This window comes from Ornithorhynchus anatinus, chromosome 7, assembly GCF_004115215.2.
Source record: "Ornithorhynchus anatinus isolate Pmale09 chromosome 7, mOrnAna1.pri.v4, whole genome shotgun sequence".
Lineage (NCBI taxonomy): Eukaryota > Metazoa > Chordata > Mammalia > Monotremata > Ornithorhynchidae > Ornithorhynchus > Ornithorhynchus anatinus.
Window position 1 is genome coordinate 1,367,091 of NC_041734.1, and position 70,233 is coordinate 1,437,323.

A 70,233-nucleotide genomic window follows, 5' to 3' on the forward strand; every position below is an offset into this window, starting at 1 on the left:
CAGTCTCCCCCGCACCCGTCCTCGCCCCTGGGAGATGAGCCCAGCCGACTTGAGCCTGAAAATAATAATGAGGGTATTCATTCTGTGCTCACTGTGTGCCAAGCACTGGGTTAAGCACCAGCGGTAGATACGAGGTAGTCAGGCCGTCCCACGTGGGGCTCGCGGTCTAAATCCCCATTTTACAGAGGAAGGAACTGAGGGCCGGAGGAGAGAGGTGACTGGCCCAAGGTCACACAGCAGATGGGTGGCGGAGCGGGGATTAATAATGTTGGTATCTGTTAAGCGCTCACTAGGTGCCGAGCACCGTTCTAAACGCTGGGGGGGACACAGGGGAATCGGGTCGTCCCACGTGGGGCTCCCGGTCTTCGTCCCCATTTTCCAGATGAGGTCACTGAGGCCCAGAGAAGTGAAGCGACTCGCCCACGGTCACCCAGCTGACCAGTGGCAGAGCCGGCATTCGAACTCATGACCCCTGACTCCAAAGCCCGTGCTCTTTCCACGGAGCCACGCTGCTTCTCTAAAGGTAACCGAGGCACCGAGAAGTGAAGTGACTTGCCCCAGGTCACACGGCTGACAAGTGGCCGAGCCGGGATCCGAATCCATGACCTCTGACTCCCAAGCCCGGGCTCCTTCCACTGAGCCGCGCTGCCTTCTGACTCCTAGGCCTGGGCTCGACCCACTATTCCTGGCTGCTTCTCTAATCCGGGCCCACACGGGCCTCGTAGTCGAAGTAGGAGGGAGCGCAGTCAACCAATCAATCAGTGGTATTTACTGAACACTTCCCGTGTGCAGAGCACTGTGGTAAACGCTTGGGAGAGCAGAGGAGAACAGAGGTGGTAGACATGTTCTCTGCCCACAGGGAGTTTCCGGTCTAGAGAGGAGCTAGAGGACAACTACTAGTGGGAGTTAGAGAAGCAGCGTGGCTCAGTGGAAAGAGCCTGGGCTTCGGAGTCAGAGGTCATGAGTTCGAATCCCGGCTCCGCCACTTGTCAGCCGGGTGACTGTGGGCGAGTCACTTCACTTCTCTTTGCCTCGGTTCCCTCATCTGGAAAATGGGGATGAAGACCGGGAGCCCCACGTGGGACAACCTGATTCCCCCGTGTCTACTCCAGCGCCTAGAACAGTGCTTGGCACATAGGAAGCGCTTAATAAATACCAACGTCATTAGTGGATACAGCCCGGGCCCGGGAATCCGAAGGTCGTGGGTTCTGATCCTGTCTCCTCCACTCGTCTGCTCTGTGACCTTGGGCAGATCACTTTACTTCTCGGCGCCTCAGTTACCTCACCTGGAAAATGGGGGTTGAGACTGTGAGCCCCCCGGGGGACAGGGACGGTGTCCGATCCATTCATCAATATAACCGAGAATAATAATAATAATGTTGGTATTTGTTAAGCGCCTACTACGTGCAGAGCACTGTTCTCAGGTTGTCCCACGTGGAGCTCACAGTCCTAATCCCCATTTTACAGATGAGGTCACTGAGACACAGAGAAGTGAAGTGACTCGCCCACGGTCACACAGCTGACGAGTGGCAGAGCCGGGATTCGAACCCCTAGACCTCTGACTCCAAAGCCCGTGCCCTTTCCACGGAGCCACGCTGCCGTGGGACAGAGATTCGCTGGTATCCACCCCAGACTCTAGTACAGTGCCCGGCCCATAATAAGCGCTTCAGAAGCGCCATGATTATTACAGGGAAGCAGCGTGGCTCCGTGAAAAGAGCCCGGGCTTGGGAGTCAGAGGACGTGGGTTCTAATCCCGGCTCCGCCACCTGTCTGCTGCGTGACCTTGGTCAAGTCACTTCACTTCCCCGTGCCCCAGTTATCTCAACTGTAAAATGGGGGCGAAGACTGTGAATCCTGCTCGAGAAGGAAACGCTGCCCAACCTGATTAGCTCGTACCCCAGCGCTTAGTACAAGGCCTGGCACATAGTAAGTGCTCAACCAATACCTTTTTTTTTTTTTTTAACAAAAAAAAAAAAGCAATCTATCGAGCCGCTCAGAGTGTGCCAGCGAGTTAACAGAACAGTTCCCTACCCTCAAGGAGTTTACAGTAAGCAGAACTTGGGGCTGAACACTTGGGAGAGGATAATGGAGCTAACGGGCGTGTCTCAGTGGAAAGAGCACGGGCTTTGGAGTCAGAGGTCATGGGTTCGATTCCCGGCTCTGCCACTTGTCGGCTGTGTGACTGTGGGCGAGTCGCTTCACTTCTCTGCGCCCCGGTTCCCTCCTCTGTAAAATGGGGATGAAGACCGTGAGCCCCACGTGGGACGACCTGATTCCCCCGTGTCTACCCCAGCGCTTAGAACAGTGTTCTGCACATAGTAAGCGCTTCACAAATACCAACGTTATTATTATTATCATCTCTGCTCTCAGGGACTTTATAGTCCAGAGGGGGGAGATAGAAATTCTCATAAAGAAATAAATTACGACTATGTACCAAAGTGCTGTAGGGTAGAGGGAGGGGTGTAGAAAGGGAGCAGATTCGAACGCCGAACAGTCCAGCTGCAAATTCAAGATAGTCGACACCCATCCCTCTCCTCAAGGAGCTCACGGTCCGCGGTGTGGGATGGATCCCGAAACAAATTACAGCCAGGAGGAAGGAGGAAAAGAAGAAGTGGACACAGTGTCATCAGTCGGCGTCTAAGGTGACCGATCGTGGAATTCCCAGCATCGCTGACGGCTATCGGGAGCTGGGTCCGGAAGACGGCGGGTGACCTCCGACCCTCCCCCTGCTCTGGAAAGTTCTTTGACATCCTCTGGACTCTCCCCCATCCCGATGCGGACATCCCTCTCGGTCCACTCCGTTGCCTTCCGTTCTCGAGATTCATGTAAATTTAATCTTCTTGATTTCTTTCCTTAAAAAGTAATTTTCCCATCCCTAAAAGAGAAATTCGGTTTCTTCGGAACGATAATAAAATATTATAAGTTCTGTTTTATTCTCGGGCACAGAAGAATATAATTTGATCACTTCTTCGGTTAGCCTTTTTTTATATAGATTTTCATATAATCATTACTCATAATGTTCTGACAGATAATGCTATCACCAAGTCCCTTTCTCCGCTGTTATTAGAAAAATCTTCTGGCTGGGTGAAAATTTTAATTTATTAAAATGGAATACGTGTTCATCCGGCTCGAACCGTCATCGAGGAAAGTTTCGGGCGCGGTGACTTTCGGTCTCGTCACTGCGAGCCGGGGTTCCCCCTCGGATGTTGGGGGCAAAGAGAGCGGGGGGGGGTCCCGATCCGCTGGGTACCAGGGTCCGTGCCGTGCGTCGACGCTGCCCCGGAGAGACGGGAGCGCGCCGATGACGGTATTTGTTAAGCGCTTACTATGTGCCCGGCACCGTAGTGACCACAAGCTAAGCCCGTCGGACGCGGTCCCTGTCCCATACGGGGCTCACAGTCTCCATCCCCATTTTACGGACGAGGTGACTGAGGCCCGGAGAAGGGAAGCGACCCGCCCAAGGACGCACGCAGCGGGCGAGCGGTGGAGGACGCGGACGGGCCCGCGCTCTGTCCTCCGGGCCGCGCCGCCGCCCGCGTGCGTGACATTCCGACGTTAGCCGAGGATTTCCCCAAAAGGACCTTGCCAATCAGGGGAGAGGCTTAATAGGGTTCCTGTCTTGTTCTTAATTTGCTGAAATTACAAAATCAATACTTGCAGTTGTAGCCGTAGCTCCCCGCTTTACTGCTTTAAGATAAAGTCCACGAGAAAGTAACCTTCACTTCCAATTTGTCGCCCCTCACCTCCCCTCGCCTGGCGACCGGAAACGCGCCCGTCGGGACCCGGGGACCTGGCGTCAGTCAGACCGTCGTATTTACTGAGCGCTTTACCGGGTGCTGAGCGCCGTGCGGAACGCAATACAACAACGGAACGGTTACGTCCCCTACCCGCGACGAGCTTACGGTCTAAATGGTGGACAGACGGGAGACGGACGGGGTTGAGCTCCTGGGAGGACCCAGTCCCTTCGCCCCCAGGCCGACCGAGGAAGACTGAGGAAGAATATCTGGGGGGGGTGGGAGGTTGGCACGTTGGGCCCCTTGCCCTCGGCCAATAACGGTGGTATTTGCTAAGCGCTTACTATATGCCAGGCGCTGCACTACGCGCTGGAGTGGATACGATACATTTCCCGTCCCTTGTGGGGCTCGCATTCTCAGCCCGTTTTACAGATGAGATATCTGAGGCACAGAGAAGTAAAGCGACTTGCCCAAGGTCACCCAGCAGACGAGTGTCGGAGCGGTGATTAGAACCCAGGATCTTCTGACTCCCCGGCCTGTGTTCTAACCACTAGGCCGTGCTGTTTTCCAGTCTCTCGTTTACCCCCGGTTTCATTTTCTTTTTAAATCACATTTTAAGCACCCAGCACTTGAAAAAGTGCCTGGCACAGACTTAGCACTTGACAAATACCACAGATGAAAAATACTCACACCTCCCACAGCCCGCCCAGTATCCCCTTCCGTAATTAAACTGGGAGTTCGAATCCCAGCTCTGCCACTTGTCGGCTGTGTGACTGTGGGCAAGTCACTTAACTTCTCTGTGCCTCAGTTCCCTCATCTGTAAAATGGGGATTAAGACTGTGAGCCCCACGTGGGACAACCTGATTCCCCTATGTCTACCCCAGCGCTTAGAACAGTGCTCGGCACATAGTAAGCGCTTAACAAATACCAACATTATAATTATTATTATTATTAAAAGTAATGCTTTCAGCAGCCATGGTATGTAGTGACCAACCATCCTGTGCAAAGCACTGGTCTAAGCGCTCGGGAACGTACACGACAACCGGAAGGCCCTCGTGTCTTCTGAACGTGTTCCGGGTTTAAAAGCCGACAGCGGACCCCAGGATCCACTTAAGGAACACAGCAACTCGGTGTTTGGCTTCAGGTACAGTGGCTTAATAATAATAATTGTATTTGTTGGGCGCTTACTATGTGCCAGCCACTGTTCTGAATGCTGGGGTGGAGAAGCAGCGTGGCTCAGTGGAAAGAGCACGGGCTTTGGAGTCGGGGGTCATGGGTTCGACTCCCAGCTCTGCCACTTGTCAGCTGTGTGACTGTGGGCGAGTCACTTCACTTCTCTGTGCCTCAGTTACCTCGTCTGTAAAATGGGGATGAAGACTGTGAGCCCCAAAGTGGGACAACCTTATTCCCCGTGTCTACCCCAGCGCTTAAAACAGCGCTCTGCACATAGTAAGCGCTTAACAAATACCAACATTATCATTATTATTATTTCAAGGAAATTGGGTTGGACACGGTCCCTGCCCGACCTGGGGCTCCTAGTCTTAGTCCCCATTCTACAGATGAGCCAACTGAGGCCCAGAGAAGCGAAGCGACTCGCCCAAGGTCACACCTCAGACAAGGGACAGAGCCGGGATTAGAACCTATGACCTTCCGACTCCCAGGTCCGGGCTCTGTCTACCTCGCCACGCTCCTCATTCCAGGACTGGGCTTCATTCAGTCATTCAATCCTATTTACTGAGTGCTTACTGTGTGTAAAACACTGGACTAAGCGTTTGGGAGAGAACGATGACAGATTCCGGAGACCCAGGCCCTGCCCGCGACGAGCTGACGGTACAGAGGTTAGATACTAGCTACGTATTAGAAACCTGATTAGACTGTAAGCCCGTCAGTGGGCAGGGATTGTCTCTATCTGTTGCCTAATTGTCCATTCCAAACGCTTAGTACAGTGCTCTGCACGTAAGCGCTCAATAAATACTATTGAATAAATACTAATTTATTTCCCTGCCTACAGTGACCTTACAGTCTAGAGGGGGAGGCAGACATTCATCTAAATAAATAAATTACAGATGCCTGTTAACTCAATCCATACCTTGACCTCCTCCTTTAATAATATTAAATATATATATATGTATAAAATGATAGTTACACACACACATATATGTATATGGGGCAGGGACTGAGCCCTGAGTATGTTGTACATGACTCAGTGCTTAGCACAAAGGAAGCTCAACTCAATAAATGATATGCTCAGAATTTTTTACGGTGTTTATTAAGTTCTTATGTTCCAGGCACTGTACTAAGCTCTAAGATAAATATAAGAATATCAGGTTGGACACAGTTCCCGTCCCACATAAGTCTCACGGTCTTAATCCCCATTTTAATAATAATTATTAATTATGGTATTGGTTAAGCACTTACTATGTGCCAGGAACCGTACAAAGCGCTGGGTTGGATACAAGGCAATCAGGCGGGACCAGATCCCTGTCCCACGTGGGGCTCGCAGTCTCGATTCCCCATTTTACAGCTGAGGGAACTGAGGCCCAGAGAAGCGAGGTGACTTGACCAGGGTCGCGCGGCAGACGGGCGGCGGAGCCGGGATCGGAACCCTGGTCCTCTGATTTCCGGGCCCGGCTTCTTTCCACCAGGCCTTGCTGCTTCCCATTAATTATACGTTCACATTTAAGGAGCACTTACTGTGTGCAAAAAACTGGACTAATCGCTTGGGAGACGACGACAGAACAAAAAACAGACATATTCCCTACCCAAAAGTCTGTAGACTAGAGGAGGAGATGGACATTAAAATAAATCACAGATACGTAATTATCATTATTATTACCAACACAGGCTGCATTCTTCAATGGGGAGTCCCTTGGAGGGACAAGGACCATGTTTAATGCCCACCTACGTATCGTGTCCTTTCCAAGCGCTTAGTACAGTGCTGTGCACACGGTAAGCGCTCAATAAACACGACTGAATATTTCCCAGCGCTTAGTACAGCGTCTGACCCCCAGTAGGCCCTTAACACTACAACAATCTTCCAAATCTTCCTTCAAGACTGTAAACGCCTAATGGGCAATCAATGTCATCCTCTCCCAAGCGCTTAGAACAGGGCTCTGCACATAGTAAGCACTCAAAAAAATACACCGATCGAGGTTCGCCGATAAACAAACGTGAACTCCGGAATTCCAAAAAATCCCTTAACCTTTTTTTTGATGTTTAACGCTCTCTATGTGCCCGGCACTGTACTAAGCGTTGGGGTTTTCATTCATTCATTCCATCGTATCTGCCTACTGTGTGCAGAGCACTGGACTGAGCGCTTAGGGGAGGACACTCAGGCACATTCCCTGCCCGCAGAGAGCTGACCGTCTCGAGGGGAAAATACAAGCTAATTGGGTCGGACGCAATCCCTCACGGTCGTAATCCCCATTTTACGCGCAAACGTAGCCGAGACCCAGAGAAGTTAAGTGAGTTGCCCAAGGTCACACGGCAGACAAGTGGCACAGGCGGGATTAGAATCCGGGTCTAGCAGATATGGACCTACTCGATCCTACGCAGTGATTCAGGGAGCAATAACCCTGGTTTATTTCATCTTTTCCATGAGAGCGAGGCTTTGTTTCTCCTGGAAGGGGGAAGATGAAATTTTGCCTAAGTGACAGATCATAAATCTGGGTTTGCTTGCGGTGACCTGGTGGTGGATTGCAGCGGGAGGGAGGGAGGGAGGTCCCAATTTTCTGTCTCGGCACATAAGGGCTCTTGGCATTCCGTTCACTGCCGGAATGAGAGAGAAGCAGCGTGGCCTAGCGGAAAGCGCTTCGCGCACAGTGAGCGCCAAATAAATACGCGTGAATGAATGGAAAGACCCCCGGCCTGGGCGTCAGAGGACCTGGCTTCTAGTCCCAGATCTGCCACATGCCTGCTTTGTGACCCTGGGCCAATCACCTAAGTTCTCTGGGCCTCAGTTATCGCAACTCTACAATGGGGATAATAATAATAAGGATGGTATTTGTTAAGCCCTATGTGCCAAGCACTGTTCTAAGCGCTGGGGTAGGTACAAGGTAAGCAGGTTGTCCCACATGGGGCTTGCAGTCTTAAACTCCAGTTTCCAGATGAGGTCACTGAGGCACAGAGAAGTGAAGTGACTCGCCCCAAGTCACACGGCCGACAAGTGGCGGAGCCGGGATTCAAACCCGTGACCTCTGACCCCCAAGCCCGGGCTCTTGCCTCTAAGCCGCGTTGCCTCTGAGTGTGAACACCTTGGGGGGACAGGGACTATGTCCATCCCGATTAACTGGTACCTACCCCGGCGCGTAGAACAGTGTCCGCCAAATACTAAGCGCTAAGTATCATAATTATTATTTTGAAGTCATTTCACTTCTCTGTGCCTCAGTTCCTCATCTGTAAAACGGGGATTAAGACCGTGAACCCCACGTGGGACAGGGAGTGGGTCCCAACTGATTATCTTGTATCTACCCCAGTGCTAAGTACGGTGTCTAGTCCATATTCATTCATTTAGTTGTATTGATTGAGCGCTTACTGTGCGCAGAGCACTGTACCCAGAGCTTGCGAGAGGACATTTCGACAATAGACGGACATATTCCCTGCCCGCAGCAAGCTTACAGTCTAGAGGGGCAATTAGTTATTTACATAGTAAGCGCTTAACAGATACCATGAGAACACAACCACAAAACACACCCAAAAGAGAAGCAGCTTGGCTTAGTGGCAGGAGCCCGGGCTCGGGAGTCCGAGGTCATGGGTTCGATTCCCACTCTGTCGCCTGCCAGCCGGGGGACCTCGGGCAGGTCACTTCACTTCTCCGGGCCTCGGTTCCCTCCCCTGGAAAACGGGGATGAAGATGCTGAGGCCCGGGAGTGGCAACCTGATGACCTCGTACCTACCCCAGGGCTTAGAATGGGGCCTGGCACGTACTGAGCGCTGAACAAAATACCAACATTATTATTATTACCACTGCAAAAAAACCAGAGAGCAACTTCAATTGAAACTTGGGAGGTTTCTGCAAAATTGGTTGGGGGGGGGAGTTGAATAGATTTAAATATTAAGAGCTGCGATGATTTGGGGGCGGGAAGAGAGAGAAAGAGAGAGAGGGAGAGAGAGATGGGGAGAGAGAGAGAGGGAGAGAGAGAGGGAGAGAGAGAGAGGGAGAGAGAGAGAGGGAGAGAGAGAGAGGGAGAGAGAGGGAGAGAAATGGGGAGAGAGAGGGAGAGAAATGGGGAGAGAGAGGGAGAGAAATGGGGAGAGAGAGGGAGAGAAATGGGGAGAGAGAGGGAGAGAAATGGGGAGAGAGAGGGAGAGAAATGGGGAGAGAGAGGGAGGGAGAGAGGGAGGGAGAGAGGGAGGGAGAGAGGGAGGGAGAGAGGGAGGAGAGAGGGAGGGAGAGAGGAGGGAGGGAGGGAGGGAGGGAGGGAGGGAGGGAGGGAGGGAGGGAGGGAGGGAGAAGAGGGAGGGAGAGAGAGAGACGGAGGAGAGAGAGGAGACGGAGGGAGAGAGAGAGAGAAAGAGAGAGGGAAAGAGGGAGAGAGAGAGGGAGAGAGAGAGGGAGAGAGAGGAGAGAGAGAGAGGGAGAGAGAGGAGGGAGAGAGAGAGGGAGAGAGAGAGAGGGAGAGAGAGAGGGAGAGAGAGGAGGAGAGAGAGGGAGAGAGAGAGAGGGAGAGAGAGGGAGAGAGAGAGAGGGAGAGAGAGAGAGGGAGAGAGAGAGAGAGAGAGGGAGAGAGAGAGGAAGAGAGAGGAGAGAGGGAGAGAGAGGGAGAGAGAGAGAGGGAGAGAGAGAGAGGGAGAGAGAGAGGAGAGAGAGGAGAGAGAGAGGAGAGAGAGAGGGAGAGAGAGAGAGGGAGAGAGAGAGGGAGAGAGAGAGAGGGAGAGAGAGAGAGGGAGAGAGAGGAAAGCAGCGTGACTCAATGGCAAGAGCCCGGGCTTGGGAGTCAGAGGTCATGGATTCAAATCCCTGCTCTGCCACCTGTCAGCTGGGTGACCGCGGGCAAGTCACTTCACTTCTCTGGGCCTCAGTGACCTCATCTGGAAAATGGGGAGGAAGACTGGGAGCCTCACGTGGGCCAACCTGACGACACCCTGTATCTCCCCCAGCGCTTAGAACAATGCTCAGCACATAGTAAGCGCTTGACAAATTACCAACATTATTATTATTATTATTATTATTGTGTGTGTGTGTGTGTGTTGGGGCACAGCGCCACCTAGTGCCCCCGAGGCGCATGTCCTGCCAACCTTCCCCTGACCTCTGACCCCGAGGCACTGGACTTTCTCATCATCATCATCATCATCGTCGTCAAATATAAAATCATTCATTCAATCAATCGTATTCATTGAGCCCCCGTGTGCAGAGCACTGTACTAAGCGCTTGGAATGGACAATTCGGCAACAGAGAGAGACCATCCCCGCCCAATGACGGGCTCACCGTCTAATGGGGGGGAGAATAATGTTTAACACGACATCGATAACGAACAACATATTGATTATCATATTGATATATTAATAACATATTGATCATCATCAATAATAAGGAGGGGCGCTATCTGTGAACTTGCAGGTGCCCAGAGGGTGCCCGGCACCGAGACAGATCCAAAACCGTCCCGATCGGATACGGTCCACGTGCCGGGCGGGGCCGCCCAGGATGAGGGGAAGGGAGATACCGACGCTGTTAGGTGGTCCTCTCTCCCGAGCGCTCAGCACGGCGCTCTGCACTCGGCAAGCGCTCGCTAAATCCCACCGATCGATACCCCACTTCGGTATTCGGCCCGGGCGTCGCCTCCGAAACGACGGAGAGATTCCCCGGCTCGGTGATAATAGCGATAACTGGTATCTCTGGCATTTATTATTTTGTTAAGCAGGACACCGCCGGTCTCACGAAGAAGACCTGGGGACCCCAAGTCCTAGTGAGCGGCGGCGAGTACAGAATAATAATAAGAATAATAATTGTAGCATGTGTGAAGCACTAACTTTGTGTCAGGCACTGTACTAAGCGCTGGGGTGGAAACAAGAAAATTGGGTTGGACCCAGTCCCCGTCCCACGTAGGGCTCACGGTCTCCTTTCCCATTTAACAGGTGAGGTCACTGAGGCCCAGAGAAGTGAAGTGACCTGCCCGAGACAAGTGGAGGGTCCGGGATTAGAACCCATGACTTTCTGCTTCCCAGGCCCGGGCCCTATCCGCTTGGCCACGCTCCTTCCCCACGCGTCTTCCGGTGACGGTTCTCACGTCCGACTCTCCGTCCAAACGTGGGGGTGGCCAGAGACCCGGTGACATAATAACGCTGGTATTTGTTAAGCGCTTACTATGTGCAGAGCACTGTCCTAAGCGCTGGGGGAGATACAGGGTCATCGGGGGGTCCCACGTGAGGCTCACGGTCTTCATCCCCCTTTTCCAGAGGAGGTCACTGAGGCCCAGAGAAGCGAAGTGATTCGCCCACAGTCACCCAGCTGACAAGTGGCAGAGCCGGGATTCGAACCCATGACCTCTGACTCCCAAGCCTGGGCTCTTTCCACTGAGCCACACTGCTTCTCTACTGTACTCTCCCAAGTACTTAGAGCAGTGCTCTGCACCTAGTAAGCGCTCCATAGATACCATTCACTGATTAACCCTTAGCCATCACGGCCCCATCTCCTGATGCCCGGAACGGTCGGCGATCGACCGCTCTGCTGCTGTGACGTACGTCGTGTCGGGGTGGACGGAGAGCTCCGGGGACTGTTTATGCAAGGGCTTGATACAGTCTCCAACGCTTAGTACAGTGCTCTGCACCCAGTAAGCGCTCAATTCATACGCCTGATTGATGGATTGATGCATGGCTCGCCACGATAGGATCGGGAGGACAACGAGAGGGATCTCGCTGCGTTATTAAATGAGAAATCTCTACCTCCCCGCAGAGAATCAGGATGCCGTCTAATTGAGCAGCGAAAAACGAAACGGGGGGAAAAAAAAAAAAAATCACCACCTGAAATTTATCTTTCCTGTTTGGCTTTAAATCTTTTTCACCTCCGCAGGGGGATGGCCTCCACGCCGAAAGGGAAAATACGAAAACGCCCCGCCAGATAGCTACGGAGCGACGGGCTCCGGGTTCGCCATCACTGAGGACGGAGCTTTAAATTTCTCTAAATCAGCAAAAGAGCGCGAGAGGCTGAAACCCTTTTAAAACTACACGGCTGCATCCCGGAGGGGAGGCCGCACCACCTCCGCCAGCTCTAAAACCGAAATATTACCACGCACACGCGCTGCAGAAAAAAAAAAAAATGACATTTACGATCGGCTCTGTGAAGCCGTTGCGGGTTTAAAGGTGCCGCGTCTCCACGAAAGAAGTTTCGGGAGCCGCGGTCTTACTCCATCTCATTTCTTGGGCTTCCCTCCCCTCCCGAAGCGATTCGTTCACCGGCCTCGAAACCGAGAGGCTTCGAAGACGCTAATAATCTAATTTTAATCCGATGAGTTCCACCCAAATTCCTCATCTACTGGAAAATCCTGGATTAGCAAAGTAATACCAAAACAGATATGGATTTTTATTTTCTTCAGATGACACTACGTCGCCTTAGGTTCAAAACAATTCCGTCTAGACCGTAAGCCCCTCTAAACTATAAGCTCATTGCGGGCAGGGAATGCGTCTCTTCTACTGTTTTGTTGTTCTCTCCCCAGTGTTTAGTACAGCGCTCTGCCCACAGTAAGCACTCAGTAAGTACGACCGACTACCAAAGAGAAGCAGCGTGGCTCAGTGGAAAGAGCCCGGGCTTCCGAGTCAGAGGTCATGGGTTCGACTCCCGGCTCTGCCACCCGTCAGCCGTGTGACTGTGGGCGAGTTACTTCTCTGTGCCTCAGTTCCCTCATCTGTAAAATGGGGATCAACTGTGAGCCTCACGTGGGACGACCTGATGACCCTGTATCTCCCCCAGTGCTTAGAACAGTGCTCTGCACATAGGAAGCGCTTAACAAATACCAACATTATTATTACCAAAGGGAACTTCCAACGTTCACCTCACGCTTTTTCCCCTCTGGCACATAGTTATTGTTATTATATTATTATTCCTACCTGCAATTCACTATAAGATCACTGTGGGTGGGGAATGCGTCCGTTCATTTCATTCAATAGTATTTATTGAGCGCTTACTATGTGCAGAGCCCTACTAAGCGCTTGGAATGGACAAATCGGCAACGGATAGAGACAATCCCTGCCCACTGACGGACTTACGGTCTAAACGGGGGAGACGGACAGACAAGAACAATGGCAAAGTTTTATTGTTGTATTGTACTCCCGAAGCGCTTAGTCCAGTGCTCTGCACACAGTGTGCGCTCAATATGAAATTTAACATCCGCCTCCCCTGCAAGCGCTTAGTCCAGTGTTCTGCCCAAAGCACGCGCTCCATAAGCGCGACCGAATGACTTTCCGAGTCTGCCTCCCCTGCAAAACTGTAAGCTCTTTGAGAGCAGGGATCCTACCTACGCGCTCCACTGAACTCTTCCAAGCACTCAGTACAGTGGCGATGAAGAGGATGGTATCGGTTAAGCGCTTACTCTGTGCCAAGCACTGTTCTAAGGGCCGGGGAAGGAAACGAGGTTGTCCCACGTGGCGCTCCGGGTCCTAATCCCCATTTTCCGGATGAGGTGACCGAGGCGCAGGGAAGTGAGGCGACCTGCCCCAGGTCACACAGCCGACAAGCGGCGGGGCCGGGATCAGAACCCACGACCTCTGACTCCCAAGCCCGGGCTCCTTCCCCTGAGCCGCGCCGCTCCTCTCCCCCGTCACGCTGCTCCGTCACCTTCGAGCGGGGACCGTCTCCACCCTCGGCCTTCTCCCAGGCGCTCAGTACAGAGCCCCGCGCAGAGCCGGCAAGGAGCGCCCAGCACGCAGGCGACGCTCAACACCCTTAAACCAACCCACGAAAGAACCCGGGCCTCTCCCTCGCTCGTCCTCCGCGGGATGGCTCGGCGGCATTCCTCCTCAACGAAACCTCGGGCCGTCGCGGCGGGATCGACTCCTGGCAATTACGGACTTCATTTTTACGCGCGTTTAAACGCCCCTCTCGGCGCCGACTTCTCTGCGCCGGGAAATCTTCTCGGCAAGAAAAATGGCTTCTACAGTTCACTTCCCGCCGTAATCAAGGTCTTTCTAACCTGAGAGCCGGGGCTTACGCTTCGGTGAATAATTCAGTAGGTTAGCCAAACCGTCGCAGCCGACGAAAGTGCTAATCTCGGAGGGGAAGCTGCGAGGGATATTAAGGAACAATTGCAAAAAGTGACACATTTAATAGAGAAAGATGACTCCGCGCTACGTCTATTTAATTTGAATCGAATACATTTTTGCGAGTATTTTACGAGAGGCGGCCTGAAAATTATGGAAGCCTCACGGTGTCACTGAAGACTCGGAGAAAGAATCGTCATTCATTCAATCCCTTCGATCGTATTTACGGAGCGCTCGCTGTGTGCGGAGCCCTGTATTCAGCGCTTGGGAAGTGCCGAGAGAAGCGGCGTGGCTCGGTGGAAAGAGCCCGGGCTTGGGAGTCGGAGGTCACGGGTTCGAATCCCAGCTCCGCCGCTTGGCAGCTGGGTGACTGTGGGCGAGTCGCTTCCCTTCTCTGGGCCTCAGTGACCTCATCTGTCAAATGGGGACGAAGACCGGGAGCCTCACGTGGGACGACCTGATGACCTCGTATCTACCCCGGCGCTTAGAACAGTGCTCTGCACATAGTAAGCGCTTAACAAAACACCAACATCATTATTATTACCTGCCCCCCCCCGTCATCCCTCCCCTCCAAGACTTCTCTGTCGTCTTCCCAGTGCTCAGTATAGTACCCCGCACGTAAAGCGCTCAATAAATACCGCGGATCGATTCAAAGGCGGCGTCACATAAACGAAAGGATCGTTCACTCCCGGCCCAAGGGATCTGTACTAACCAAGTCAGTCGGTCGGTCGTATCTATTGGGCGCTTACCGTGTGCAGAGCGCCGTACTAAGTGTTCGGGAGAGGATGACAGAACCATAAACAGACACATTCCCTGCCCCCAACGGGTCCGTGGGGAGGGGACTCGTTCAGAGCGCTCTACGTGCTCGGTGGCGTGCTGGGCGCTGGGGTCGCTTCGGGATCAGCAGATCAATCATTTGTATTTGAGCACTTATTGCGTCCGTCGTATTTACTGAGCGATTGTGTGCGGAGCACTGTACTGAATGCTTAGGAGAGTACAATATAGCAATATAACCGACACGGTCCCTGCCCAAAATGAGCTCAAAGCATATTACTAAGCACTTGAAAGAGTACAATGACATTGTTATATGTATATAACAATGTCATAATGTTATAACATATATATGTTATAACAATGTTGACATTGTTATATACATATATATATGTATATAACAATGTCATTGTACTCTTTCAAGTGCTTAGTAATATGCAATATACTTAGTAATATAATATTCATATATTATATATAAGTACATACATATATTTTTATATATATATAAAAGTACATATGTATATAAGTACATATATTTATATATTTTTATATAAGTACATATATATATATATACGTGCGTATATTTTTTTATATATATAAGTGCGTATATATATATAAAAGTGCATATATTTTTATATATATATAAGTGCATATATTTATATATATATAAGTGCATATATAGATATGTAGATATATAGATGTATAGATATATATATAAAAGTACACATATATATTTATTGCCTGCCCACAAAGAGCTTACAGTCTAGAGAATCAACATTGCCTCGTGTCTACAGCCCGGGCCCGGGCGTCAGAGGGACCTGGGTTCTAATCCTGCCTCCACCCCTTGTCCGCTGCGCGACCTCGGGCAAGTGGCTTCATTTCTCCGGGCCTCAGTTTCCTCATCTAGCTCGTTGTGGGCAGGGAATGCGTCTGTTGTTATAGTGGGCTCTCCCAAGCGCTTGGTACAGTGCTTTGCACACAGTCAGCGCTCAAATCCGATTGAATGTAAAATGGGGATGAAGACCGTGGGCCCCGCGTGGGACGGGGACGGCGTCGGACCTGATTAACTTGGATCTACCCCGGCTCTTAATACAGTGCCTGGCACATAGTAAGTGCTTAAATACCATTAAAAATAAAGCGGGGACGACGGCGACAGACGTTAATATTAAATACATAAATTACGGATCGGGACATAAGTGATTTGGAAATCCAGATGGGGGACAGTCCCTGCCCCAGCTTCCCGTCCTGGACTGAAGGAGCATCGGGATCTTACCCTCCTCCCCCTTAACAGATGGGGAAACTGAGGCGTGGAGAGGTGACGCGGCTTGCCCAAGGTCACCCTGCAGGCCAGGGGACTCTCAGTTTCACGCCCTTTCCCACAGGCCGCACTGCCTTTGGAAAGGTCCGACTCAGGATCAAGAACAGAGGTCAGGGAGGGCACAGCACGAAGGCGACAGGGGAAGCACAGGCTAGGAGTCAGAAGATCTGGGTTCTGATCCCGGCTCTGCCACTTGCCTGCCGTATGACCTTGGGCACGTCACTCTGTTTTCCCGTATCTCGGTTTCCTCATTGGTAAAATAGGGATTCAATCCCTGTTTCCTCTCTCTCTCTCTCTCTCAGAACAGGAGCCCCATGCGGGACAGGGACGGCTTAGTACGGTGCTTGGTACATAGCAAGTATTTCGCTAAAACCGCGATCGTTATTATTAGCTGATTATACTAGATCTATCCTAGATCCAGGTTTTATCACAGAGTAAGCACTCAATAAATATCATCATTATTACTGATATTTTCAAATATCTCCAAGAAGCGGCCCGGTCCAGCGGATAGAGCCGCAACCTGGGAGTGAGAAGGTCATGGGTTCTAATCCCGGCTCCGCCACCTGCCTGCTGTGCGCCCTGGGCCAAGTCACTTCGCTCGTCTGGACCTCGGTTAGCTCATCTGTAAAATGGGGGTTAAGACCGTGAGCCCCATATGGGACAGGGTGATTTGCTCTACCAACGCCAGCGCTCAGTACAGTGCCTGGCGCATTGGAGGCGCTCAACAGATGCCATAAAAAATAAAAATCTCTACTAACCGGGACGCCTTCTGGGCCCGAAGAGGGGGATCCCGTGCCGGGGTTAGGGGAGCCAAGCGTCTGCTACTCGGTGGACTTTCTCCGAGCTTGAAATCCCGGGTCACGACCCCGGCCCCGAAGCTTCGTCCCCGAAGCTTCGTCCCAGACGCCTCTGGGCCGTGCGGATTATCCACGCCGCCGCCGAAGATGGTCCGGCGGCGAAGGGGCGGGAGTCCCAAAAGGCCCCCGGTGCTTTAGCGGCCATCGATTTATTCCCTCGGAGCCGGCCGGGAAAGAATCCAACGGGACACCTCTCCCGGTCGGTTCACGCCAGGCCTAGCTCAACGCCCCGGACGAGGCTCCGGCCCTTCATCCGACGGGAAGGGCCGGGCCGCCGGTCGAATCGCCGGGAGAACTATTACCTTCCCGTCGCTTTATTGCCATTTTCCCCCCAATCTCGAACCCCCGGAAAAATATTGCTCTATCCCCACCAAGTGGCTCCGGTAGAGAAGACAAGGGATCCGGAGAGGAAACGGCTCTTGGTTCATCCGGTCGTATTTATGGGGCGCTTACTGCGTGCAGAGCCCTGTACTGAACGCTTGGGAGAGGACAACGTAACCATCCAGACCCACCCCCTTGCCTACAACGAGCTCAGAGTCCAGAGGGGGAGACGGGCACCGTTCGCGAGACGTAACGATAAAACTTGTAGTAGGATTCGTTCAGCGCCGTGTGCCAAGCACCGTTCTAAACGCTGGGGTGGAGACGGGTTTATCAGGTTGGACGCAGTCCCTGTTCCACCCGGGGGCTCGCACTCGTAATCCCCATTTGCCAGATGAGGGAACTGAGGCTCAGAGAAGGGAAGCCACTTGCCCCAAATCACACAGCAGACGGGTGGCGGAGCCGGCATTAGAACCCGAGTCCTTCCGACTCCCAGGCTCACGCTCCGTCCATTAATCCACGCTGCCTCGGTTATTATTAATTACCCCAGTGCTTAGTACGGCAGAACTCAAAGAGCACGGTTATTATCCATAGTTAAGACGGTCCACCTTCGCCCGTCGGCCTTCCTTTTCCCGGTATTCCGGGAACGGTAGGGGCTAACCTTCCCGGTTCTGCGGGCGGGGGATGGTGTGGACGGCGGGGCGGGTGTTGGTCCACTCTCTGCCCCGCACCCAGCCATCTGAGCCCCATCCCGGCCAACCTCGACCGCAGCTCTGAGTCACACGGAGAGTTCACCCGAGCCCGGCTTTCCCACAGCTCCCTCCGTCTTCGCCCTTCCGGACTGTAAACGCGACCTGGGCAGGGATTGTCTCTATTGCCGAATTGTACTTTCCAATCGCTTAGTACAGTGGTCTGCGCACAGTAAGCGCTCAATAAATAGCACTGCATGAACACCCTGCTCCCTCCCATCATTTACTGTTACTGACACCCGTCTCCCCCTTTAGACCGTCAGCTCCCTGTGCCTGTGGATCGTTCCATTGTATTCTCCCAAGCGCTTAGTACAGCGCCCTGCACACGGTAAGCGCTCAATAAACACGATCGGATGAATGAATGATCGGCCCATCCGCCGGCGGGACCTGCTCCGCATCAATCGTATTTACTGAGCGCTTACCGGGTACGGAGCACTGTACTAAGCGCTTGGGAGAGGACAGTGGAACACAGACAGACACAGTCCCGGTCCACAACGAGCCGACGGTCTAGAGGGGGAAGCGGGTCCCCGTCCTCAGGTTGGGTTCTTAATTAAGCCGGCCGGGAAGACGGCAATCACGCGGAGAGCGATGGAATTCCTCCATCCCGACCTACTAAAAAACCAATTATGAAATTCCCTCGCTCGGTATTCCCGGTATCGATCAAATTAAGTGGGGAACGCCGGAACGAGGAGGGGAAAGCAGAGTAGACTGCAGTGCTGGACGGAAATGGGTCAGCTGGCAATCTGGCTGTCAGTCAGTCGATTGTACTGAGCGCTTACTGTGTGCGGAGCACTGTACTGAGCGCTTGGGAGAGTACGATATAGCAGATACACCGCCTGCCGTCGCCCCGGTTTGGGTTTTGTTGGGTTTTTTCTCACGGTATTCGTCAAGTGCTTACCGTAATAAGGGCCTTGAACTAAGCGCTGGGGTAGATACAAGCTGATCGGGTCGGACGCGGCCCCGAGGGTCGCAATCTTCAGCCCCGTTTTAAAGGCGTGGCTCAGTGGAAAGAGCCCGGGTTTGGGAGTCAGAGGTCATGGGTTCGAATCCCTGCTCTGCCACTTGGCAGTTGTGTGATTGTGGGCAAGTCACTTCACTTCTCCGTGCCTCGGTGACCTCACCTGCTGAATGGGGATGAAGACCGTGAGCCTCAAGTGGGACCACCCGACGACCCTGTATCTCCCCCCCCGTCCTTAGAACGGTGCTCGGCACATAGTAAGCGCCTAAATACCGACACGTGTGAGGGAACTGAGGCTCAGAGAAGCCAAGTGACTTGCCCAAGTTCACAACGCAGAGAAGCGGTGGAGCCAGGGTGAGAATTTAATAACGTTGGTATTTCTTAAGCGCTTACTACGAGCAGAGCACTGTTCTGAGGGCTGGGTGGATACAGGGTAATCAGGTTGGCCCACGCGAGGCTCACGGTTAATCCCCCTTTTACAGATAAGGGAACTGAGGCCCAGAGAAGTTAAGTGACTCGCCCTCGGTCACACAGCTGCCAAGTGGCAGAGCCGGGAGTCGAACCCATGACCTCTGACTCCCAAGCCCGGGCTCTTTTCCACTGAGCCACGCTGCATTTAAGGCCTTCTGACTGCCAGGCCCGGGCTCTAGCCACTAGGCCCCGCTGCAAATGGACGTCCCGGTGGAGGGCGGACCGGTCAGCCTGGCGGGCAGCAGTCCCGGGGGAGACGCCCGCAGCAGGCAGACGCCCCCCCACCAAGGCCGACGGCAGAGCCGGGGCGACCCAGGGGAGACCCCGTCGTGGCCGGGCCGGCCCGGTGGAGAACAAGGAAACCCACCCCCAGGAGAGCCCCCGCAGAGGTCGGAACCCACCAAGCGGGACAAAGCCACCGCCGGATGAGACTCCGTCCCCGGGGGCACACGATGCAACGGGGGCGGAGGAGGAGGAGCGTCCATCCCCGGGTCCGCACCCACGGGTAACTTGCCCCTCGGCCGAGTCGCCTCCCGGCGCAAAGATACGCTTAGAGGGGAACGAGGACTCGGGGGCTTTGGGGCGGTGAAAAAATCCGAACGAAAGAACGGGAATAATTATTCCAACAGTAATTGGGGCAGGCACCCGCTTTCCTCACCGCTCTGGTTTCAAATCAAAGCGCTGGAAATTAATTTTGGCGTACGAAGGTCTTTTTCAATATCTTATTGCGATGTAATAAGGAGGCTCTCTCTTAGGTAATCACGCCATCCATTAAGTCGACACCTTAAAGAGGATCCATCTGCCTCCTCGAAGCTTCCCGACTCTAATTTTTCGGAGGGTTTGTAATCTAGGTGGAACTGATCATTTCGTCGGGAACAAATCTCGCCCCTCAAAGGATGCTTCATTAATGGAAGAAATCTCAGAGTTAGTTTCTCCGACTTAATTTTCCCCTCTTCTTTAATGACTTTAGAAATCATTCTGACTTCCGCAAGAAGCCGACGCTCCTGTGTCTTTCTCCTTTCCTCCCCCCGTGACATTCCAAAGGTCGAAAAGGGAAAAACCCATCTTTCCTTCCCCGACTCGGACTTCAGTCGGTCCCGAGGGCGAATCCATTCCCTTTTGCACAATCATCAGCGTGATATCTGTTGAGCCCTTACTATGTGCTAAACGCCGAACTGAGTGCCGGTAATCAGGCCCCACATGGGGCTCTCGGTCTAAGTAGGAAGGAGCGAGGCTTAGTGGAGCGAGCGCAGGCTTCGGAATCGGAGGTCGCGGGTTCTGATCCCGGCTCCGCCACTCGTCTGCTGGGTGACCTTGGGCCAGCCGCTTAACTTCTCTGTGCCTCAGTCACCTCAACTGGAAAATGGGGATTAAGACTGGGAGCCCCACGTGGGACCACCTGATTACCCTGGATCTACCCCAGCGCTTAGAACAGCGCCGGGCACACAGTAAGCGCTTAAATACCATCCTGATAACTATTATTAAGAGGATAAACGGGTATTGAATCCCACCTCTTCTCAGCCCTCGGAGAAGCACAGAGCTTCCGCTCCAACAGTCAACTGTATCTATTGAGTGCTTACTGTGTGCAGAGCACCGTACCAAACACTAAGTACCGAGCGCTGTACTGAACACTCACTGTCCCTCCACCTCATCTATCTCGCCGCCAACCCGTCCTGCCTCCGGCTTGCAACTTCCTTTCCCTTCTCATCTTCGTCGTGGCGTCTGTTAAGCGCTTATCGCGTGCCCAGCGCTGGGCTAAGCACCGAGAGAAGATCAAGGTGATCGGGTCGGACCCGACCCACCCGGGACGCGCAGTCCGAGGAGAGGGAGACCGGGAATTGAATCCCCGTTTTCCAGATGAGGAAATTGAGATGGAGGCCGGGGAAGTGGCCTGCCCAAGGTCACCTGGAGGGCAAAGGTGGCTCTCGCAAGGCCAGCGGAGGGAAGGCTTCATCCCGACCGGGTCGTCTGCTCTGGGGGGGGGGGGGAGCAACGGCTACGAAGCTCAGGAGGACCGTCTGCTGGTTCTGTTTTGTTGTCCATCCCTCCCCCTTTCTAATAATGTCGGTATCTGTTAAGCGCTTACTATGTGCCGGGCACTGTTCAAAGCGCTGGGGCAGACACAGGGTCATCGGGTCGTCCCGCGTGAGGCTCACGGTCTTCATCCCCATTTTACAGGTGAGGGAACTGAGGCACCGAGGAGTGGCTCGCCCACGGTCACACAGCTGACAGGTGGCGGGGTGGGGATTCGAACTCATGACCTCTGATTCCCAAGCCCGGGCTCTTTCCACTGAGCCACGCCGCTTTCTAGACCGTGAGCCCGCTGGTACAGTGCTCTGCACACAGTAAGCGCTCAATAAATACCACTGAGTGAATGAACACACTACTCCCATCATTTGCCGCTACTAACATCCGTCTCCGCCTCTAGACCGTCAGCTCGCTGTGGGCAGGGAAGTGTGTCTGTTTATTCTTCCTCTGTCCTCTCCCAAGCGCTTAGTACAGTGCCCTGCACACAGTAAGCGCTCAATAAACACGATCGGTTGAATGCACATTCATTCGATAGTATTTGAACAGTAGACGAACTGTTTCGAATAGTATTTGAATAGGAGATGAACCACCCGTCCGCATGCCATCCGCCGGCGGGACCCGCTCCGCATCACTCCTATTTACTGAGCGCTTACTGGGCGCGGAGCACTGTACTAAACGCTTGGGAGAGGACAGTGGAACACAGACAGACATTCCCCGTCCGCAACGAGCCCACGGTCTAGAGGGGGAGGCGGGTCCCACGTCCCCGGCCTCAGGTTGGGTTCTTAATTAAGCCGGCCGGGAAGACGGTAATCACGCGGAGAGCGATGGGATTCCTCCATCCCGCTTCTGGGTAGGGACTGTCTCTGTTGCCGAATTGTACCTTCCAAGCGCTCAGCACAGTGCTCTGCAGTAAGCACACGATAAATACGACTCACACCCACATCATCCTCATCCTCGGTTCGCACCCGGCACCTCCTGCTACAGAGCACTGTTCAAGGCACTCCCCCGACCTCTGGGAATAACAATCATAACAACTGTGATATTTATTAAGCATTTACTATGTCCCAGCTACCGTAATGCCAATAACGACGACGATGTGGTTAAGCGCTTACTACGTGCCAGGCGGTGTTCTAAACGCTGGGGGAGATACGAGGTAATGAGCTGGTACCCCTTGGGGCTCACAGTCTTCATGCCCATTTTACGGATGAGAGAACTGAGGCTCAGAGAAGTGAAGCCACTTGTCCAAGGTCACACAGCAAACAAGTAATAATATTTTGGTATTTGTTAAGCGCTTACTATGTGCCACGCACCGTTCTAAGCGCTGGGGAGATACAAGGTTGCGGATCCGCGGTTAGAACCCACGTCCCCAGACTCCCAAGTCCTGTGTCTTGCCACTAAGCCCCGTGCAGACAAGTGGCAGATCCGGGATTAGAATCCATAACCTTCTGACTTCCGGGCCCGCGCTCTATCCACTGCTCCGTGTCGCTTCCGCTAAGCGCGGGGTTGGACGCAAGCAGATCGGAATGGACAGAGTCCCCGTTCCACATGCCAGTCTTAATGCCCATTTCACAGATGAGGTCACTGAGGCACGGAGAAGTTAAATGACTTGCCCAGGGTCACCCAGCAGAAGAGCAGCCGAGCCGGGATTAGTACCCGGGTCCTTCTGACTCCCGGGCCCGGGCCACAAGGCCATGCTGCCCCTCTGGACTCTCGTCACCGTGACCCTGGGCAAATCCCTGAACCTCTCTGTCTTCCCCAGCACTTAGCACAGAGCTTGGCACCTGGTAAGCACTTCATCACAGCGTGGCGCAGTGGAAAGCGCCCGGGCTTTGGAGTCAGGGCACGGGTTCGACTCCCGGCTCCGCCCCTTGTCAGCTGTGTGACTGTGGGCGAGTCACTTCACTTCTCTGTGCCTCGGTGACCTCATCTGGAAAATGGGGATGAAGACTGCGAGCCCCACGTGGGACCGCCTGATTCCCCCGTGTCCACCCCAGGGCTTAGAACAGTGCTCTGCACATAGTGAGCGCTTAACGAATACCGACAGTATTAACACTACAATTCTTCTTCTCCTTGTCATATCGGCGGGACTCCCAGGCCCCAGTGTTCAGTCCCCGGGAGGGTCCGCAAGCGTCGGAACGCGTCTTCTCCCTCCGTGCAAGCGCGCTCTGCCAAGCGCCTCGTACAGTGTTCTGGGCCCAGTAGGCGCTCAGTAGATACCACTGCTGAATTGGTGAGAACCACCCGAAAACCCCAAGTGCTCGTGGCCCTGCGTTCCCTGCCATTAGAGGGCGGTCTAATCCGCGGTCTTTTGCTCCAAACTATTTAATGAGCGCTTCGTAAAATGATAGTGATAAGTGCGGTATTTTTAAGCGCTTACTGTGAGCCAGGCACTGTACTGAGCGCTGGGGTAGGTACAAGCCAATAGGGTTGGACGCAGGTGGGGTTTACCGTCCCAATCCCCATTTGACCGAGGAGGTAACAGAGGCCCAGAGAAGTGAAGCCACTTGACCACCGTCACGCAGCAGACAAGTGGCGGAGCCGGGATTAGAACCCCTGACCTCTGACTCCCAAGCCCGGGCTCTTTCCGCTTGCCATAATAATAATGATAACGGTACTGGTTAAACTCTTACTATGTGCCAAACACTGGTCCAAGCCCTGGGGTGGACACAAGGTAACCAGGTTGTCCCACGTGGGGCTCCCGGGCTTCATCTCCATTTTACAGGTGAGGGAACCAAGGCACAGAGAAGTGACTGGATCAAAGTCACCCAAGCTAAGTGGCGGAGCCGGGATTAGAACCCGTGACTTCTGACTCCCAAGCTTGGGCTCCTGCCTCTAAGACATACTGCTTACTACGAGCACTCAGCAAGTAGAGTGAGCCGACTATTTCGGGCTCAGATTGGGGGTCTGGGGACCCTAGGGGTGGGGGAGACTCCCCCAGGGAGATGCCCGCGGGCCGGCAGTCGGTTCCGAGCCAAGGCTCGCTTTTTCTTTTGGACAGAACCGCGTGGCGGTGGGACGGGGGGCTTCCTGGAGGAGAGTGGCCCCTCTGCGTCGGAGGCCGACCTCCGGGCCGCTCTGTCCACCGTGGGGTCCGCCCACCGGGACCCCCGCTCTGACCACGAAGCGTCACGTGAGAGTTTCCCGAGGTGGCGGGCCCTGGGTCGTTTGGGCTCATAAATGCAAGGTGCGGCCCGGGACGGGGAGAGGGAGGGAGGGACTCGCGTCTTCTTCCGGGGTCTGGCCATGGGACACTCCCAGGCCCAAGTCCAGAGCCGCCATATCCCGTCCCATTCGGAATAACCGAAAGACAAGGGCTGGGCCGGCCAGGGCAGGGACGGCAGCTTCGGCGGAACGAATGACGACGATGCCATTTGTTAAGCGCTTACTGTGTGCAGAGCACTTTTCCAAGCGCTGGGGAGGATACAAGGTGATCAGGTGGGCCCCTGTGGGTCTCACGGTCTTCACGCCCATTTGCAGATGGGGTCACTGAGGCCCAGAGAAGTTAAGTGACTGGCCCAAAGTCACACAGCTGACAAGCGGCGGGGTCAGGATTAGAAGCCACGACCTGTGACTCCCCAGCTCGGTCCCTTTCCACCGCACCACGCTGCTTCTCCATGCCCGGGATTCTGCCAGCGAAGCAGCGGGACCTAGTGGTTAGGTCCCGGGCCTGGGAGTCAGAGGGCCCGGTTTCCTGGTTTCCAATCCCGGCTCCACCACCTTGGGCTGATCACTTTACATCTGTGCCTCAGTTTCTTCATCTGTAAAAGGGGGTGCCTGCTCTCCCTCCCTAGATAGGGAGTCCTGTAGCACTTCAATCCCTCTCTTATCCACCCCACAACTTGAGCACAGGTTTGGATACATCCTCTCCCTTTCCTCCACCCTCCTGTTGGATGTTTCAGGGCCCGTCTCCCCTTGCTAGATCCTCCCTCCTCCCCGTCAGTTGTTTCAGCACCCGTCTCCCCTGCTAGACATTAAGCTCCTTGAATAATAGGGATGGTATTTGTTCAGCTCTTACCATGTGCCGAGCCCTGTTCTAAGTGCTGGGGTCGATACAAGGTGATCCGGTCGTTCTGCGTGGGGCTCACGGACTTCATCTCCATTTTACAGATGAGGTAACCGAGGCCCAGAGAAGTTCATTCATTCGTTCATTCAATGATATTTATTGAGCGCTTACTCTGTGCAGAGCAGCACCAAGTCACACAGCAGACAAGTGGCGGAGCGGGATTAGAACCCACGGCCTCCGACTCCCACTCCCGGGCTCTTTCCACTGAGCCACGAAGGGTATGTCAGAATCCGTTTTTCTGAGGACGGGGCTGAACGATACTAGTATTAATAATAACATAAGATAATAATACTATAATACTAATATAACAATTGTATTCGTTTAGTGCTTACTACGTGCCAGGCCCTCTAAGCGCTGGGGTGGAGACAAGCTGATGGGATTGGACACAGTCCCTGTTCCACGTGGGGCTCACAGGGTCCATCCCCATTTTCCAGATGAGGCAACTGAGGCCCAGAGAAGGTCACCCAGCAGACAAGTGGAGGAGGCGGGATTAGAACCCATGACCTTCTGCCTCTATCTACTATACCAAGGATCCAGACAGAGAACACTCCCAGCCTGAGATCAGAGTTGTGGGTGGCCACGTCCCCCCAACCTGGGATGGAGCAGAAAGTTCCCACTAGACCGTAAGCTCGTTGTGGCTAAGGAATATGCTTCCTTTTTGTTCTATTGTCCTCTCCCGAGTGCTTAGTACAGTGCTCTGCGCACCATAAACGCTCAAGAAATTCGATGGAACGAATGAATGAGATTCAGGCTCACAGAGGCCCGGGTGGGGGCAGATTTGGGGGGCAGGAGGGTCGTGTGGGGGGCAGGAGTGGGGCGAGGCCATGTCTCTCAGTTTTCCAGACACCAGACTCGGGCGTCGAAACTGCTCTTATCCGCCGTGTCGAAACGACGACGCGTTTTTCCAAAGATTGGGGGTTTCGGACGGTAGGAGGGTTCGGCGACGTCCCCGCCCTCCTCCGCTTCTCCGGGCTGGCTCTCAGCAGGACTGGAATTTGCACCCTCATTCCTTCAGACGTGCTCCCGTTTGGGTTCAATACTTGGGGCATTTGTTAAGGACTTACCAGGTGCCAGACACTTTACTGAGCACTGGGGTGGATACAACCAAATAGGGATGGACACAGTCCCTGTCCCAAGAGAGGCTCACCGCTTCAATCTCCATTTTACAGATGAGGGAACTGAGGCCCAGAGAAGTGAAGCGACTTGCCCAACACCACACAGCGGAGTGGCGATTAGAACCCATGACCTCTTACTCCCAGGCCCGGGATCTATCTGCTGGGTGAGGAACACCCAACTAACCGCTTGGTAAAGTGCAATACAGCAATAAAGAATGACAATCCCCACCCCAGCTCACCCACCCGCCGTTCTCCCTCCATCCCACCCCCAGCGATCCATTAATTCATACCTATTGAGCACTTACAGTGTGCAGAGCACTGTACTGAGAGCTTGGGAGAGGAAGATAGAACAGCGGACACATTCCCTGCCCACGACAAGTCCCGCCCACCCACCGTCCTCGCTCTCTTACCTGTCCTGGGGGTCCGGGGGTCCCAGGGGGCCGCGGGCTCGGACACAGTTTCTCCCGGCCGCGCAGGGCGACGGGGCCGGACCGCGGCGCCCGGGGAGGAGGGCAGAGACCCTCCCCCGAGCCAAGCGGGTGCCCTTCCGAGCTGCCCGGCTCTGTCCATCGCCTCAGGTCCAGCCCGGTCCGGTCCAGCCCCGCTGGGCCGTGCCCTGCCCTCTGCAGCTCTGGCCGGGCTGGTTCTGCCCAGCTGGGTCGTGCCCTGCTCTCCTCAGCTCTGCTCAGTCGGCCCTGGCACTTCTGACCCGACCCATCCAACCCCCAAAACGTCTGGCTCGCCTCCCTTCCATCGGGTCCGGTCCTTCTCAGTTTTATACGGGCCGCTTCCGCCCAGCTAGGCCCCGTCCAGGTCCCCTCAGTTCTGCCTGGTCCGGTTCTGCCCGGATTTTCTCAGCTCCGTCCCACCCGGCTTTCCGCACGCTTGGCCCGTCCTTTGCCCCAAATCCCCGATTCTCCCCAGCTCCACCCCGGGCCCTCCTCAGCACTGTTCTCCTCAGGGTTCTGCCCCGTGCCCGTGTCTCGCTGAGCACTGCTCTCCTCGGGGCACTGCCCCTTGCTCCTATTCCACTCAATACTCTTCTCCTCACGATTCTATCCCTTGTCTGTGCCCTGCTCAGAACTGCTCTCCTCAGGGCACTGCCCTGTAGCCGTGTCTCTCTCTGCCCCTTGTCTGTGCCCTGCTCAGAACTGCTCTTCTCCTCAGGGTATCGCCCCTTCCCCACGTCACACCCAACCCTACTCTCCTCAGAAAACCGCCCCTTGCCCAGGCCTCACTCAACACTTCTCCTCACGGTTCTGCCCCCTTGCCCCCCTCAGCGCCGCTCTCTTCAGTTCCGGCCCACGGCTCAGTGGCCTTCGTTAAGGGGCGGCAGGTGTTGGCAGTGAAGTAGACGCCGGGGAGGTGGAGGGGCAGCTGCCGCCCATCACTTCTCCTCTCTCATCTTGATTACCGTATCAGCCTCCTGCCCGACTTCCCTCTAGACAGTAAACTTGTTGTGGACGGGGAACGTGTCTTTTATATCATGTTTATAAATGTTTAGCACGGTGCTCGGCACCCAGTAAGCGCTCGGTACATACGATTGCCTGACTGAGGCTGTGGTGCCAGAGTTGGCTCGGGTGACCGTCGGGGAGTTGGTTTTCTCGGGGTAGACCTGCCGCCGGGGACTCCGGCTCGGACTTCTGCCCCCCGGTAACGGTGGAAGAAGGCCCGGTGTCCTCTCTCGGGGCGAGGCCCGCCGCCAGGAACCCCGACTCTGCCTTCTGCCCCCCAATAATGGCAGAGGAAAGTCTGGTGCCCATCCTCTCAGAGGAAGCCTGCCCCCGGAAAATCCGGCCCGGACTTCTGCCCCCACCAAAATAGTGGAGGAAAGCCCGGTGTCCACCCTCTCCGCCGGGAACCCCGGCTCAGACTTCTGCCCCTGAATAAATGTGGAGGAAAGCCTAGTGTCCATCCCCTCGGGGTGAGGCCCGACACCAAAAACCCCAAATCACCATTAACTACAGAAGAAGGCCCGGTGTCCATCCTCTCAGGGTGAGCCTCGCCACCGGAAAACCTGGCTCGGACCTCTGCCCCCCAGTAATGGCGGAGGAGGGTCTGGGGTCCATCCTCTCGGGAGAAGGCCCATCTCCGGAAACCCCGCCTTGGACTTCTGCCCCCCGATAACCGAGAAGAAAGGCTCAGTGTCCATCCCGCCCCCCGGAAGCCCCCGCTCGCATTTCTGCCCTCAACAGAGGAGGAAGATCCGACCATCCGCTCGGGGAAACCCGGGTTCGGACTCCCGCCCGCCAACGACGGCGGCGGAGGAAGACGCCGTGAACGGCCGGTCCGGATGCGACCTCGCCCGGGCAGAAGTCACGAGGGGAATCTGTACGTTCGGCTCCAGTCTCCGCCCGCCGGGCTTCTGTCACAGTGGACAGACGGAGAAAGAGGGGTCTGGGGTCTCCGGGGGAAACGATCGAGGCTCTGGGGGCTTCGGTTTGGGATCCCGTTCAAAAACTGCTTGACCTAAGCAACCTCTGTAACTTGCGCAGCCTTGTAACCCATAGAACCTAGCTAAAGTGGCGGAAAATCCGCAGCCTTCGTAACCCACGTTGACGGTCAGCTGTTGCTCTGAGCAGGTTGAGATCCGTATAGTAGTCAATCAGTAAGTCAGTGGTATTTTTTGAGTGCTTCCTATGTGCAGAGCACTGTACTAAATGCTTGGGAGAGCCACACTGTAACAGTTGGTAGACATGTTCCCTGTCCCTAGTGAGAAGCAGTGCGGCCTAATGGATAGAGCACCCGCCTGCCAGCCAGAAGGATCTGAGTCCCAATTCCGGCTCCGCCACCTGTCTGCTTTTTACCTTGAGCAAATCGTTTCACGTCTCTGGGCCTCGGTTCCCTCATCTGTAAAATGGGGATTAAGATTCTGAGCCCCAGGAGGGACACGGATTGGGGGAGCTACCACCTTATCTACGCCAGTGCTCAGTACAGTGCCGGGCACGTAGTAAGCGCTTGACAAATTCCATTTTTTCAAATGAGCACACGGCCCGGAGGGGAAGATGGGCACTCATTAATAGATGAGAAGCAGCGTGGCTCAGTGGAAAGAGCACGGGCTTTGGAGTCAGGGCTCATGAGTTCGAATCCCAGCTCTGCCCCTTGTCGGCTGTGTGACTGTGGGCAAGTCACTTCACTTCTCGGCGCCTCAGTTCCCTCATCTGCAAAATGGGGATTAAGACTGTGAGCCCCACGTGGGACAACCTGATTCCCCTATGTCCACCCCAGTGCTTAGAACAGTGCTCGGCACGTAGTAAGCGCTTAACAAATACCAACATTATTAATAGATCATTTCTAAGAGATGAGTTGTAGAAACGTACAAAAGTGCGGTGGGGCTGAGGGTGGGGCGAATATCCACAGATCCAGAGATGACGCGGAAGGGAGAGGGAGCCGGGGAGAGGAAGGTTTAATCGGGGAAGGCCTCTTGGAGGAGATGCGACCTTAATAAGGCTTTGAAAGGGGGGACGGACGGGGGCGGTCCGGCGTCCACGGAGGGAGAAGGAGCTCCAGGCGAAGGGGAGGAGGCGGGAAAGGGGTCGGCGGCGAGACAGACGAGATCAGGACACAGTGAGAAAGCTGGCGCTGGAGGAGCCAAGTGTTCGGGTGGGACCGTAGCTTTCACTCACAATTCATTCTCTCCCTCAGATCTTTACTCAAAGACTCCGGGGTTGAGGCTCTGTCAACACCGGCTAATTATTTCAGCCCCAACTTAACCGGCGGGCTCAGCGTCAGATCCCCTCGAGGAGCTGAGGAGCTGTCGATAAAGAGGCCCAGTCAGATCGGCACGGTTAACGACCATTTATTGAGCAGACCACCCGAGACCTCTCCCCGTCTTCGTCCTGGAAGCCTGGGAAAATCTTCATCTCACTAGCATTTGCCCTTCCGCAGCACTAATCATGGTGGATTTGGGAATAATTAAGTTTACAAAAATAATTTTTACATTTACAAAATAAATCGGCATTTCACAATAACTTATTCACCTTCATTCTTTGGAAAAAAAAAAAAAGTTCCGTACCGTATAAAATAGACCGCGTTCTTCATCTAAACAGAGTAAAACGCGGCAAGAGCCGCGGGCCTGGCCTGGCAGTGCAGGGTCTGAAAACATCGCGTTGGACTTTCCTGAAGGAAGCCGGGAAGGGCAAGGGATAAACCGAGTTCCCACGGATGAGCCCTCCGATAGAGCTTCTCCGTAAATCCCGCGAGGAAAAGGCACTGAATGCGAAAAGCTGAATTCCGTATTTTAGAGGCCTACAGACCACGCTGCTTCCAAAGGAGCAGAGTTAAAAAAGAAAGGCAGTGAACTCGGCGAAGCCGTCACTGGCTACAGAGGTCCAAAAACATTCGGGAATAAAAAAGGACGTTTCTTCCCCAAAGCCGTGCCATAAAGGGGCGGCACATCTCTCCCACCACACACACGATGAAGAATCTCACCCCCAAATCACCCACCTCCTGAAAGGCTCCAGAAAGGTGGATATTTGATTAATTTTTTTTTAAATGTGATCGTCGACCCATGAGAGCGTGGGATCCCAGCCTTGGACGAGTCACCTCACCTCTCTGGGCCTCAGTCTCCTCATCTGTAAAACGGGCCCGGGTTCCCCGTTCACCTCGGACCGTGAGCCCCGTGCGAGACGGGCCACCGCGTCCGATCCGATCGTCCTGCGTCGATCCCAGCATGTAGCACAGGGCTCGACACGAGGTGACCGGGGAACCGATACCCTCCGTTTTATTTGAAGAGGAGAGGGATTTGTTATTGCGGAAAGGGGCAGATTGGGGTGCGGTGAGGGGAAGGAGGTGAGGCGGTCGTGTGTCGTCGGGGAGAGAGTCATCCTTTAAAACTTCTCGAGTTTGTCGAGCGCTTTTATCTGGATTGTGCGTAAGCGTGTCTTTGCTATCGGTGCGTTTCGGGGTGGGTGAGAGTGGGTTCTAGAGCGTGAGCCCGTTGTGGGCAGGGATTGTCTCTTTTTGTTGCTGAATCGTACTTCCCAAGTGTTTAGTACAGTGCTCTGCACATAGTAAGCGCTCAATAAACACGACCGAATGAACGAATGAGTGTGGACCGTCTCGTTTCACCCTCACCACGTCCCCCTGAGGTGGAGAGAGTCGGCAATGGATAGAGCCCGGGCCTGCGCGTCAGACGGACGCGGGTTCTGATCCCCGCCCTGCCGCTTCTCTGCTGTGTGACCTTGGGCAAATCACTTCACTTCTCCGATCCTCAGTCCCCTCGTCTGTAAAATGCGGATCGAGACTGTGAGCCCCACATGGGACGGGGGCTGAGTCCAACCCGATTTGCTCGTATCCAACCCAGAGTTTAGTATAGCGCCTGGTGAGTAGTAAGTAAGCGCTTAACAAATACCACAATTATTACTATGGTGACGATGCACAGAGTAGAGATGTAGAAACAGGCCCAGAGAGTTAAGTGACCCGGCCAAGGTCACACAGCAAGGCAGAGGAGCAGAGTCAGGTCAGCATGGCCTAGTGGAAAAACCACGCGCCTGGGAGCCAGAGGACCTGGGTTCTCATCCCGGCTCCGCCGCTTGTCTGCCGTGTGACCTTGGACGGGTCACCGCTCTTCCTCTGTGCCTCGGTTCCCTCTTCTAAAAACCGGGGAGTCGCTTCCCATCCTCCCTCTCGCTGGGTGAGCCCCGCGTGGGACCTGACGGTCTCCTGTCCACCCCGGCGCTTAGTAGAGCGCTTGGCGCCTAGTAAACGCTGAACAGAAGCCGTCATCATTATCGATTCCCCGTTCCACGCTCCTGCCCCCTCGTCCACACTGCCCGCCGACCCGAAGCCCCTCCCCTGCCCAGACCCTCCCTCACATTTCCGCCGGGCTGGGCCTAGCGGTCGAGAAACAGGCCCGTGTCTTTCCCTGTGGGGTCAGAGGTGGCTGGACGCCTAGATAAGTGACTTCTCTTCTTGTCTGCAACGAACCGGGACTCGCCGTGCCCCCTCCCCCCGTCCCCTGCTCCCCTCGAGAGCCTCGATGACTGATCTGCGGGTTTATAATTCATCGGGTGCCGGGTCCGTGTCTGATGAACCGGTGCCGGGTCTTGGGGCCGGGGGGACACCGGAGGGGAATTATTTACAGATTATTTCTCACGGGATTGAGACGTCCGCGGCCCGGGGGGGGGGGGGCGCGGAGGGGGATTTTCCGAATCCGAGGGACGAGGGGAGCCCGTCCGCCTGGGTCCGGACCAACCCCCACCCGCCCCCCGGACCCTTCCCCCCCGGACGGGTAGGAGAGGTGGGTCCCGTCGGGGAAGCGCGGCCGTCGGACATCACAACTGCTTCGGCTTGGGCAGGACGTGGTGGGAGATGACGGAAGCTTGATTGGGTGGGATCTTGTACTGGTCCGGCCCGGAACCCTGAGGCGGAGACGGCAGCGGAGTTTCCGGAGTCTCTGGAAGGGGAGGAGAGGCGGGACGGTCGCGGCTTGCGGACGCCTTGGCAGACGCCCCGAGATCTCACCCCCTCCCCCAGCGCTCCCCCCAGGGGCAGATTTATTAATAGTCATCATCATCATCATCATAATAACGGTACTTGTTTAGAGCTTACGAGGTGCCCGGCACCGTTCTAAGAGCTGGGATAGATTCAAGTCAGGCAGGACACGGTCCCGGTCTCACATAATAATAATAATAATCAGAGAAGCAGCGTGGCTCGGTGGAAAGAGCCGGGGCTCGGGAGTCAGAGGTCGTGGGTTCGCATCCCGACTCTGCCCCTTGTCGGCTGGGTGACTGCGGGCGAGTCACTTCGCTTCTCTGGGCCTCAGTTCCCTCATCTGTAAAATGGGGGTGAAGACCGTGAGCCTCACGTGGGACAACCTCATTCCCCTGTATCTCCCCCAGCGCTTAGAACACCGCTCTGCACGTAGTAAGCGCTTAACAAATACCAACATTATTATTATTATCATCAATGATGGTATTTGTTAAGCGCTTACTAGGGGCCAAGCAAAGTTCTAAGCGCTGGGGTAGATGCAAGTCAGCAGGTTGTCCCACGCGGGGCTCACAGTCTTCGTCCCCATTTTACAGAGGAGGTAGCTGAGGGCCAGAGAAGCAAAGTGACTTGCCCAAGGTCACACAGCAGACGTGAGGCAGAGCGAGGATTAGAACCCATGACCTTCTGACTCGCAGACCCGGGCTCTAGCCACTAAACCGTGCTGCTTCTCCAGATTTCCCTCTAGCTACGTGATCGGTCCAGGAGCCGTCGATCGGTGGCGTTTATTCATTCTATTCATTCAGTAGCATTTATCGAGCGCTTACTGTGTGCAGAGCACTGTACTGAGCGCTTGGGAGAGGACAGTAGACCATTAAGCAGACATTCCCAGCCCGCAGTGAGTTTATGGGGCTGGGTGCAGAGTGAAAGCACCTAGAGAGCAGGGAGTGTGAGATTTTTTCTTTTCCAGTGGCATTTGTTAAGCGTTTACGGTGTGCTGGGCGCTGTTCGAAGAGCTGGGGCGGATACAAGGTCATCGGGTTGGACACGGTCCCTGGCCCACGTGGGGCCCACGGTCTCAATCCCCGTTTTCCAGACGAGGTCACCGAGGCCCCGAGAAGTGAAGTGACTTCCCCAAGGTCACACAGCAGACGAGCGGCGGAGCCGGGACTGGAGCCGACGTCTTTTTGATTTGCAGGCTCCTGCTCTATCCACCGGGCCACGCTCCTGTCGTTCTCTCCTGAGCGTTCGGTACAGCGTTGGCCACAGTAGGCATCGATCACGTTGCCTTTTATGGTATTGGTTCGGTGCTAACTACGCGTCAAACGCCGTTTTAAGCGCTGGGGTAGGGACGAGTGATCTGCCCCGTCCCTCCCACCCCCAGGCCCGCCTCTCAGCCCCAAATCCGGCCGCCGGCCTCGTGTCCGAGGCTCGGGCCCACCCCCCGGGATGCGAGGGGGGGCCTTGACCCCGGCCGGACCGGGGTGGCTCTGTCCCTGGCCGGAACGTTGAGCGGAGCGGGCGTTCAGAATGGAGGAAACGGAACAGCGTGGCCTAGGGTCTAAAGCCCGGACCTGGGAGTCAGAAGGATCTGGGTTCTAATCCCGACTCCGCCACTTGTCTGCTGTGCGACCTCGGGCAACTCGCCTGCCCTTGTCTGGGCCTCCGTTCCCTCATCTGGAAAATGGGGATTATGACCGTGAGCCCAGCGGGTAGAGCCCGGGCCCGGGAGTCAGAAGGACCTGGGCTCTCGTCCCGGCTCCGCCACTCGTCTGCTGTCTGACCTTGGGCGAGTCTCTCCGCTTCTCTGGGCCTCGGTTCCCTCATCCGTGAAATGGGGATCGAGACCGCGAGCGCCACGCGGTTCGGGGACCGCGTCCAACCCGATCGGCTCGTATCCGCCCCGGCTCTCGGTCACGCAGTAAGCGCGTAACGAATACCGCGGTCGTCGCTGTCATTATCATCGGGATCAGGACGATGACTTACGGAGGTGGTCAGGGGGCACCGGGGCGGCCATGGAGCCGAGGAGGATGGTCTGGCCGGTCAGCGGGTCCTGGGACAGGTGCGGGTGCACCGCCGGGTGGTGCAGGTGGCCGGTGTCGTGGGCGCCCCCCGGGAGCGGGCACGGCCAGCCGGGCGTCAGGGACGCTGGCATCGCGCTCGGGGCCTTCCCTGGAGCCAGGAGAGAGAGGGTCATTCGTTCATTCCATCGTATTTATTGAGCCCTTACTCTGTGCCAGGCACTGTACTAAGCGCTTGGGAGAGTACACCAGGACGATAAACAGTTACACTCCCTGCCCTCAATGAGCTTACAGTCTAGAGGGATTGTCCTCTCCCAAGCGCTCAGTACGGTGCTCCGCACTCAGGAAGTGCTCAGTGAATACAGTCGACCGATCGCTCGGCAGAAAGCCCCGCCTTGCCCATTGCACTTCCCTCCGCTCCCCTGGGGTGGGGGAGAACAGAACGGCAGGCCGGGCCCAGAATTCCGCTTGGAGCGGGATTTGGGAACATCTCCTCAGAATTAAGCGGGCAGAGGCCGGTGCCATGGAAGCCAGACTGGGCCCAGGGGTCACTCTCGGTCCCTGATTCTTCCGCAGAGACCCCAGCTGGACCACCCGGCACCTCCGACTCTCCCCTCCCCATCCCTGACCCTCCCCCAGTCACTCGGCACGGACCCCGTGACTCCCCTGAATCCCCCCTCTCCATCCTTGACTCCGCCCCAGTGATCCAGCACGGACCATCCCCTCACCCAACTCTCCCCTCTCCGTCCCTGACTGTCCCCCAGTGACCCCCCGGTGATCCGGCAAGGACCATTCCCCCCCCCCCCAACAACTCTCCCCTCTCCATCCCCGAGTCCCCCAGTGACCCAGCATGGACCGCTCACCCCCCGACTCTCCCCTCTCCATCCCCGACCGTCCCCCACTGACCCTTCCCGGACCATCCCACCCCCTGACTCTCCTTTCTCCATCCCTGACCGTCCCCCGTTGACCCTTCCCGGACCATCCCACCCCCCCGACTCTCCTTTCTCCACCCCTGACTGTCCCTCAGTGACCCAACACGGACCACCAGCCCCCCTAATTCTTCCCTCTCCATCCCTGACTGTCCCCCACTGACCCTTCACAGACCGACCCACGCCCCCGCCTCTCCCCTCTCCCTCCCCGCCTCAGCGCCCCGGCCCGGACCATCCGACCCCTCTCCGGCCCGGACCCTCCTCTGACGACCCCGGACCTCCCAGCAGCATCTCGTGGAGCAGGTTGTCGATCTTGGCCACGCCCAGCATCTTGACCAGCTGGACCTGCTCGATCATCTGCCAGGTGATGCTCTGCAGGGCGGGCAGGAGGAGAAGCAGCTCTCCGAAGCGGCCGCGGGAGTCGTACTGCCGGTCGTTGATGTAATCCTCCAGCCCCAGCTGGACCTGGAACCTCATTCGCCGGATCTTCAGGGGGTCGCTCAGACCCTTGGCATCTAAAAATCCCAGCGGAGACGGGGCTCGGGCGGCCGCGGGAGACCCCAACCCCCACCACCCCGAGCCGCCGAGTCCAGGCGACGCGGCCTAGCGGGTAGAGCCCGGGCCCGGGGGTCAGAGGACCCGGCTTCTCATCCCCCTTCCGCCCCTTTCCTGCTGGGTGACCTTGGGGGAGTCACTTGGGTTCTCCGGGCCTCGGTGACCTCAACTGTAAAACGGGCATTAAGAGCGTGAGCCCCATGTGGGACGGGGTCTGCGTCCAACCCGATTAGCTGGGATCCACCCCGGGGCCTGACACGTAGTAAGCGCTCAACGAATACCGTTATTATTATTATTATCGTCAAGATCATCGGGCCGGACGCAGTCCCCGTCCCACAGCCGAAGAGGATGAGAAAGAACGGATCTTCAGTTTGGCCGGAGAAGAAATGGAGGGCCGGGGAAGTGATGTAATAATAATGATAATGATTATGTACTTGTTAAGTGCTTACTCTGTGCCAGGCACTGTTCTAAGCACTGGGGTGGATCCAACTTAATCATCAGGTTGGACCCGGTCCCCGTCCCACGTGGGGCTCATATTCTTAATCCCCATTTTACGGCCCAGAGAAGCGACGTGACAATTAATAGTGATCATTGGGCAGCGCCTGCTCCGTGCCCAGCACTGTTCTAAGCACTGGGGTGGATCCAACTTACTCATCAGGTTGGACACGGTCCCGTCCCACGTGGGGCTCATATTCTTAATCCCCATTTTACGGCCCAGAGAAGCGACGTGATAATTAATAATGATCATTGAGCAGCGCCTGCTCCGTGCCAAGCACTGTTCTAAGCACTGCGGTGGATCCAACTTAATCAGGTTGGACCCGGTCCCCGTCCCACGTGGGGCTCACACTCTTAATCCCCGTTCTACCGAGACCCAGAGAAGTGATGTAATGATAATAATTATGATTCCCGTTCAGCACGGACTCTCTGCCAAGCACTGTTCTAAGCACTGGGGTGGATCCAAACGAACGAGGTCGGGCACGGTCCCTGTCCCCCGTGGGGCTCGCCGTCTCGATCCCCGTTTTACCGAGGCCCAGAGAAGCGATGCAGTAATTAACGTCACCGTTCATCGTCGCGTTGGACTTTCCCGAGCGCTTAATACAGTGCTCCGCACACAGTAAGCGCTCAATAAATACGACCGAATGGATGAATAATAAGAATCACGGTGCCCGTTGGGCGCTTGCTCCGCGCCAAGCACTGTTCTAAGGTCACGCAGCAGACAAATGGCAGATCCAGGAGGAGAATCCACGTCCTCCTGACTCCCAGGCCTGAGCCGTCCCAGAACGAGCCCTCGAATACCAGTTATTATTGCTCTGTTGATTGCCTGCTTACCCTGTGCGAAGCACTGAGCTTAGCACTGGGGCTCATCCGCTCTAGAAGCAGCGTGACCTGGCGGATAAAGCACAGACCTGGGAGTCAGAAGGATCCGGGTTCTAATTCCGGCTCCGCCACTCGTCTGCTCGGTCACTTCGTTTCTCTGGGCCTCAGTTTCCTCATGGGGATTCAGACCATGAGCCCCGCGTGGGACAAGGACTGTGTCCAACCCGATTGGCTTGTAACCGAAGCGGCGCTCAGAACAGTGCCTGGCACCTAGTAAGCAGCGTGGTTCGGTGGAAAAGAGCCCGGGTTTGGGAGTCAGAGGTCATGAGTTCAAATCCCAGCTCTGTGGGCAAGTCACTTAACTTCTCTGTGCCTCAGCTCCCTCTTCTGTAAAATGGGGATGAAGACCGTGAGCCTCACGTGGGACGACCCCATCACCCTGTATCTCCCCCAGCGCTTAGAACAGTGCTCTGCACGTAGTGAGCGCTTAACAGATACCAACATTATTATTATTATTATTATTAAGCGCTCATCGGATATCACAGTTGCTATTGTCATTATTAGACTGTGAGCTCGTTGCGGGAAGGCAACGCGCCTACCGCCGCTTGTTATAGTTTACTCCCCCAAGCGCTTACCGCAGTGCTCTGCGCCCAGTAAGGGCTCCAGAAATACGATCGATGGATCGATCGGCAGCCGATCGGATCCATCACCCACCCGACCCCTTCCCCACACGGGGCTCGCGGTCCAAAAGGCCGGGAGGACCAGAATCTGGAAAACGGGGATTCCGATTCTGAGCCCGCCGCGGGACCGCGTCCCACTCGATTCGCTTGGATCCGCCCCGGCGCTCGGTACGGTGCCGGCCGCCTAGTAAGCGCTTAAGCGACCGCCCGATGGATTATCGTCACGCTTTTTCCGGAGGCCCGGAGAGGTCGAGCGACCGGCGGAAGGTCACCCGGCGGCGGGGAGCGGATCCCGCCCCGCGGGCGGCGGGCGGCGCTGCCCTCGGCCCTCCCGGGACCCCAGACCTGGGTCGAAGAAGACGATGGCCTTGAGGCAGGCGTATTCGTTGTCGTCGATCTGGATCTCCTGGAAGGGCCGCACGAGCTCGTCGAGGACGCGATTGGCCACCCGGCTGATCTCCACCTCGGGGCTGTTCCGGAGGACGATGGAGCCGTTCCCTGCGCGGTGGGGTCGGGGCGGGGGGGGTTCATTCGTATTTATTGAGCGCTTACTACGTGTACTAAGCGCTTGGAATGGACAGATAGAGACGATCCCCGCCCGTTGACGGGCTCACAATCAGGGGAGACGGACAGACAGGACGAGGGGGAGACCCCCGTCAACCGGGGGGGACGGCTTTGACCCCGACCATCCGCCGCCAGCCAACCGGGCTCCTGGCCACCTCTAGTAGGCAGGGTGCTGGGCTGCCTGCCTACTGCGTGCGAAGCGCTGTGCTGGACATCTGGTGTGTGCGGAGCGCCGTGCTGGGCATCTGGTGTGGGTAGAGCGCTGCAAGGGGAATCTAGTGTGTGCAGAGAGCTGAACTGGGCATCTAGTGTGTGCTGAGCTGGGCACCTAGCGTGTGCAGAGAGCTGTACTGAGCACCTAGTGAGTGCAGAGAGCTGAACTGGGCATCTAGTGTGTGCTGAGCTGGGCATCTAGCGTGTGCAGAGGGCTGGACTGAGCACCTCGTGTGTGCAGAGTGCTGTATTGGGCACCTCCTGAGCATTGAGAGCTGAACTGGGCACCTTTGGGGTGCAGAGCGCTGTTGGGAGCATCTAGCGTGTGCAGAGAGCTGAACTGGGAATCTGATAATAATAACGTTGGCATCCGTTAAGCGCTTACTATGTGCCGAGCACCGTTCTAAGCGCCGGGGTAGACACGGGGGAATCCGGTTGTCCCACGTGGGGCTCACGGTCTTAATCCCCATTTTACAGAGGAGGTCACCGAGGCACCGAGAAGTGAGGTGGCTCGCCCAAAGTCACCCGGCTGACAAGTGGCCGAGCCGGCATTCGAACCCATGGCCTCTGACTCCAAAGCCCGCGCTCTTTCCACCGAGCCACGCCGCTTCTCTAGTATGTACAGAGCACCGAACGGGGCATCTAGGGTGGGCAGAGTGCTGTACGGGGCACCTCCCGTGTGCAGAGAGCTGTACTGAGCACCTGGTGTGTGAAGAGGGTTGTCGTGGGCACTTAGCGTGAGCAGAGAGCCGAACCGGGCATCTTCTGCGTGCAGAGCACCGTACGGAGCGCCGAGCGTGTACTGAGAGCCGGACTGGGAATCTAGCGTGTGCGGAGCACCGTACCGGGCACCTAGTGTAGGCAGAGCTCCGTAACGGGCGCCTACCGCGTGCAGAGCGCCGTACCGGTATCTATTACACGCGGAGTGCTCTCCGGGGCACCTGCAGGATTCCGAGAGGCCCCCCCCCGGACCGTAAGCTCGTCGCGGGCGGCCGGCGCGTCGTGTCTGCCGTCCTGCCGCGCTCTCCCAGCACTTAGAACGGTGCTCCGCGCACGGCAGGCGCCTCGACGGACACGATCGAACAGAGGGGCCGCCGCCTCCCGGCCCGGGAGTCGGAGATCCGGGACGTTCCCGTGGGGATGGACGGGAGGGCTCCGGGTATCCGTGGGGGAGGGAGAGGCGTCCACCCCCGGGGAGAGGGGCCGGGGGCGAGGGGGGCGAGCGGACGGGGAGGCGGAGGGAGGGACCGAGAGAAGGGGGGGTCCCGGCCAACACTGACCGAGCAGCAGAACGTCCTTGTACATCATGGACCTCTTCGTGGCGCCGAGCAGAAGGTGCTCTCCGGCGTGGGCCCTCAGCAGGGCCACCTGTGAGGAGAGACGCCCCGGGTCAGTGGGGACCGGGCTACCTGGGAGACGCGCCGAGCGCCGGGGGAGGGCACGAGATCACCGGGTCCCGCGGGGGCTCGCGGTCTCCGCAGGACGGAGAACCCACTGGACGCCCCGTTTTGAGGGTGGGGGAACGAGGCCCGGAGAAGTGACCCGTCGGAGGTGACGCGGCGGGCGACGACGGGAAGATGCGTCGCGCGCTCACTGGGCGCCGGGCGCCGTCCTGAGCGCCGGGGCGGATACACGCGAATAAGGGCGGACCCGGTCCCCGTCCCGTGTGGGGCTCTCGGTGTCCATCTCCGTTTTACAGACGAGGGAAACGAGGCCCGGAAAATAATAACAATAACGACAATAGTCATTCCTTGACCCGGGTCTCCCAGATGAGTCAGGGTAGTAAAGTCCTCCCTTCTAGACTGTTGAGCCCGTTGTTGGGCAGGGATGGCCTCCGTCCGTTGCCCGACGGCACTTCCCGAGCGCTCGGTTCGGCGCTCTGCCCGCGGTAAGCGCTCGATAAATGCGATCGAACGAACGGCTTGACAGGGTTTTCCGTCCCGCCCCCTCCTCCCACCCCGCGGAAGTTGGGAATTCTGGGCTCAGAAGCCTCCCGGGGAGCGAGGCTCCGCGTGGGGAGGCCGGAGGGAAGGATGGAGAGGGGGCCAAGGGGATGGAGAGGAGGCCAAGGGGCCGGCCGGGGGGGGGGCTATCCAGAAGGGAGGCCGGGAGGACAGGTGGGAGGGGAGGCCGGAGGACCCGACCGGAGGGGCGGGACGGAGGGGAAGACGGAGGGGAGGCCGGAGGGGCCGACCGGAGGATCCGACCGGAGAGCGGCCCGAAGGGGGCGGGCAGGAGGGAAGGCCGGAGGCGGAGGCCGGAGACGGAGGCCGGAGGGGAGGCCCGGAGGGGCCGGAGGGGAGGTCCCGGGGGTCCCGGCCGGCTACCTGGTCGTCCAGGGGCAGGTCGCAGAAGGCGGGGATGTACTTGGCCCACTCCACCAGGACGAGCAGCTGCTGCTTCATGGAGTCGCAGACGTCGGCGATGCCCGCCGCCTTCCTCAGGTGGACGTCCACGGCGCCGACGCCGGGGCTGGGACCCGAGATCTGACCGGCCGGGAGGGCGGCCAGGGCGGCGTCACGGCGTCTCGCCCGGGCCCCGGCCTCCCCCGTCCCCAGCTCCGCCCCCTCCCCAGCTCTTGGCGCAGTGCTCCGCGCGCAGGAGACCCTACGCTCCCAAAGGGAAGGGAGTGGGTCTACCACATGTATCGCACGCTCTCTACCGCTTAACGCGGTGCTCGGCGTACGCGAGCCGGTCCCCTACCCCGGGGTGGACACCGAACGGCGTCGAGGCCCGTCCCCCTCCCCGTCGGCCCTCCTCCGTCCTCCGGGTGACCCGGGCCTGGCCTCTCATCCGTCCCGGCGGCTCCGGGGAACGGCCCCAAGAGGCCGGGGCGGAGGCCGGGGAGGAGGCCGGGGGGCTCGGGGTCCCCGGCTCCACGTTCGGGGCCGGGGTGGGGGGGGGGGGGGCGTCGGGGTGGACCGGCGGGGGTCCTCGGCCTACCTGGCGGGAGAGGGTCTCGGCCTGCGCCAGGGTGTTGATGGAGGGGATGTTACTGCCGTCGGAGGCCGTCCGCCTCGTGCTGATCCTGTCACGTTCGTTCTGCACGGCTGAAACCGAACCCGCGTCGGACGGGGTTCATTCGCTCGTCCTTCCTGAGCGCTTACGGGGCGCGGAGCGCCGTGCTAAATGCTCGGGAGAGTGCCCGGGCACACTCCCCGCCCACAGGAGCCGCGCGGCTCGGCGGAAAGGGCCCGGGCTTCGGAGTCGGAGGGCGTGGGTTCGACTCCCGGCTCAGCCGCTCGCCAGCCGCGTGACCGCGGGCGAGTCGCTTCGCTTCTCCGGGCCTCGGCGACCTCATCCGGAAAACGGGGATTAACCGTGAGCCTCCCGCGGGCCGACCCGACGACCCCGGATCTCCCCCGGCGCTTGGAACGGTGCCCTGCACGTAGTGAGCGCTTAACCGATACCGACGTTATTATTATTAATCCCGGCTCCTCCGCTTGTCCAGTGGGCGACCTTGGGCAAGTCGCTTCTCTTCTCTGTGCCTCGTTAACTGGTCTGTAAGATGGGGGCGAAGACCGCGAGCCCCACGTGGGCCGGCCCGACGGCCCCGTTCCCCCCCCCCCCCCCCGGCGCTTAGAACGGCGCTCTGCACCCAGTGAGCGCTTAACGAATACCGACGTCATTCGCTTCTCTGGGCCTCGGTTCCCTTCTCTGTAAAACGGGGATTCAGAGCGTGAGCCCCACGTGGGACAGGGACCGCGCCCGACCCGATCGGCCCGTCTCCGCCCCGGCGCTCAGTACAGCGCCTGGCACGTAGTGAGCGCTTAACGAATACCATACTGTCATGGGTACGACTCTCCACCGACCCAGGGTCGCAAAGGCAGCGGCGGGCCTCACCTTCTTTCTTCATCCCCGCTCGGAAGCACTTTTTCAAGCGACAGAATCGACACTGGTTCCTCTTGTCCTTGTCGACCACGCACTGCCGGTTGAACCTGGCCACGGAAACGAGGGGACGAGGTCGTCGCGGTGGCCCCTCCCCGCCCGGCCCCCTCGGCCCCGTCGGGACGATAAACGGCTTCGACGCCTCATTCGTTCGTTCGATCGTACTTATCGGGCGCTTACTGTGTGCGGAGCACCGTACCGAACGCTTGGAAAGTCCAACGCTCCCAACGCCGGGCTCCCAGTCCAGAAGAGGGGAGACGGACGATAAAACGACGCATTCGGGTCGGGGGGCTTAGAAACGCTAGAGCAGCGGCGGGGCTCGGTGGAAAGAGCCCGGGCTTGGGCGTCGGAGGTCATGGGTGCGAATCCCGGCTCTGCCACTTGGCAGCTGGCTGACTGCAGGCCACTTAACCTCTCTGGGCCTCAGTGACCTCATCTGGAAAATGGGGACGAAGACCGGGAGCCTCGCGTGCGACAGCCCGATGACCCCGCGTCTCCCCCGGCGCTTAGAACGGCGCTCTGCACGTAGTGAGCGCTTAGCGGATACCAACGTTGTTATTAAAGAGAAGCAGCGTGGCTTAGTGGATTGAGCCCGGGCTTGGGAGTCCGAGGCCGTGGGTTCTAATCCCGGCTCCGCCGCTCGTCCCCCGGGCGACTTCGGGCGGGTCGCTTCGGTTCTCGGGGCCTCAGTGACCTCATCTGTCGAATGGGGACGAAGACTGTGAGCCTCACGTGGGACGACCTGATTACTTTGTATCTACTGCGGCGCCTGGAACAGTGCTTGGTACATAGTAAGGGCTTAACAAATGTCACCAAGAAGGGAGGGGAGTGTGTCTATGATTATTATTAGCAATAATAATAACAGTATCTGTCAGGTGCTTACTGTATGTCAAACGCTGGGGTAGAAACAAAATCGTCGGGTTGGACGCGGTCCTTGTCCCGCATGGGACTCACAGTCTTAATTTTTATTCTATTTTTAATGTTTATTGCCGTCCTCCCCCAAGCGCTCGGTTCAGCGCTCCGCACACGGTAAGCGCTCGATAAATATAACGGACCGAATGACCAGGACGCTATCCTGAGCCAAGAAATAGCGTGGCCTAGTGGAAAAAGCCCGGGCCTGGGAGGCAGAGGACCTGGGTTCTAATTCCGGGTCTGCTGTGGACCCGCTGGGTGACCTTGGGCGAGTCACTTGGCTTCTCTGGGCCTCAGTTCCCTCGTCTGCAAAATGGGGAGCCAAGACCTCGTCTCCCCCGCACTTCGGCTGTGAACCTCCCGCGGGACCCGATCATCTCGGCGTGGCTCAGTGGAAAGAGCACGGGCTCGGGGGTCAGGGGTCACGGGTTCGGCTCCCGGCTCTGCCACTCGTCGGCTGGGTGACTGTGGGCGAGTCACTTCGCTTCTCTGGGCCTCAGTTCCCTCGTCTGGAAAATGGGGATGAAGACCGTGAGCCTCACGTGGGACCACCCGATTCCCCGGCGTCTCCCCCAGCGCTCAGAACGGTGCTCGGCACATAGTGAGCGCTTAACAGATACCGACATTATTATCTCGGGTCTATCCCGGCGCTTAGCACAGTACTTGACGGTAACGACAGTGACGACGACGACGGCGTCCGTTGAGCGCTCACTAGGCGCCGAGCACCGTGGTGGATGCAAGCAGATCGAGTTGGACGCAGTCGCCGTCCCCCGCGCGGCTCACAATCCCCATTTTACAGAGGAGGTAACCGAGGCCCAGAGAAGCCGATCGACTTGGCTGAGGTCGCACGGCAAACAAGCGGGCAGAGCCGGGATCAGAACCCACGTCCTCTGACTTCCGGGCCCGGGCCCTTTCCGCTAGGCCTGCTTCCCCTTCTCCGGGCCGTGAGCTCCACGCGGGCCGGGAATGTCGCGGTTTATTGTCGTACCCAGCTTTCCCGAGCGCCTAGTACAGTGCTCTGCACGGAGGAAGCGCTCAATAAATACTATTGAGTGAATGAATGAATGAATGTCTCTCCCCTCTCTGGACTGTGAGCTCCCTGCGGGCAGGGAATGTGTAAGAGAAGCAGCGCGGCTCAGTGGAAAGAGCCCGGGCTTGGGAGTCAGAGGTCACGGGTTCGAATCCCGGCTCCGCCGCTCGGCGGCTGGGTGACTGTGGGCGGGTCACTTCACTTCTCCGGGCCTCGGTTCCCTCATCTGTCAAAAGGGGATGAAGCCCGTGAGCCTCACGTGGGACGGCCCGGTGACCCCGTATCTCCCCCAGCGCTTAGAACGGTGCTCTGCCCATAGTGAGCGCTTAACAAACCCCAACATCACGATTATCACTGTTGCGTGTCCTCTCCCAAGCGCTTAGTACAGTGCTCTGCAGCAGTAGGTGCTCAATGAGAGAAGCAGCGCGGCTCAGCGGAAACAGCCCGGGCTTGGGAGTCAGAGGTCACGGGTTCGACTCCCGGCTCCGCCGCTCGGCAGCTGTTTGACTGCGGCCGAGTCACTTCGCTTCTCTGGGCCTCAGTTCCCTCGTCTGTCAGATGGGGATGGAGACTGTGAGCCCAACATGATTATTATTAGAAATGCGGACGAAAGAACGGTCTTCCCCAAGAGCGGCGGGGAGGGCGAAGGGGGGGGACACCATTTCAAGGATGTCACTCTGCAGGTCCCCGAAATGGAGGGGGAAGGTCCCCGCGGTGGCCGGCGGCCAGCACGGAGGCTGATAGGCATCTCCCCCAGGAGGCCCTCCCGGGTCAGTGGCTAATCTCTCCCTTTTATAGCCCCGCAGCTGCCGGGTTCGGCACTCCTGCCCCCCTCACCTGTGAACCGAACACCCTCCCCACCTCCAAATTTAACGGCCGACCCGCCTCCGTCGCCCCGTCCCCCTGGAATCCATCCCGAGGGCCCTGCCCGCTCACCGCTCCTTCGTTCGACCGCGCGTTGATTGAGCGCTCGCTGCGCGCAGAGCGCTGCCCTACTCATGACAGCGTCGGTGTCTGTTAAGCGCTCGCTATGGGCCGAGCACCGTTCTAAGCGCCGGGGGAGACACGGGGTCATCGGGTGGCCCCCCCCGGGAGGCTCCCGGTCTTCATCCCCGTTTGACAGATGAGGTCACCGAGGCACAGCGAAGTGAAGTGACTCGCCCACAGTCACACAGCTGACAGGTGATAATAATAGCAGTAATAATGATAATAATGTTGGTATTTGTTAAGCGCTTACTCTGTGCAGAGCGCTGTTCTAAGCGCTGGGTATCAGGTTGTCCACGTGAGGCTCACGGTCTTCATCCCCATTTTCCAGATGAGGTCACTGAGGCGCAGAGAAGTGAAGTGACTCGCCCACAGTCCCCCGGCTGACAAGTGGCGGAGCCGGGATTCGGACCCGTGACCCCCGACTCCCAATTAGTAATAAATAATGATACCGACTCGTCAGTGCTAATACTTGCTTCGTTCCGTTGTCGGTCTCCCCCGTCGAGACCGCGAGCCCGCCGCTGGGCGGGGATGGTCTCTATCTGATGCCGGATTGTCCATTCCAAGCGCTTAGTACAGTGCTCTGCACATAGTAAGCGCTCAATAGTTACGACGGAATGAATGAATAATAAGGATGCTGGTGTCGGTTAAGCGCTCACTGCGTGCCAGGCACTGTTCTCAGCGCTGGGGGAGATGCACGGTCATCAAGTGGTCCCACGCGGGGCTCCCGGTCTCCATCCCCATTTGACGGATGAGGGAACTGAGGCCCGGAGAAGTTAGGCGACTCGCCCGAGGTCGCCCAGCTGCCAAGCGGAAGGGTCGGGATTGGAACCCCACGACTCCGACTCCCCAGCCGGGGCTCTTTCCACTAAGCCGGGCTGCTTTTGCGCTTGGTAAGCGCCCGGGAGATACCACTGACCGACGCCAACAATGATTGAGATCTCTGATCTCTCCCTCCCTCTCAGACTCCCTCTCGGTCTGCCTGCCTCGAGTCAGGCTGAGCGTCCAGCACAGAGTAAGCTTAGCTGGAGAAATGCCGGCGTCGTTATTCAATTAATAACCCCACCTCCACCTCCGGCTCCTCCTCGTCTTCCCGGCACTACCTAGTAATAATGCCGAGCGACTGACTCGTTATTATGGGCAGGGGATGTGTCTGTCTATTACACCGTCCTCTCCCGAGCGCTCAGTACACTACCCTGCACACAGTAAGCGCTCAGTAAATTCGACCGAATGAATGAGTAATCGTGCTATCTAAGTGCTGACCTGATGGCAAAAAGCTGTAGTAAGCGCTGGGTAGGTACAAGATAATCGGGTCGGGGGCGTCCCCTGTCCCACACGGGGCTCTCGGTCTAAGTAATAGTAATAATGATAATTGTGGTACCTGTGAAGCGCTTACTATGTGCCAGGCACCGGACCGAACACTGGGGGAGAAAGGAGATAATCGGGTTGGACACAGTCCCTCCCCCACGTGGGGCTCAAAGCCTTAATCCCCATCTGACAGATGAGGGAACCGAGGCACTGAGAAGTGAAGTGACTCGCCCAGACGGAGCGGGATCAGAACCCGGGCCCGGGGCCCTACCCTTTAGAAGCCGGAGGGAGAACAGGCGTCGGATCCCCATCTCACAGATGAGGAAAGTGAGGCAGAGCGAAAGGAGATCGCGCCGCGGGCGAGCGGGATTAGAATCTGGCTCCGCCAATCCCCCGACCACGGTCTCAATCCCCATTTTAGAGACGAGGAGACGGAGGCCCGGAGAAGCGAAGTGACGTCCCCGAGCGAAGATTTCTTCGCCGGACGGTTCTGTGCAGCGCCCTTTGAACAGAGATCCAACCTCTCCCTCTCGAATCTCCACACTCCCCGTACCACGAAACCCAGGCGAGGGAGATAAACCCATTAGTGATCGATCGATCGATCGATCGATATGCCAAGACCGATTTCCCCTCTCACTTATTCTCGGGGAGCCGGGCCGATCTGGGGGGGGGGGGGTGGCGAGGGATGGCCGAGGAGGAGAACGGTGCTCGGCACATGGCGAGCGCTCAACCAGTGCCCTCGTTATCATTATTAAAGACGTATCGACCGGGGTGCGTTCGTTCCTTCATCCGTTCAGTTCCTTCGGGGGTATTTACTGGGCGCTTACTGTGCGCCGAGCACCGTGCTAAGCCCTTGGGAAGTACGATCGGCAGCAAAGAGAGACAATCGCTGCCCACGCCGGGCTCACGGTCTACAAGAGGGAGACGGACGTCGAAAGGAGTAGACTGGCATCACTATAAACGGATAGAATTATAAATCTATACCCATCATTAATATAAATAGATAGAATTATAACTCGATACCCCTCATTAATGTAAATAAATAGCATTATAGCTGTGTACCTATTCGCTCTCTGCCTTTATCCCCTTAACAGGGGCAAGACCTATTTAGGATTTCGACGATCTTTCACGCGCCGTCGAGTGAAAGCAGCCGCCCGGCCTGGCGGAGGGAGCACAGGCCGGGGAGGCGGAGGACCCGAGTTCTCATCCCGCCGCCGCCAGGGAGCCGTTGCGGGCAAGTCGCTCGGCTTCTCTGGGCCTCGGTTTCCTCCTCCGGAAAATGGGGATTCGATCCCCGTCGTCCCTCCTACTTAGCGGGCGAGTCCCGTTTGGGATGACGAGGGCTGGGTCCGACCTGATTATCCCGCATCTACCCCGGCATTTAATGATAAAAATAGTAATGATGGTATCTATCACGCGCCCGCCACCCGCCGGGCGCCGTACTGAGCGCTGGGGTCGATGGAGGCAGGTCGGGTCGGACACAGTCGCGGTCCCACACGTGGGGCTCGCGGTCTCGATCCCCAGTTTACAGATGAGGAAACTGAGGCCCCGGAGAGGTGAAGCGACCTCCCCAGGTCACCCAGCAGACAAGGGGCGGAGCCGGGATTAGAACCCAGGACCTGCTGACTCCCAGCCTCCGTGCCCTATCCACTACGCCACGCTGCTTCTCGGGTTTAGGACCGAGCCCGACGCTTAGTGAGCGCCTAATAAACGCCGCAGTTATCGGTCCTGTGATGCGAAACGCAAGTCCCCGGGGCAATGGCCGGAGGAATTATTCTTGGCAAACTTCACAGTGATAATCATTATTATCACGGTGTTTTTGAAGCGCTCGCTATGTGCCAAGCGAAGGTCAACGGGGTTGGACACGGTCCCCGTCACGCTTGGGGCTCCTGGGGAGAACAGGCGCCGAATCCCCGTTTTCCAAATGCGGAAACTGAGGCAAAGAGGATAATAACGATAACGTTGGTATTGGTTAAGCGCTTACTATGCGCCGAGCACCGTTCTGAGCGCCGGGGGAGATACAGGGTCACCGGGTCGTCCCCCGCGGGGCTCACGGTTAATCCCCGTTTTCCAGATGAGGGAACCGAGGGCCAGAGAAGTGAAGTGACTCGCCCGCAGTCACCCAGCTGGCAAGTGGCAGAGCGGGGATTCGAACCCAGGACCCCCGACTCCCAAGCCCGGGCTCTCTCCGCTGAGCCGCGCTGCTTCTCTCCCGAGGAGCTGACCACTGGACCAACTGAGGAGAAAGGAGGAAATCGAAGGAGAATGAGGAAGCTGAGGCAGGGAAATGAAGTGACTCGCCCGAGGTCACCCAGCAGGTCGGGGCGGGGGCGGGACTAGAACCCAGTTCCCCCGACTTCCCGTCCCGGGCTCCCTCACCGGAGCTTGTGCGGGGGTGTGGTTTTCCCTTCAGAAGCCCCTCTTGGGCAGGGAAGGTGGCGGCCAACTCGTATCATGCTCTCCCGAGCGCTTAGTACGGTGCTCGGGCAGCAGCGAGGCTCAGCGGCGGGAGCCCGGGCTCGGGAGTCAGAGGTCGTGGGTTCGAATCCCGGCTCCGCCACCCGTCCCCCGTGTGACCGGGTCACACAGTCGCTTGACTTGTCTGGGACTTTTCGGTTCCCTCAACTGGAAAATGGGGGGTGAAGGCCGAGAGCCCCACGTGGGACCACCTGATGCAGCGTGGCTCAGTGGCAAGAGCCCGGGCTCGGGGGTCCGAGGTCGTGGGTTCGAATCCCGGCTCCGCCACCCGTCAGCCGGGTGACTGTGGGCGAGTCACTTCGCTTCTCTGGGCCTCGGTGACCTCATCTGGAAAATGGGGATGAAGACCGGGAGCCCCACGGGGGGACGGCCCGATTCCCCTGCGTCTACCCCAGCGCTTAGAACGGTGCTCGGCACAGGGTAAGCGCTTAACGAATACCAACTATTATTATTATTATTATAATTATTACTATTACTGTGTCTCCTCCGGCGCTTGGAACGGTGCTCGGCGCAAAGTAAGCGCTTCACAAATCCCATCGTTCTTTCAGTGCAGCGCCCTGCGCACCGTGAGCGCTCAATAAATGCCACTGATCGAATGATCAGAGAAGCAGCGCGGCTCAGCGGAAAGGGCCCGGGCTCGGGAGTCGGAGGTCCAGGGTCCGAATCCCGGCTCCGCCACTCGGCAGCCGGGTGACCGTGGGCGAGTCGCTTCGCTTCTCTGGGCCTCGGTCACCTCAACTGTAAAATGGGGATGAAGACCGGGAGCCTCACGGGGGACGACCCGATGACCCCGTATCTCCCCCGGCGCTCAGAACCGAGTAAGCGCGTAACAGATACCATTATTAAATTAGGTTCGACCGAATACGGAGGAACGAATCCACGCCCCAGCGTCCGGTACGCAGCGAGTGCTTCGGAAATACCACGGCGGTTATCATCCCGATCGCTCCAGTGCTTGATACGGTACCTGGCGCTTGACGAATACGATAAAAAACCCAGACCCGAGCCATGGGCCACCTTTAGACTTTGGCCCCGAGTCGCCCCGCTCCAACGTTCCATAGATAGTCGGCGCCGGAGCCGCCAACTCCGCGCTGGGAAGGCGGGGGTGAAACGAGGGCGGGGGGGGGGGGGGCGAAGGGGGACGAGGACAGGGAGGGCGATGGCTTCCATTAGCCACCGGCCCAGCCGGCTACCGTTTGAGGGATCTTCCGGGCCCGCCTGGCCAACTCCGGGTTCGGGGGGCGGGTTAGGGCCCCTAAATCCGTCTCTTGTCGCCGAACCGCCCGTTCCAAGCGCTTAGTACGGTGCTCCGCACGTAAGCGATGGACAGGTACGACTGAATGAACCGAATCCGGGCGCCGTCCCTCGTCCCCCACCCCTCGGGGCAGCCGCCCGAGGTCGTCGCCGTGATGATAAAGATGACCGCGGCGCCCGGTGAGCGCCTACTACGTGCCGGGCGCTGTACTGAGCCCCGGGGCCGAGCCAAGACCATCGGGTTGGACGCGGCCCGGGTCCCCCGTGGGGCCGACGGTCTCGGTCCCCGTTTTCCGGAGGAGGGAAGGGAGGCCCAGAGAAGGGAAGGGACTCGCCCAGGGTCACACGGCAAAGGGGCGGGGCTCCTCGAGGGGTGGGATCCCGTCCGCTCACTCTGTCGAACCCGTCCGAGAGCTTAGCACAGTGCTCTGCACACGGTAGACTCTAAGCTTCCGGAGGGCGGCGGCACCTCTCCCAAGCGCTCAGTACAGCGCCCGGCACAGGGTAGATTGGAGGCTCCTCGAGGGCAGGGATCCTCTCTACTCACTTTACCGTACCCTGAGAAGTAAGTGCTCGGTACGGCGCTCAGCACGCGGTAGACTGGAAACCCCTCGGGAGGGAAGGTCGCAGGTACTACCGGGGAAGCGGCGGGGCTCGGCGGAAAGGACCCGAGCTTGGGAGTCAGAGGTCAGGGGTTCGGATCCCCGCTCTGCCACTTGTCAGCTGTGGGACCGTGGGCGAGTCACTTCACTTCGCTGGGCCTCGGTCCCCTCATCTGGAAAAATGGGGACGGAGACCGTGAGCCTCCCGCGGGACGACCCGATGACCCCGTATCTCCCCCGGAGCTTAGAACGGCGCTCCGCGCGGAGTAAGCGCTTGACAAGTACCAACATTATTATTATTATTGCTACCTCCATTGTCCTCTCCCAAGCGTTCAGCACAGTGCTCTGTACGTGCTCTTGCGCACAGCGGATAATCAATCTCCCCGACCGATCGATCGATCGCCTGGCGACGAATTCCCGGGGGCGGAAGGCGTCGCCCTCCCGCCCCGCCCCTCGGCCCTCTTCCCGCCCCTCCCGCTGGACCCTCTCCCCATCCCGCTCCCCGGCCCGGTGAGCCCCGGCCTGCGTCCGGGCACGGGGTCCGTCCACCCTGGCGGTCCATCCGTCCTCGGGGTCCGCCCCCCTTCGGGGTCCATCCCTCCTTGGCGGGGGGGGGGGTGTCCATTCACCCCGGGGGGTCCATCCGCTCTCTGGGTCCATCCACCCTTAGGGTCCATCCACCGTCGGGGTACATGCATCCTGGTGGCTCATCCACCCTTAGGGTCCAACCACCATCGGGGTCCACCCAGCCTCGGGGTCCACCCGCCCTCGGGGTCCACCCGTCCTCGGGGTCCGTCCGCTCTCGGCGTCCATCCGTCCTCGGGATCCACCCATCCTCGGGGGTCCACCCGCTCTCGGCGTCCGTCCTCGGGGTCCCTCCGTCGTTGGGGTTCCACCCGCCCCTGGGGCCCGACCATCCCCGGGGTCCGTCCGCCTCGCGGTCCCTCCTCCTGGGGGTCCACCCGCCCTCGGGGTCCACCCACCCGGGCGCCGGGGGTCCGGGGGCGGGGGCCGTCGGCCGCGCGGCCTACCTGCAGGTGTACACGTGGCTCTTGCGGATGCTGCGCCGGAAGAAGCCCTTGCAGCCGTCGCAGCTGGAGGCCCCGTAGTGCTTGCCCGTGGCCCGGTCCCCGCAGATGGCGCACAGACCGTTGGCGCCGGGGTCGGACGGATTCATGCCGGCCGGATCCAGGGACGCCCCCTCTGCCGGACCAAGAGGAAGAGGAGGATGAGGTCGGGGCCGGCCCTCCTGCGCCGTCGGCCGCTCGGTCCCGTCCGCCTGTGGCTCCTCGTGGGCCGGGACTTCATCCCGTAGTATTTAGCGAGCGCTTCCGAAGTGCAGAGCGCCGGACCGACCGACCGGGCAACAGAGACCATGCCCGCCCGATGACGCGCTCACGGTCTAACCGCGTCCCCGACGGTCGTACCTTCCCGGGGGCTCGGCACGGTGGGCGCTCGGTAGCTACCGCCGGAGGATGCCGAGCGCCCGCGGCGCGCGGAGCGCCGGACGGGGCGCCCGGGAGGGGACGGCGCAGCGACCAACGGACACGCTGCCCGCCCGCGGCGGGCTTACGACCTCGAGTCGGGGAGACAGACACGACGGGCGGGGATCGTCTCTCTTTACCGCTCTACCGTACTCTCCGAGCGCTCGGTGCGGCGCTCCGCGCGCGGTGAGCGCCCGATCGATACGATTGACTTCAGGAAGGAATTAATATGAACGTTCATAAATAAATGGCAGACGCGGACCTGAGCGGCGTGGGCCGGGGAGGGGGGATTGAAGAAAGGGAGCGGGCCGGACGACGCAGAAGGGAGCGGGAGGAGAGGAGGGTTGCGGTCGTTCCTTCATTCGATCGAGGTCGTTCGTTCGATCGATCGTACTTAGTGAGCGCTTGCCACGTGCGGAGCCCCGGACCGAGGTCATCGCCGGCCGGGGGGTGGTCGGGGGTGCGGGAGGGAGCCGCCCCCTGACCCCGCCTGACCTCCCTCCCGACATGGCAGCTCCTCCGGGAAGCCTTCCCTGACTCGCCTCGCGCCGGCGACGAGGGACGGAGCCGGGATTAGGGTCGGAGGACCTGGGTTCTAATCCCGGCTCTGCCACTCGTCTGCCGGGTGGCCCCGGGGCGGGCCGCTTCACTCCTCTGGGCCTCAGTTCCCCCCGGTTGGAAAAGGGGGATGAAGACCGGGAGCCCCGCGGGGGACAACCCGACGACCCCGTGTCTGGCCCAGCGCTTACAACGGTGCTCGGCACGTAGTAAGCGCTTAACGAATACCATCGTTATTCTCATTATTATTATTATTACGTCCCCTCCCTGTCCCTTCTGCGGTGCCTACGCACTCCCGTGTGTATCTCGTTAATGCTCTACTTGTAATTAATTCTAATTTATTCAGCCCTTTATTCACCGCGCCCTCAGCCTCGCCGCCCTTGTGTACCGATCCATCGTTTATTTTCATTGCTCTTAACGTCGGTCACCTCGGCGAAGAGAGCCCGGCCTTGGGAGTCGGAGGTGATGGGTTCGAATCCCGGCTCTGCCGCTTGTCAGCCGGGTGACTGTGGGCGAGTCACTTCGCTTCTCTGGGCCTCAGTGACCTCATCTGGAAAATGGGGATGAAGACCGGGAGCCCCACGGGGGACGACCCGATGACCCCGTGTCTCCCCCAGCGCTTAGAACGGTGCTCGGCACATAGGGAGCGCTTTACAGATACCGACATTGTTATTATTCTGCTCGCTGCGGCCGGATACTCCGTTATATCGTACTCTTCCAAGCGCTCGGCAGAGTGTTCTGCACGCCGTAGGCGCTCCGCAGAGACAATCGATCGATGGACTGACCGATTTCTGCCTCCCCTGCCACACCGGGAGCCCCACGACGGCAGAGATCGCGTCTACCAGCGTGGCTCGGTGGCAACCGAGGTCACGGGTTCGAGCCCCCGCTCCGCCGCCGGCCAGCCGTGTGACTTTGGGCACGTCGCTTCACTTCTCTGGGCCTCGGTGACCTCACCTGGAAAACGGGGCTTAAAAACCGTGAGCCCCACGGGGGACGTCCCGATTGCCTCGTATCCCCCCAGCGCTTAGAACGGTGCTTTGCACGTAGTAAGCGCTTAACAAATGCCACCGTTCTTATTTATTTTTTACCGATTCTGTCGTGCTCTTCCGAGCGCTCGGTACAGCGCTCCGCATGCTGGGAACGCTCGGTAAATAGCATCCGCTGACTGACTGAATGACTCACCCAGGCGCGCGGGCCTTGCGATAGCTGACGCCCGCACAGACGTCCGGCGGAGCTTTGGGGGCCGCACAATCTCCCCATCGAAGAGACTCTCCCAGATCGCCGCCGGGGTCCCCGGAGTCGGAGGGCCTGGGTTCAGATCCCAGCTCCGCCGCCCGTCGGCCAGTGTCGCTCACCTACCGGTCGGTCCGTCGACGGGCTTCACCGAGCCCTTACCGAGCGCCCGGGAGGGTCCGACGCAACCGGATCGGCGGTCACGTCCCCCGCCCGGAACGAGCCGAAGCGGTCTGTGCCGAGCCCCGCGCCAGCCTCGGGGGGAGCGGGTTTCGTCTCCCCATTTTCCGGGGCGGCCCAGAGAGGTCCGGTGATTTGCCCGAGGTCGCGCGGCAGGGCGAGGTTGGAGCCGGGAGTGGGGCCCGGATCTCTCGACCCCTGATCCCCTAGGCCGCGTCGAGGCAACTCGGTCAACCTCTCTGAGCCTCAGTTTCTCCATCAGTAAAATAATAATCGTTCCTACGTGCAGAGCACCGTCCTAAGCGCCGGGGTAGATACCGGGTCATCGGGTCGTCCCACGTGAGGCTCCCGGCCTTCATCCCCATTTGACAGATGAGGTCCCCGAGGCCCAGAGGAGTGACTCGCCCGCCGTCCCGCAGCTGCCAAGTGGCAGAGCCGCGATTCGAACCCATGACCTCGGACTCCCAAGCCCGGGCTCTTGCCCCCGAGCCGCGCCGCTTCCCAAAATGGTGAGAAGGCACTCTCGACTCCTGATTCGTTCCCCCTCTTTACTGTCTTTCCCTCCTCTAGACCGGAAGCTCGTTGCGGGCGGGGAACGCGTCTCTTTATCGTTGCATCGTCCGGATATCTCTATAATTCTATCTATTTACACCGATACTGTCGATCAAAACCTGACTTGTCTTGATACCTGTCACCCCCCTCCTAGATCCCGTGCCCTGTGTGGGCGGGGAAGGTCCCTCCTCGTTGCTGAAGGGTTAGTCCAGCGCTCCGCGCAGAGGAAGCGCTCAGTGAATCCGACTGAATGAATGAATCCGCCCAGCGCGCCGCACGCGGTAAGCGCTCAGTAGATACGATGGGCATTTAAAGAGAAACCGTCCGACGTGGCTCCGCGCATCGGAGAAGCTGCCCCGTTTCCCCTTTTTTTTTGGACAAAGCTGGCCCTTGGGCGAGCTCGGGCTTGCGCGTCGACTCTCTGGGGCCTCAGTTTCCACATCTGCAAAATGGGGATGACCACCCTTTCACTCCCTCCTTCTTACACCGTGAGTCCCCTTGCCCCGGAAGCTCCTCGTGGGCGGCGACTTCGTCTACCAACCCTGTCCTGCTGTCCTCTCCCAAGCGCTTACCACAGCGCTCTGCACGCTGTCAGCGCTCGACAGACGCCGCCGGGTGATGGGCCGATGGGCTCGGGCCTGGATCCGTTCCCTCGCGTTTTCCCAAGGGGCGGAGAGAGCCGGGACATCACGATTTTCCTCTGAATTAATCTCTGCCTTCCCGTCTACCGCCTCCGTCCGATCGTACTCTCCCGAGCGCTCGGCACGCTGCTCTGCACGGAAGAAGCGCTCAGTAGATACGAGCCGGGGGGGGGGGGGGGGGGGGGGCCCCCCCGCGGCCGAGTGGGATGCGGGAGAGGGTGAAGGCGGGAAGGCTGTGAAGGTTCTCGCTTTGGGTCTGCCGAGGGACCCCGGCGGGACTCGTTCAGCGCTTCCCGTGTGACGGACGCTGTTCTAAACGCTGGGGCGGATCCGGGCAAAGCGGGGCGGGCACGGTCCCCGTCCCCCGCGGGGCTCCCGGTCTCCACCCCCGTTGGACAGATGAGGGAACTGAGGCCCAGAGAAGCGACTCGCCCAAGGTCACACGGCAGACAAGGTGGAGTCTCAAAAAACCATCTTAACTTCCCACCCCAGACCGCGAGCTCCCTGCGGGCAGGGACCGTGGCCGCTTATCGTCGTACTGGACTCCCCCGGCCGCTCAGTACGGTGCTCAGCGAGGGCTCAATAAATGCGATTCACTGACCGACTCTACCGAGACTAACCCGCGTGCTATTTGTTGAGCCCCTACTCCGCGCCGGACACCGTACTAAGCGCTGGTCCCCCGTGGGGCTCACGGTCCCCATCCCCACTTTCCGGATGAGGAAACTGAGGCCCAGAGCAGTGAAGTGACTTGCCCAAGCTCACGCAGCAGACAGGGCGGCTTCTCTTCCCACTCAAGAGTCTCAAGGAATAAAAATAATAATAAAAATAACGATGCCGGTTCTCGTTAAGTGCCTATTGTGGGCCGGGAAGCGTTCTAAGCACGGGAACCTTCCTAACTTCCAACTCCAGACTGTAAGTTCACTGTGGGCGGGGACCGTGTCTCTTTATTGTTATATCGTACCGATTTATTGTTACGGTGTCCTCTGCCGAGTGCTCAGCACAGCGTTCCGCAGTGAGCGCTCAAGGAGAGGGTCGACGGACCGACTCTGTGGTCTCCCTCCCGTCACGGCCTTTCCGCCTCGGCTGTTCACGTGAATCATCACCCCCAAAGCGCTTGGCTATTCACCCCACTCTCTCCCCCCCAAAGCCCTCAATAAGCATAATCATAATAATCGTGGTGTTTGTTAAGCGCTTACTACGTGCAAAGCACTGTTCTAAGCGCTGGGGGATACCAGGTGATCAGGCGGTCCCACGTGGGGCTCGCCGTTTTTTTTATCCCCGTTTGACGGATGAGGTGACCGAGGCACAGAGAAGTCAAGTGACTTGCCCAAGGTCACACAACCGACCAGCGGCGGAGCCGGGATTAGCACCCGCGACCTCCGACTCCCAAGCCCGCGCTCTTTCCGCTGAGCCACGCTGCTTCCCTTATAATGATGGTATCCGTTAAGCGCTTACTCTGTGCCAAGCACCGTTCTAAGCGCCGGTGTTTGCTAAGCGCTTCCTCTGGGCCAAGATTCTATTCCCTCCCCCCGCGACCCGTAATTTATTTTAGGTTTCCCTCACCCCCATCGACTATGAGCTTCTCGAGGGCAGGGTTTCTAAGAGAAGCAGCGCGGCTCAGTGGGTAGAGGCCGGGCTTGGGAGTCAGAGGACGTGGGTTCTAATCCCGCCTCCGCCGCCTGTCCGCTGGGTGACCCTGGGCGAGTCACTTCACTTCTCCGGGCCTCGGTTATCTCATCCGTAATATGGGGATGAAGACCGTGAGCCCCACGTGGGACGACCCGATTCCCCCGTGTCTCCCCCAGCGCTTAGAACGGTGCTCGGCACGTAGTGAGCGCTTAACAGATACCAACATTATTATTATTCTCCGGGCCTCGGTCATCTCATCTGGAGAATGGGGGTTCCAAGCGTCAGCCCCACGCGGGCCCACCGGATCGCCCTGCACCTACCCCAGCGCTCGGCCCACGGTAAGCGCTTAACAGACGCCATCGTTATTATTACGGTGGCTCTCCCGTCATCTCCCAAGCGCTCGGTACAGCGCCCCGCACCAGTAGGTCAGAAGGTCCCGGAGGACGGGGATCACGCCTACCAACTCTCACGGCCTCTCCGAAGCGCTCGGTACAGAGCTCCGAAAACGGTCAACGCCCACGGGGCAGGGAACGTGTCTACCCTCTCCCGAGCGCTCAGCGCAGTGCTCTGCACGTAGCAGACGGTTAGCTCCCCCGTCAGCGGGGAGCGTGTCTACCGAGTCCACCGCCCTCTCCCCAGCGCTCGGTACAGCGCCCACCGGACGGGACGGGCTCATTTACGATCCCGGCTACGGGCCCTTCCCGATTTTCCAAGTCCTTCTGAAGTTAAAAAAAAAAAAAAAAAAAACCCGGCCAGGTGAGCCACGAAATCCGGTCTGAGGTAAAAAAATAAAAACCAAACCCGCCCGGGTGAGCCGGGGAACCACTTTAAGGAAGCGTCCCCCGGCTGAATCCGATTCCCTCCCAAAACACGGCGGAACGAACGGAGAAACGGCCGGAGAGACCGATGTGGGAAACTCTACTTCCCGCAGAACAGACGTGAGAGATCCCTCTCTCCCCATCGACCGCCCGGATCTCAGCCCGCGGGTTTTCCCAGGAGAGACGTTCGGCTTTATCCCGCGTCTTAAAAAGACCACGCGGCGACAGCTCCACGGGACGCGCCGCACAAAACGAGCGCTTGACGGAGACGGTCCCCGTCCCCACTCTCTCCGGCCGTCCCTCTCTTCCCGCGGGACCGGCCTCCCGCCGACCCCCCGCCCCAGACGCCATCGAGACCGAGCCCCCGGATCCGACGGTCGCTCTTCCCGAACCGGTTTCCCGGCGGAGTCCTCGGAGGGGGCGGCCGGGGGCGATCCGGCATCGCGCCCCTTTTCCAGGACGCCGGGGCGGCGGAATTTCGCGGAGACGTGACCCTAAACGTTTCCGACCTCCCTCCGAGTTAAAATGTTACGCTAGACAAACACCGTCGGTGGCTAAATATTAGTCCGGGGGGGACCGGACAGCGCGGGTCACCCCCCGGGGAGGGAGAGGCCTCCGCCGCTCAACGGCGATAATGATAACCGGGGATCCGTTGAGCGCCCGCTACGTGCCGGGCGCCGTTCCGAGCGCCGGGGGAGCCGGGGGCCGATCGGGGCGGTCGACGGACCGGCGGGAGCGGCCGGAGGCCCGGGGTGACCCCGACGTGACCGCGGCCCGGGAGACGGGGAGCGGACCGGGGCCGGGCCCGCCGCCGCCCGGTCCGTCCGGCCTCCGACCCGGGGCCGGGGAGACTCACCGCCCGACGTGTAGAGGATCTGCATGGTTTCGAACTCCAGGGTGGTGTAGGAGGGGTCCAGGGCCTCGCCGTAGCTGGCCACGTCCATGTCCAGCATCGGCTCCGACACCCTCATCATCGGCCGGGGGCCGACCCCCTCCCGCTCCCCGCGGCAGCCGAGGGCCTCCCGGGCCCCGTGAGCTCTCGGGGACTCGGGGCTGGGCTCGCTGAACCCGAAGGCCCTTATGAACCGGGCTGGGAGGAGTTGTAAAAGTGTAAACCGCTCCCGCGTGCCAAATTCCACCAGTGTCTCTTTTTTATGGTGCCCCGAGACGGGCCGGCGATAGTCCCGGAATGCCGGGGGGACCCTGGGGGAGGCCGGGTCGGGAGCGGCGCGACGCGGGGGAGCCGCGGGGACCGGCGGGGACCCGGGCGGGATCCGTTTCGGGGAATCCCGGGGACGGTCCCGGCCGGGGGCCCACGACGCCGACGACCGCGGCGTCGGCGGAGCTCTCGCCGGGCGCCGGACGGGGCCCCGGGGCGGATCCGAGAGAGGCGGGGCGGGCACGGTGTCCGTCCCGCACGGGGCTCCCGGTCTCCATCCCCGTTTTGCCGATGAGGGAGCCGAGGCCCCGAGGAGCCCGACGTCAGGCCGCGGACGAGCGGCGGGGCCGGGATGGGAGCCCGCGACCCGACCCCCGGGCCTGTGCTCCACCTGTCAGGCCCGTCCCCGCTTCTCCTAATAACGACGATCACGGTGGGATTAGTAATTAGTAAATTAGTCCGCTCCGTTGCCGAACTGTACATTCCCAACGCTCGGTACAGCGCCCTGCGCACGGTAAGCGCTCGATAAACACCACCGAACGAACGAACGAACGAACGAAGCGCTCACTATGTGCCAGGCACCGTACCGAGCGCCGGGGTGGGTATAAGCGGATCAGGTCGGACACGGTCCCCGTCCCGCGTAGGGCTCGCCGCCTCAATCCCCGTTTTGCAGCCGAAGGGGCTGCGGGGGGCAGAGAGGTGAAGTGACTCGCCCAAGGTCGCACAGCAGATGACCGGAAGAGCCGGATTAGAACCCGTGACCTTCTGACTCCCCGGCCCAAGCTCTTTCGACTGGGCCACGTGGCTTCGAGAGGAGCGTAAGGGACCAGAGCAGAGATATCGGCGGCTCGGCACACGGGGGGGGCTACAGGTTCCTTTCCTTCACGATATCCGATGGGCGCTTACTGCGTGCCAGGCGCTGTACCAAACGCCGGGGTGGATTCAAGCAAATCAAGTCGGACACAGTCCCCGTCCCGCGGAGGGCTGGCCGTCTTAATCCCCATTTTAGAGATGAGGGAACTGAGGCCCGGAGAACAGTGCTCGGCACAGAGTCAGCGCTTAACAAATGCCATCATCGTTAGTGTGACTATTGCGGCCGGTCCCCGAGCGCTCGGTACGGTGCCCTTCCTCCATCAGACCAGCAGCTCCTGAAGGCCAGGGATCGGGCGAACTAACCCAGCGTGGCTCGGGGGCAAGAGCCCGGGCTTGGGAGTCAGAGGCCGCGGGTTCTGATCCCGGCTCCGCCACTTGTCGGCTGGGGGACTTTGGGCAAGTCGCTTGACTTCTCTGGGCCTCAGTGACCTCCTCTGGAAAATGGGGATGAAGACTGGGAGCCCCAAGGGGGACAGCCCGATCCCCTTGTATCTACCCCGGTGCTTAAAACGGTGCTTGGCACACAGTAAGCGCTTAACGAATGCCACCGTCGTTATTATTACTGTCGATGACTCGATCCATCATTTATTGAGCACAAACGCTCCGCCGAGCATTCGGGATTGTGCTGTGGTCAAGAGACACAATCTCGGCCCGCAAGGAGCTTCCCATCTAGCAGGGGAGAGAGATACTAAATTGAAATACCCGCGGGGAAGCAAAAGCATTTAAGGATTTGTACGTAAGAGCTACGGAAGGCCCCCGCCGCTCGGTAATAACAACAATAATAATAATGATAACGATAATAAAAACGACGATGGCGTCTGTTAAGCGCTTACTACGTGCAAAGCACCGTTCTAAGCTCTGGGGTAGCTACGAGGCCATCGGCGTGTCCCGAGTAGGGCCCACATGACTTCATCCCCCTTCTCCAGGTGCGCGAACTGAGGCCCAGAGAAGCGAAGCGACTCGGCCGAGGTCGCACAGCCCACGGGTGGCGGGAGCGGGATCAGAGGATGATGATGGTATTTGTGAAGCGCTTACGGGGTGCCAAGCGCTGTTCTAAGCGCCGGGGGAGATACCGGGTCATCGGGTCGTCCCGCGTGGGGTTCGCTGACTTTAATCCCCATTTTCCAGATGAGGGAACTGAGGCACAGAAGCGAAACGACTCGCCCGAGGCCACACAGCCGACGGGTGGCGGAGCCGGGATCGGAACCCACGGCCTTCCGGCCCCCGAGCCCGGCCTCTTTCCACGCCGCTCCTCCCGTCGGTGGAATCACGGAAGACCGTGAGCTGCCCGTGGGCGGGGAATGTCCCCGTTTATCATTGTACTGTCCTCTCCCCAGCGCTTAGCGCGGCGCTCTGCACACAGTAACGGCTTAATGAACGCCATCGAATGGATATCCGAATGAAGGAAGAGCCGAAGTTGTAGCCGAGGGGGGAAACGGGGTGGGAGACGAGGGATTCATCAGGGAGGCCCTCCTGGAGGAGACGGGACGTCAGAGGACCGCCGGGGGGGGGGTGAGAGGCGGCGGGGCTCAGTGGAAAGCGCCCGGGCCTGGGCGGCCGAGGTCCTGGGTTCGAATCCCGGCCCCGCCGCTTGCCAGTTTGTGACCTCGGGCAAGTCGCCTGGCTTTTCCGCGCCTCGGTGACCTCCGCTCTAAAATGGGATTGAGACTGGGAGCCCCACCAAGACAACCCGGCGACCTCAGAGAAGCAGCGTGGCTCGGTGGAAAGAGCCCGGGCTTCGGAGTCAGAGGTCCTGAGTTCGAATCCCGGCTCTGCCACCCGTCAGCTGTGGGACCGGGGGCGAGTCGCTTCACTTCTCTGGGCCTCGGCGACCTCATCTGGAAAACGGGGATGAAGACCGTGAGCCCCACGTGGGACGACCCGATCCCCCCCCCCCCCGTGTCTACCCCACGCGCTTAGAACAGTGCTCGGCACACAGTGAGCGCTTAGCAGATACCGACATTATTACCTCGGCTCTACCCCGGCGCTCAGTAGGGCGCCCGGCACCTAGTAAGCGCCCGATAAACGCCACTACGATCATAATCGCATGAGGCGGGAGTTGGAGGCGGAGGAGACGGGGGCGGCAAGAGGTCGGAGGAGAGACGGACGGGGACCGGGCACGGCAGGTTGGCCGGAGAGGAGCGAAACGCGTGAGCTGGGGCGGAGCGGGAGCGGAGAGGGGAGAGATATCGGGGATGGGGTTGACCGAGAAAGCTCGATAAATGATGGGGAATTGTGCTCGATAAATGATTGATTGATTGACTGAGTGGTCAGTAATAATAACGACGAGGAGATGGATGGGACACCCCCAGAGGTTCTTGGGGAGCGAGGAGACCCGCGCAGAGCTACCTTTTATTAACAGTAATAATAACGGTGGTATTTGTTAAGCACTTACTGTGCGCCAAGCAGCGTTCTAAGCGCTGGGGTGATAATAATGGTAGTATTTGTTAAGCGCTTACTCTGTGCAGAGCGCTGTTCTAAGCGCCGGGGGAGATGCGGGGTGATCAGGTTGTCCCACGTGGGGCTCACAGTTTTAATCCCCATTTTACATTTTCCAGATGAGGTCCCTGAGGCACCGAGAAGCGCAGCGACTCCCCCGCGGTCGCCCAGCTGACAGGTGGCAGAGCCGGGAGTCGAACCCGTGACCTCGGACTCCGAAGCCCGGGCTCTTTTCCGCTGAGCCTCGCTGCTTCTCCACAAGGTCGTGGGTCGGCGGAAAGAGCCCGGGCTTCGGAGTCCGAGGTCACGGGTTCGACTCCCGGCTCTGCCACTTAGCCGTGTGACCGTGGGCGAGTCGCTCTTCACTTCCCTGGGCCTCGGCGACCTCATCTGGAAAACGGGGCTGAAGACCGTGAGCCTCACGTGGGACGACCCGATGACCCCGTCTCTCCCCCAGCGCTTAGAACCGTGCTCTGCACCTAGTGAGCGCTTAATAGATACCAACGTTATTATTATTATTACCCTGCATCTCCCCCAGCCCTTAGAACCGTGCTCTGCGCCTAGTAAGCGCTTAACAGACACCAACGTTATTGTAATTCTCTGGGCCTCGGCGACCCCGTCTATAAAATGGGGACTAACTGCGAGCCTCACGTGGGACGACCCGATGACCCCGTGCCTCCCCCAGCGCTTACGACACTGCTCTGCACATAGTAAGCGCTTAACAAATACCAACGTCATTATTATCATTAAGGTCATCGGGTCGTCCCCCGTGGGGCTCCCGGTCATCATCCCCATTTTCCAGATGAGGCCACTGAGGCCTAAGGAAGCGACTCGCCCAAAGTCACCCGGCGGAGAGGCGGCGGAGCCGGCATCAGAACCCACGACCTCCGACTCCAGCCCGGGCTCCCTCCACCGAGCCGCGCCACTTTTAGAGCGACGATCCGTGCCCGGGTGCGAAGGCCGGGGCGGAGAGGGGAGAGGCTGGAGGCAGGGAGGTCGGAGAGGAGGACGTTCCCGCTCTAGACCGTCAGCTCGTTGTGGGCGGGGAAAGTGCCTGTTTATTGTTCTATTGTCCTCTCCTAAGCGCTGAGTACAGTGCTCTGCACACAGTGAGCGCTCAAGAAATTCAACTGAACGAATGAATGGACCCCCTGATGGACCCGCTCATTCTCTGCCGCGCGACTTCGGGCAAGTCACTTCCCTTCTCTGGGCCTCGGTTCCCTCATCTGTCGAATGGGGATGAAGCCAGGGAGGCCCACGTGGGACCACCCGATCACCTTGCATCTCCCCCAGCGCTTAGAACGGTGCTTGGCGCATAGTGAGCGCTTAACTGCTTCAGGGGAAGCAGCGCGGCTCAGCGGAAAGAGCCCGGGCTTGGGAGTCAGAGGTCATGGGTTCGGATCCCCACTCTGCCACTTTTCATTCAATAGTATCTACTGAGCGCTTACCATGTGCAGAGCACTGTACCAAGCGCTTGGAATGAACAAGTCGGCAACAGATAGAGACGGTCCCTGCCCTTCGACGGGCTGACGGTCTAATGGTCAGCGGTGTGACCGTGGGCGAGTCACTTCACTTCTCTGTGCCTCAGTTCCCTCATCTGTAAAATGGAGATGAAGACCGGGAGCCTCACGTGGGACGACCTCATTCCCCTGTATCTCCCCCAGCGCTTAGAACGGCGCTCTGCACGTAGTAAGCGCTTGACAAATACCAACTTAACGTCTCGGTGCCTCACTGACCTCATCTGTCAAATGGGGATTAACCGTGAGCCTCCCGCGGGACGACCCGATGACCCTGGATCTCCCCCAGCGCCCACAACGGTGCTCGGCACAGAGCGAGCGCTTAACCAATACCAACATTATTATCACTGTTATTAACCAACACCATCGTGATGACGATTATCATTTATTCATTCGATGGTATCGGTCGATTCCGCGGTATTTATTGAGCGCTTACCGCGTGCGGGGCGTGGCGGAGGGCGAGAGGCGGGACCCGTCGGGAGGGTCAGTGCTCGGAGCGTGGGAGGTGGCGGCCAGCTGCTGGACGGGCCCGGGACGCGGAGCGTCGCTGAGGGACACCCGAGTCCCTCCCGCTTCGCCTGCGACAGGCGATCCCGCTCCAGCCCTTCTGGAAGCCCACCTCCTCCCGGAGGGCTTCCCTGATCCATCATCGCTCGTCCCCCCCCCCCGCCCCCACCCTGTTTTTCCCACCCCCGACGATAGTGTTGGCATTTGTTAAGCGCTCGCTCTCTGCCAAGCACTGGGGTAGATACGGGGTCATAATAATGTTGGTATTCGTTAAGCACCTACTCCGTGCGGAGCACCGTTCTAAGCGCTGGGGGAGTTACGGGTCGTCCCCCGTGAGGCTCCCGGTCTTCATCCCCATTTTCCAGATGAGGTCACCGAGGCCCAGAGAAGCGAAGCGACTCGCCCCCGGTCACGCAGCTGCCGAGTGGCAGAGGCGGCATTCGAACCCATGACCTCTGACTCCCAGGCCCGGGCTCTTGCCACCGAGCCACGCACACGAGGCTCGCCCTCTTAATCCCCATTTCTGACGAGGTAACTGAGGCCCGGAGAAGTGAAGCGACCTACCCAAGGTCTCACGGCAGACAGGTGGCAGAGCCAGGATTAGAACCCATGACCCCTGATTCCCAAACTCAGGCCACTGGGCCGTGTACTGTACTCTCCCAAGCACTTGGGACAGTGCTCCGCACACAGTAAGCGCTCAGTAAATACAACCGATTGACTGACTCGCCTTTTCATACGTTGGCTGTAAATGACAATGAAGGATGTGCTACCTCTAAGGCGCTTATAATAATAATAATGATGTTGGTATTCGTTAAGCGCTCACTAGGTGCAGAGCACCGTCCTAAGCGCCGGGGGAGATACGGGGTCATCGGGTCGTCCCACGCGAGGCTCCCGGTCTTCATCCCCATTTTCCAGATGAGGGAACTGAGGCACCGAGAAGGGAAGAGACTCGCCCACGGTCACACAGCTGACAGGCGCCGGGATTCGAACCCGTGACCTCAGACTCCCAAGCCCGGGCTCTTTCCCCTGAGCCCCGCCGCTTCTCTTCTCTCGGTGCTGATAATGCACCCAGCACTGTGCTGAGCACCACGTGAGCGGGGCACGGTCCTCGTCTCCCGCGGAGCTCCCCAGTGGGAGGGAGAACGGGTATTTAATCCCCCCATTTTCCAGTCGAGGGAACCGAGGGACAGGGAAATGAAGCGACTCGCCCAAGGTCACGCAGCGGACCCCTGGAGGATGCAGGATTAGAACCCAGCGCCTCCCGACCCCCGGGCCCGGGCTCGAGCCTTTAGAAGACGCGACTTCTCCGTGCGATACTAGACTGTCGGCGCGTTACGGGCAGGGGACACGTCTACCCCCTCTGCCGTACTCTCCCAAACGCTTATTACAGTGCTCTGCGCGTAGCAGACGCTCAATAAATGGAGAAGCGGCGCGGCTCAGTGGAAAGAGGCTTGGGGGGGGGGGGTCAGAGGTCACGGGTTCGAATCCCGGCTCCGCCTCTCGGCAGCTGGGTGACCGTGGGCGAGTCGCTTCGCTTCTCTGTGCCTCGGTGACCTCATCTGGAAAAGGGGGATGGAGGCCGCGAGCCTCGCGCGGGACGACCCGATTCCCCCGCGTCTCCCCCAGCGCTTAGAACAGTGCTCGGCACATAGTAAGCGCTTCACTGTTATTATTATAAATACAGTGATCGATTTGCAGGTTAGTAAACGTGAGGAGCTTACAGTCTACCGGGCGCAGAGCCTTGTAGCGAAGGCTTTGGAAAGCGCGAGGGAGTAAATAGACGCCACCCCTGCCTTCATCCGATCCTATTTACGGAGCGCTTCCCACGTGCAGGGCACTGTACTAAGCGCTTAACGGAGAGCGTGCGGTCTGCCGTTTGCAGAGCACTGAACTAAATGCCTGGGAGAGTCCCAGCGAGTCGGGAGATACGAGTCACGCCCCCCGGGAGCTCACGGCCTCGGGTGTGAAGAGCACTGTACCGAACGCCGCGGGGAGGGCAAGAGAGCGGCCGGCGCCCCGTCCCTCCGGGGGCTTTTCCGTCTACTGGGTGACGAACTCCGTACTGAGCACCTGGGAGAGGGCAAGGGAGTAGGGAGACGCCACACCGACCCAGGCGCCGGCTTCGATCGAGCCCTCTCTGAGTCCAGCGAGGAGCGCCGGTCGCTCTCGGGATGGTTTCCAACGCGACGACGACAAAACGCTCTTCTCGCCCCGACGGTCCCATCTAGAGCCGGGGCTGGGGAGTCAGAGGTCACGGGTTCGAATCCCGGCTCCGCCACTCGGCAGCTGGGGGACCGTGGGGGAGTCGCTTCGCTCCTCTGGGCCTCAGTGACCTCATCTGGGAAATGGAGCCCCACGTGGGACAACCGGACGACCCCGCCTCTCCCCCGGGGCTTAGAACGGTGCCCTGCCCGTAGGAAGCGCTTAACGGATACCAATGTCGTTAGCTCGGATCTACCCCGGCGCCGGGGACGGTGCCCGGCACCCAGTAGGCGCTTAACAGATGCCGTCGTTCTAAGTATCATTTTGCTTATCGCGACGCGGGTCGCGACCGGACCCCGCTGGGCTTCGCCCGGCCCGGCCCGGGACCCCGGCCCCGCGCGGCGCGTCGGGCCGCGGCTCGGAAGAGCGAGGCGATATTTTTCCGTAAATCTCGGTTCGTCACTGACTGTTGGAGATAATGGTGGAAACCTTCCCTATCTTATCTGGAGGGCCATTACGAGCCACCAGATTGGGCCGGGCTTTATATTCCACTGGGATCGTTTCCCCCGGGTGGCGCGGCTCGGGCCGGAACACGGGATGATAAAATCAAGGTCGTTTCCATAAAAGGCCTTTCGGAGAAGAGGGCCGAGGGAGCCGGGATCGAATCGCTCGACGGGAGCAGGGGCGGGGACGTCGGGGGCGAACGTCGACGCGGGCCGCGTTCCCCGGGACCGAACCGCTCGGGTCCCGGGGTCCCCGGTGGACGGGGTCACGGGGGTCACGGTCGCCCAGGCGACGGGACCCGTCGCCGACCCGTTCGTTCCAAGCGCTTAGTCCGGTGCTCCGCACGTAGTAAGCGCTCGATAAATACTACCGGATGAATGGATGATGAATGAATACTACCCGGTTGAGCTCCAGGTGCTGAGCCCCGTGCCGACACCGTTTTCTACGGTACCCGCGAAGCGCCTGTCACCCGACGACCTTCCGACTCCCGGGCCCGCGTGCCGTCCACGCGGGGCCCGGGTTCTGATCCCGCTCCTCCCCGGTCCGCTGCGTGACCCCGGGCGGGTCGCCTCTCCGGGCCTCGGTCTCCTCGCCCGGCAAACGGGGATCGAGACCGTGAGCCCCCCGCGGGGCGGGGACCCTGTCCGACCTGATGGGCCCGCACCCGCCCCGGCGCCCAGTGAGCGCCTGACGAACACCGTAAAGAAATCATAATAAAGAGGAAAGAAAATCCAACCGGCTGCGTCCAACCTCTGACCGGGAGATAGACGCAGAGAAGGAATGCAGAGGTGAGGCAGAAATGCTCCCCCGTGTTAAATCCGAACTCAAGGCCAGGTGCTCTGTGATTCGAAACAGACTCTCCGTTTCAGCAGATAAGGAAGCCATTAGGCCTAAATTATTAACTGGAATCGGGGAGATTAACCGGAGCCGGAAAATAAAAGTTAAAGACCCAGCGATAGATACCTCTAAGGATCGACGCCGTCAGCAACTCTGAATTCGCCACACCGCCCATCCGAGCTCGGACGGCCTCTCCGAGGGAAATTATGGACGTATTTTTCCACCCTATCGCTTTCCCTCCCCGGTAATTTATTTCGGCGTCTTTCTCCTCCGTGAGATCGTAAACCCGAGGGCGGGGATATTTCCTATAAACTCCACTGGCGCTCAGCACGGTGCTCGGCCCCCCCGGACGATCCTAGGCTCTACTACTAATAATAACGCTGGTGTCTGTTAAGCGCTTACTACGCGCCGAGCACCGTTCTAAGCGCTGGGGGAGATGCGGGGTCGTCGGGTCGGCCCACGGGAGGCTCCCGGTCTTCGTCCCCGTTTTCCAGATGAGGTCCCCGAGGCCCAGAGAAGCGAAGCGACTCGCCCACGGTCCCACAGCTGACGAGCGGCAGAGCCGGGAGTCGAACCCCTGACCTCTGACTCCCAGGCCCGGGCTCTTGCCACTGAGCCACGCTGCTAGGGCGGGGATCGTGTCTACCGACCCTTTTGGACTCTCCCAGGCGCTCAGCGCACAGTAGGCTGTAACGATAATAATAGAATAAGAATAAATTGCGGTATTTGTTAAGCGCTTACTACGTGCAGAGCACGGTTCAAAGCGCTGGGGGATAACGAGGTGATCAGGTCGCCCCACGTGGGGCTCACGGTTTCAATCCCCATTTGACAGATGAGGATGATGGTATTCGGAGAGCGCTTACTATGTGCCAAGCGCCGTTCTAAGCGCTGGGGGAGATACGAGGAAATCAGGTCGTCCCGCTTGGGGCCCGCGGTCTTCAGCCCCATTTTCCAGATGAGGTCACTGAGGCCCAGAGAAGTGAAGCGATTCGCCCACAGTCCCACAGCTGACGAGCGGCGGAGCCGGGATTCGAACCCACGACCTCCGACTCCCAGGCCCGAGCTCTTGCCACGGAGCCGCGCCGCTTCCGGATCATGTCTACTGATTCAACTGTACCCTCCCAGATACATACTACGCACGGAATGAGTTTTCAATCAATACAACTGATCGCTTGATCGGATGATCAACATTACCGATGGGACCGCAAGCCCGTCAAGGGGCAGGGACTGTCTCTGATGCCAGTTTGTCCGTTCCAAGCGCTTAGTCCAGTGCTCTGCACGTGGTAAGCGCTCAATAAATACTACTGAGTGAATGCTCGATCGATAGGTCGGCCTGGTGGTCAGCGAGGCTTGGCCGATATTGAAA

At 58.5% G+C, this 70,233-nt stretch overlaps 1 protein-coding gene across 4 annotated transcripts; it reads right to left on the reverse strand.

Moving 5' to 3' along the window:
* Positions 1-32,218: 32,218 nt before the first annotated feature.
* Positions 32,219-59,884, reverse strand: HNF4G (hepatocyte nuclear factor 4 gamma). Of its 4 annotated transcripts, none has more exons than XM_029068165.2 (10): positions 59,686-59,884; positions 52,766-52,937; positions 43,125-43,219; positions 42,225-42,331; positions 41,609-41,767; positions 40,562-40,649; positions 38,850-39,002; positions 36,231-36,467; positions 34,989-35,174; positions 32,219-32,970 (listed from the first exon to the last, which is right to left on the reverse strand). In XM_029068165.2, the coding sequence occupies exons 1-10, from the start codon at positions 59,801-59,803 to the stop codon at positions 32,849-32,851; spliced, it is 1,437 nt and encodes a 478-aa protein (XP_028923998.1). In that variant the 5' UTR covers positions 59,804-59,884; the 3' UTR covers positions 32,219-32,848. The 4 variants fall into 4 exon arrangements, with proteins under 4 accessions (XP_028923998.1, XP_028924000.1, XP_028924003.1 ...); XM_029068167.1 differs by lacking the exon at positions 59,686-59,884 and adding an exon at positions 59,222-59,314; XM_029068170.2 differs by lacking the exon at positions 59,686-59,884 and adding an exon at positions 57,344-57,530.
* Positions 59,885-70,233: the final 10,349 nt, after the last annotated feature.

Bases quoted from the DNA above. Each gene is read 5' to 3' on its own strand.
- HNF4G (XM_029068165.2), bottom strand. From the start codon at position 59,803: ATGATGAGGGTGTCGGAGCCGATGCTGGACATGGACGTGGCCAGCTAC. The intron at 42,332-43,124 runs GTGAGGCCCGCC...GTTCGGTTTCAG, and splicing joins AGCGGGGATGAAGAAAGAAG to CCGTGCAGAACGAACGTGAC. The intron at 41,768-42,224 runs GTAGGCCGAGGA...CCGGCCGGTCAG, and splicing joins CCGAGACCCTCTCCCGCCAG to ATCTCGGGTCCCAGCCCCGG.